Raw genomic sequence first — 68,044 nt, 5'->3', positions numbered from 1 at the left:
GGCTGTTCTCCAGATGCCAGCCAAATGGAAGAAAAATCCACTCACGCAATCCTACATTGATTCAATCTCCGGCCAGCAGCTTGCTGAGCTAAAACAAATTATCCGTGCTACGGATGAGAAAAGGGAATGCATCATGTCTTTGCAATGTGAGACAGAACTTTCTGAAGCTGGCGAATCTCAACAAATCGTAAGTCACTCTTATCTAATTGATGACCAGATTGGGATTCGGGAGGAAGAAATATAATCTGTCCAAGGGTGTCCCTCAGGCAGTATTTCAAATCAGCCTAATGACGAAGAAGCAGAGGAAGAAACTTTAACACCCTTTCAATCTCAAACTCTCCTGTCATCAGATTTGCCCTGTAAGGCTTCTGCCAAAACAAAGCATCTTGATGATTTGATCTCTCTCACTTCTGCTAGAATAAAGGGGACAGCCCTGAATCTGGTGAAAATTGAGGGAATCATTGATAAACTTGAGAAAGAAATTCATGAGTTAGAGTCATTCTGTCTTCACTTTGATAATTTACCTACTATGAAAAATAATGCGCAGCGAGAAATTTACTTCAGTTACTTAGAAAAAGCTAATGAAGCTAGAACTGAATTAAGATCATTGAAGAAACTCCAACTAAAGTTGATAACTCAAAAAATGGAGTCTGTGTCCCTGGCAGATGCCACGTATGCCCAGTCTCAGAAAGTAGATAGCCATGGAATGTACTCCTACTATCCAACATAAGACAGACATGCGCAAAAGGGTCACGCTTCAGTGGTCACGCATTTCTTCCCTGCCGCGTTATCTAACATAGAGGCCCTTCCAGAGGGAGAAGGGAGGGCAGAACTGCCCACAGAAAAAAAAATGGAACATTTGCCTTTTGCAGCTACGAGCCGCGGGGGGGTTAATTCACCCACTGCAGCAACTTACGCAGCAGCGGCCACTAGTGGATGGAATGCCCGAAAGGCACAAACTTTTCCTGAAGCCAATGTGTATGATGTGAAGTCTAATGTATCTAGAGCTTCTCTCGCCGCACAGATGCAAAGGGACCCAGTTCCTCAAATTCCAGGCATTTCTGTTTCACCACAGAGGCCACCAGTCCTTACTCCACAGATGCCAACGCAGCTTCCCCAGATGGCTCAGCCACCAGGTTTGTCAGCGGGGGTTGGGGCTCAACCCCAGCCGCTGCAAGCAGTTCAGATGACTGCATCTACAAGGCAAACCATCACCTCTTCTGCATTGAAAGGTGAGTTCGTGCTGATGCCCAATGGACACAACTACAGGAAGTGGCTTCACAGGATTAATTTGCACCTACTGGCTCACGACATAGATGGGATTGCTCACAATCCCCCAGTAAGGCGCTGGACTGAAGAAGAAAGAGAAGCTGACATAAAAGCCAAGCTACTCATTCTTATGAGCATGGACTCACAATTGTCAATGAGGTACACTCATGACATCACTTCTGCTGAGCTGTTAGAGTCACTTGACGGCATGTTTAGGCCAGTATCAGATGAAGGCAACTACATCCTGATATCCAAGTTTACCAATACTAAACTTCCAACTGGGAGTGAACTTGCTCCACACTTATCCAAGATGCTAACCATGCACAAAGATTTAAAGGAGAGAGGATATCGCTATGACAATAATCAAGTCAATGCTGCTATCATAACTTCCCTTGGTCCTGAATGGAGGGAAGTCATTTACAAGTTCAGTATACTTCCATTGGCCCAAAAGACCACACAGAGACTCTGTAACATACTAACTGAAGAAGAAGAGTTGCTGCACACTAGCCTTAGGCCTATGTCAGCAGCATTCAAACCTAACTTGGCAAAGAGTGGTCAACAGAAAACCAGTACTCCAAAGTACCCACGCCAGAAACAACCTAAGAAGGATGACACTCACAAGTCTACTGATTTGCAAAGTGTCCATTCTGGCACATCTGACCCTCCACCATATCCAACTCAACCAAAGGGGGCACAGAAGAAAGGATCCCGGGGAAAGAGTTCTGGAGCTGCAAAGACAACTCCCAAAGACTCCAAAGATGAGAAAGCTACTTACGTTAGTACCATCTTCCTCAACACTGTTCCTGAGAAGAGTCCACTCTACGACATACGTGAGTTATGGACCCTAGACAGCGGAGCAGCGGTGCACATCGCGTACCGGAAGGAATCCTTCACTGAGCTACACCAGACAGATGTCAAGGAATTGATTGGATTTGGGGATCTACACTCCAAGGTGGAAGGAAAAGGAAAAGTCTTCGTCAAAGAACTGGACTCCCTTATCTCAAATGTTTTCTACGTTCCAACTGCCAAGAACAACATTCTTAGTGGTTATTGCCTGAGAGAAGAATTAAAGGTTGTAATAAACTATGAACTCATAGACACTAACATCATCAAGGTTGGCAAACTTCTTGCTACTGCCATTCCCATTAAAGGTGTTTTTTATTTAAAACCTAAACCTCCAATTAAAGGTGGTGTAAGTATAAGCGTTCCAATGGGCGAAAGCACAGGTCCAGTGAGAAAACCTGGTGCAACTACTAGTTCGGAGGCTTCTAAAGCCAATGAAATCCCTGAGGTTCCTAATACTGTTACAAATGTTAAACATATATTAACAAACAAATCTTTTCATTCCAGGTGTGTCCACAGATGGCATCGTCGCTTGGGGCATGCTTCTTACCCCGTCTTAGCAAAGATGTCTGAATATGTTGATGGTTTCAAAATTGATGGGATTTGCCAAGTTTACTTAGACTGTAAAATTCTGTGTTCACGCATTTTTGAATTGGTCCACACCGACGTTGTCGGTCCATTTCGGCCTACTGTTGGTAAACGTAAGTATTTCTTAACTGTAGTTGACAGTTACTCACGATTTGGCTATGTTTTTCTTTTAAAACAAAAATCAGAGGCGTTTGAGGTCTTTAAAGACTTTGCTGCAGAGATACTCACCCAACACGACGTCTGGATCAAGCGAATTCAAAGTGACCATGGAGGCGAATTCCTGTCCCAAAAGTTCCAAGGATGGATGGCCAGGAATGGAATCCGCCAGCAGACTTCAGCACCTGCGACTCCCCAACACAACGGTATTTGTGAACGGAGGAACGGGATCCTGCAGACGATGTTTCGTTGTCTCCTTGAGGATGCAGGCTTGGACTTTTCATACTGGGGCGAAGCAGTAAGGTATGCTAATTACATTGTTAACAGAACATGGAGTAGCGTCATACAAGACACTCCTTATCACTTGCTTCATGCCAAGAAGCCTGATGTTCAAAACATCTACATTTTTGGTTGTTATGCCACTGTTAACATTCCACTTGAACAAAGAAGGAAAGGAGGTCCTGTGTCAGAAAGAATGAGATTCATCGGCTTTGATGAAGTCTCCAAGTACCACAAATTTGCTGACTCTCATCACAGAGTCTATATTTCTAATTCAGCCAAATTTGAGGAAGACACAAATTGGTCCAGTATACATAGTAATGATACTTCAGTTTATTTTCCTAAGGAAGGTGTGGCGATACCTGATGCCCAGGGAGCTGTGCCAAATATTCCTGATGTTCCAAATGATGAACAGCCTTCGACAGTCGCAGAGGAAATCCCTGGTGATGAACTTGAAGGCGGAGATGATGATGAAGGATGGACCAGCGTTCCAAGACGTTCAAAGAGAACCACTAAAGGAACTCCTCCAAAGAGATTTGCACAGCAAGTATCTGAATCTCCTTTTCTTTTCATGTGTAATAATCTTACACTTCCACCTGATCATTTTCACCAGATCAAACTTTTGCCTGAATCTGAACAAGAAAAATGGTATGAGGCTATGCAACGTGAACTGGACTGCTTAAAGAAACTTAAGGTGTTCCAACAGGTGGAGCCTCCCAACAAGAAGAAAGTCATTGGCACACGCTGGGTGTATAAGTTCAAACAGAAACCTAATGAAGGAAAACTGTATAAATCTAGACTTGTAGCTCAAGGATTCTTTCAAGTTTATCCGGATGACTACACTGACACATATTCACCCACAGTCAAAAATGAGAGTGTCAAGATTGCCCTAATCACTGCTATTGCTTTGGACTTAGAGGTTTTTCAGTTTGATGTAGAGACTGCCTATTTGAACGCTGATCTGAATGAAGAGATCTATGTCAAGGGTGCTCCCGGGTTCCAGAACCGAGAAGGTGAAGTCTGGTCTCTGAGCAAGTCTTTATACGGCCTCAAACAGAGTGCCCTTATGTGGTACAAGTTGTTATCCCAAAAGCTAAATTCAATGGGCTTTATTAAGTCCATCCCTGATGAATGCGTGTTCACAAAAGGGCAAGGTAAGACTTATGAAATTGTTCTTGTTTATGTTGATGATATTGTTTACATAGGTCCAAATGAAAGCACCAGTAAAACTTTTGCTAAGGGTCTTGAGAAACATTTCACCTTAAAAAGCCTAGGGCATATTAATGATTATCTAGGTGTTCAGTTTGAGAAACCCTAACTATTGATGTGAGTGACAAGTTGGCCACATCCACCCAGTCACATGACCACCTAGTCTCATGATCACCAAGCTACCCACCCCACCCAGTCACATGACCACAAAGCCACTCTGACCCAGTCACTGTCAAGCCACTCCCACAAAATTAAGCCATGGCCACAGAGTGTTAATAATAAATTTTGGAACCCATCCCTGATTCAAGATATGATAGAAGGATTATCATGGCTCATCAAACTAACTGATTTCTATTCATTCCTGCTTACTCAGTCAGGAGCAAGTGAAACTGTTAGAAGAGAACAAACGCTTCAAAAGCTTACAACTATGGTAACTCTAGATGGGAAAGTAAAGGAAATGGGGGGGCAAGTAATGTTTACAACTCTCCACCCAGACGGGCTACAAGAATGGTGGAAGGTCTTAAGCATAAAACGTATTAGGAAAGACTTAATGAACTCAATCTGTATAGTCTGGAGGACAGAAGGAAAAGAGGGGACATGATCGAAACATTTAAATGTGTTAAAGGGTTAAATAAGGTCCAGGAGGGAAGTGTTTTTAATAGGAAAGTGAACACAAGAACAAGGGGACACAATCTGAAGTTAGTTGGGGGAAAGATCAAAAGCAACATGAGAAAATATTATTTTACTGAAAGAGTAGTAGATCCTTGGAACAAACTTCCAGCAGACGTGGTTGGTAAATCCACAGTAACTGAATTTAAACATGCCTGGGATAAACATATATCCATCCTAAGATAAAATACAGAAAATAGTATAAGGGCAGACTAGATGGACCATGAGGACTTTTTCTGCCGTCAGTCTTCTATGTTTCTATGTTTCTAGATGATCAAGGGACAAGAAGGACAAATGAGAAACTGGAAGTGAACAAATGACTAGAAGGAATCAGGAAAGATTTTGATTTTTACACTATGGTGTATCCTGCTAAAAGATAAAACAAGCTGAAGTTGAATGGAATAGAGTCCAGGGGTGTCAAACTGGATTTTTTTTTAGAGCTGGATTAGCGTTGTAGTTCTCCTCTATGAGCCATCCAGGAGAGAAGGAGGCAGGATGACCACCTCCTATACCACTTTGCTCGCCAAAACAGGGCATAGGGGCCCCAAGCATAGCCCTCACATGCCTCGTTTTGGCCGGCAGAGTGTTGTAGGAGGCCGTTCCAGGCACACTGTTTTGGCTGGCAGAGGCAACAGCGGCCAAGTCCTTTGTTATTTTAAGTCCGGCCCCGTGGACCAGATTTAAGCACCTCCTAGGCCAGATCCAGCCTGCAGGCCTTGAGTTCGACATCCCTGGAACTGAAAAAGGAAATTCTGGAAGCCTTAGCTCAAATAATTTATTTATTTATTTTATTTATTATTTATTTATTAATCAGATTTGTATGCCGCCCCTCTCCGCAGACTCGGGGCGGCTCACAGCAATCGCCATACAATGTAAACAAATCCAATATTTAAATTAATTTTAAAACACCACAAGTTAAAACCAATCATACACACTAGCATACCATACATAAATTTTATAAGCCTAGGGGGGAAGGAACATGTCAATTCCCCCATGCCTGACGACAGAGGTGGGTTTTAAGGAGCTTACGAAAGGCTAGGAGGGTGGGGGCAACTCTGATATCTGGGGGGAGTTGATTCCAAAGGGTCGGGGCCGCCACAGAGAAGGCTCTTCCCCTGGGTCCCGCCAAACGACATTGTTTAGTTGACGGGACCCGGAGAAGGCCAACTCTGTGGGACCTAACTGGTCGCTGGGATTCGTGCGGCAGATTCATGCGGCAGGAAGAAAAAAGGGCAAAGCTTTAGGAAATTTTTAAAAGGAATTTTAATAGAAAATTCAGTGAAACGCTTTGGAATAAAAAAAAGGAGATGTGTGTATTGTAAACCAAAGCAGGGCCTTATAAATAAGGCAGAATGCAAATTGGAATCGGAAAAGGTAGCACATGAATGAGGTGAAGAAATCAAGGTACAATAAAGGCGTTGCAAGGTAGAAGAAGAGTAAAGCAGGCTGTTGCTCTTCTGTGAATAGCAGCTGGAACATCATACCAAAGAAGAGAAAAGCAAAATTGCCCATTATATTTTGGTAGCATCTTTTCTCTCAGAAGACAAATGTATGTACAGTGGTCCCCCGATCATTGCGAGGGTTCCGTTCCAGGACCCCCCGCAATGATCGGTTTTTCGCGAAGTAGCGCTGCGGAAGTAAAAACACCATCTGCGCATGCGCAGATGGTGTTTTTACTTCCGCAGTGCTAGCGAGGAGCCGAAGATTGGGGTTCCTGGGAAGGGGACTCAGCTGGGAAGCAGCGCTGGGGTTTCCCCACCGCCCACGCAAACTCCTCGCTGCCGCTCGCCCGCCCTTCGCCCGCCCACGCCGTTCGCTCGCGCCGCTTCCCAGCTGAGTCCTGAAGCCAATTCGCTTCAGGACTCAGCTGGGAAGCGGCGAGAATGAACGGCGTGGGCGGGCGAAGGGCGGGCGAGCGGCAGCGAGGAGTTTGCGTGGGCGGTGGGGAAACTCCTCGCTGATGCCCGCCGCTCGCCCTCCCGCCAGCAAGAGAGGGAAGACCTAGGGAAGCCGCCCAGCAGCTGATCTGCCCGGCGCCATCTACGCATGCGTGCCCATAGAAAAAAGGGCGCGCATGCACAGATGGTGTTTTTACTTCCGGGTTGCAAAATCGCCATATAGCCATTTCGCAATGATCGGGATCGCAATACCCGGGGGATCACTGTATTCCTTAATACAGTGTTTCCCAACCTTGGCAACCTGAAGATATCTGGACTTCAACTCCCAGAATTCCCCAGCCAGCATTTGCTGGCTGTGGAATTCTGGGAGTTGAAGTCCAAATATCTTCAAGTTGCCAAGGTTGGGAAACACTGCCTTAATATGATTGAGGAATGATCTAGGAATGTTAAAAACAAGACCCCATCTTGCTACTCTAAATGAATTCACATCTCCAGAGAAGAATGAATCCCAAAGTGTTGAAGGAGCCGGCAGATATCAGACTTGCTGTGATCTTTTGAACGTTTCTGAGGAATTCCTGGGCATGGAGAAGAGTTCGGAGGAAAGATAGCAAAATGATAGAAGGCCTGGAAATCAAGTCCTACGAATGTTAAGATGCTTAGCTTACCACAGAGAGGACTAAGGCGAGCTGTGATAACAAATATACTGCTCAAAAAAATAAAGGGAACACTTAAACAACACAATATAACTCCAAGTAAATCAAACTTCTGTGAAATCAAACTGTCCACTTAGGAAGCAACACTGATTGACCATCAATTTCACATGCTGTTGTGCACATTCAACTTTGTACAGAACAAAGTATTCAATGAGAATATTTCATTCATTCAGATCTAGGATCTATTATTTCAGTGTTCCCTTTATTTTTTTGAGCAGTGTATATAAAAGGTTGTTATATTCTAAAGTAAGTTTATTCTCTGTTGAAAATTATAGCAGGATAAGGACCAACTAATAGAAATCAGAAATCAGATAGAGATGAAATATAGTGTGTGTGTTTATGTGTGCAAGGGTGGATTTCCTGGAAGTACAGTTGCTAAGTAGTTAGATGCCAATTTGTTGGTCATTGTGAGATGTCCCTGGATGGCTATTTCTTAGGAACGGTTGGGGTTTTTTGGTATTTAAAATTTTATTAGCAGTTTCAATGTTCATGTTTAATACACCGTTTAATCTTTTAATACATTAGCTACAATGAGATTGGAGCCACTGTTAACCCCTTCCACAAAATTTATTATCTGCTTGCTTAAATCCCTTCAATTAGCATTGAATACTCCTTCCGACTATCCCTCCAGTTCCAGCTGTTCAGTAATAGCCACGTCTATCATAAAGCATTTGATTAGTTGTCTGTTCTTTCTGTAAGGAGTTCTGTGTCTTCAGTAAATGTATGTTTGTCAACCTTTGCCAGTTCCTTATGCAACTCTTTGTTACCAGTAGCTTAATTGCTAGATTTGTGAAGCTATTTACAACTACACATCTTTCATTATGGGACAGTACAACTACACATTGGTATTGGAAAGGACTATTTTTGTTCAGTAGAACTTGGATTTCAGCGAGTGTCAGAATGGTATGAGAACTGAATTGAAGAATTATATTTTTATCTAAGGAAATTATACTCAAACCTGCTGAGTTTTGGTGGCAGCTGCAAGGAAAGTAAAAGCAACCAATGCCTTATAAGACAACCAGTGGCACTGTTTCTTTTGTTCTTACAGGAATCTGTTTCACACAATCCCACAGGAGGCAATTATTTGTCAGTGGCTGGGTTAATTTACTCAATGCGGGTTCAATATCAGCACCAAACTACGTGAAAGAAAATGGAACCTGATGCTTCTTTCCTGTCATGCCCTTGCGACATGCTACATTCTTAGAACTGTTTTAATGGGTTTGTGCAATGATCATGGAGTTAGATTAGATTAGATTAGATTTATTGGATTTATATGCCGCCCCTCTCCGCAAACTCGGGGCAGCTCGTAAGTTGGACTAGATGGTTTCTAATATCACTTCCTGCTCCCATATACTATGATGCTAAGCTACTGGTTTCAATGGAACCTGCTCCTATATTTATATACAAATTGTTTTGGTCTTAAAACTTTTGTTTTCAACATCTGTAAAAATTAGCTTCCCTAGGTTCCAGAATAATATGCAGGAACAATTTATTTTATTTTATTTTATTTTATTTTATTTTATTCATTCATTCATTCATTCATTTATTTATTTATTTATTTATTTATTTATTAGATTTGTATGCTGCCCCTCCGTAGACTCGGGCCGGCTCACAACAGCAATAAAACAATTCATGACAAATCCAATAATTTAAAAACATTTTAAAAACCCCATTTGGTAGGAGGCAGGGATGGGTTCCAATTTACTTTGCCGCTGGTTCGCTTCCTCCCATGCCATGTGACTACTCATGCATTGCATGCCGCACAGCTATGCCATGTGGGCACTTGCACATGTATAGTGCTGAAAACCTAACTTCTGTGCATGTGCAGAAGCCAAAAACAAGGTGCTGCCATTAGAGTCAGTTCAGTCCGATTGCTCCCAGTTCGGTGAGCAGGGGAAAATTCCCACTACCTATTCTATAAACCCGGTCCAAACAGGGAGCAACCCTCCTTTGGTGGGAGGGAAAAAGAAGTTATGAATATTCCAGTTGGTCATCTGATTCAGAACCTACAGATTCGTCCAGCTAACTACAGCCAACATCTAAAATTACTTAATTTTATTTTTGTTCTGAAGACTGATGCTAGCTAGGCGATAGTGTAGCAAAAGCCTACATAAATGTTAATGATGAGTCAGTCCAATTATAGGCCCTGGGCGCAGTCTCCCACGTTGAATGCTTGTTCAGCATTTCTCTTTAAAAAGAGACACTGAGAAAATTCATCCCACAACTTTCATTTCAACGAGCGTTTTAGTGTGTTTCACGGAGTGAATGTGTTTAGTTATATTAGAACTTTTAGGTTTTTTAATTATATTAATTGGATCCAGCATAGCTAGAGGTATAACAAGCAGGAAGAGGGAGATTGTGATCCCCTTATATAGAGTGCTGGTGAGACCACATTTGGAATACTTTGTCCAGTTCTGGAGACCTCACCTACAAAAAGATATTGATAAAATTGAACGGGTCCAAAGATGGGCTACAAGAATGCTGGAAGGTCTTAAGCATAAAACATATCAGGAAAGACTTAAAGAACTCAATCTGTATAGTCTGGAGGACAGAAGGAAAAGGGGGGACATGATCGAAACATTTAAATATGTTAAAGGGTTAAATAAGGTTCAGGAGGGAAGTGTTTTTAATAGGAAAGTGAACACAAGAACAAGGGGAAACAATCTGAAGTTAGTTGGGGGAAAGATCAAAAGAAACATGAGAAAATATTATTTTACTGAAAGAGTAGTAGATCCTTGGAACAAACTTCCAGCAGACGTGGTTGGTAAATCCACAGTAACTGAATTTAAACATGCCTGGGATAAACATATATCCATCCTAAGATAGAATACAGGAAATTGTATAATGGCAGACTAGATGGACCATGAGGTCTTTTTCTGCCGTCAGTCTTCTATGTTTCTATGTTTCTATCTATTGTTATGTTTTCTTTGATATGTTGTGAGCCGCCCTGAGTCCTCGGAGAGGGGCGGCATACAAATCCAATAAATAAATAAATAAATAAATTTAAAAGAGGGGTGTTTTTCCCCCCCTGCTGCTGGAGAAAGTTACTCATGAAGTTTTACCCTACGCGCCCAATAAAATACACATATTGTTTCCTCACTTTTCCTGAGAAACAGTGCCACCTTTTCTCTAAGTACATACAAAGACTTTGTGACCATCAGGCCCCTCTGTTTGGAAAAAAAGCCCTACTCCAGAGTAAAGAAAAAGAGATCCTGCAGGAGCAAATGAAGAGAGTAGGCTGAGATTGGTGGGACTCGATTAATGTTTAACAAAGTGGTGTGATTCTCCTTTGTAGAGAATGGGTGCAGCTTGTCCTCTCTGTCCAAAGGCATTGTGTGCTTTGACCCGACCAGAAGGACACTTTAGCAAGCATCTACCCGGATCTGATCTATTTTATTCTCTGTTTGCAAGCAGGGCTTGTGGCTTAAGCAATGCATTCTGGGATTTCATTTTGTGGAGTGTCCGGTCCTCTCTGCCTAAGTCCTTTGTTCTCAGAGGCATTCGGAGGAAAACCTTTGGGGGAGAGGCAGCTCAGCCCAAGAAGAAAGGACTCGTGCAGGATATGCGACTTTATTAACCGAGTAGTTGAGGCAAGGAACTCACTACCTGACTCTGTAGTATCATCACTAACCCCCAAAATGTTACCCTTAGACTATCCACTGTTGACCTCTCCCGATTCCTAAGAGGTCAGTAAGGGGCAGGTATAAGTGCACCAGCGTGCCTTCCGTCCCTTGTCGTAATGTTTTTCTTTTACTAGTATCATGTAGATAAACTTTGTAGGCTACCAATTTGTACTGAAAGGAAGGAAGGAAGGAAGGAAGGAGGGAGGAAGGAGGGAGGAAGGAGGGAGGGAGGGAAGAAGGAAGGAGGAAGGAAGGAAGGAAGGAGGAAGGAAGGAAGGGAGGGAGGAAGGAGGAAGGAAGGAAGCAAGCAAGCAAGGAAGGAGGAAGGAAGGAAGGAAGGAAGGAGGAAGGAAGGAAGGAAGGAAGGAGGAAGGAGGAAGGAAGGAAGGAAGGAGGAAGGAAGGAAGGAAGGAGGAAGGAAGGAGGGAGGAAGGAAGGAGGAAGGAAGGAAGGAGGAAGGAAGGAAGGAGGAAGGAAGGAAGGGAGGAGGAGGAAGGAAGGAAGGAAGGAAGGAAGGAAGGAAGGAAGGAAGGAAGGAAGGAAGGAAGGAAGGAAGGAAGGAAGGAAGGAAGGCCCAGGGTTATGTATGGAGCTCCTGCAGGACTAAGAACAATTCCAAAACATCTTTTTGTTTTCTGTGGGTCCTTTTCAATCCTACTGTTATTCTAGCTGGACAGCACAGCTGGTGGCAGGCTAGGCCTCGCATAGCTCCCTTGAGCAGCCCACTGCCTTTCTAAGTTCTACAAACTTCAGAAGCCAGCCAGCCTCGAGCATTGAGGTCAGTCCCACTCTCCCCCCATTTCTGACTCTATCCACTTGCCCAAGCAGCTGCCTGCCCTTTGCTCTGCTGAGGTCAGAGTGCTGACTTAGGGCAAGGACTGGCACATCTGCTGCTTTCTGCATAGACCAAAAGGTGTTTTGGGTTTTGTTTTGTTTTTTAAGTAGGGGAAACACAACCGATGATGCTGTTTTGGGTCCTCTAACACTAGTTTTGGTTACACTTCTGCAGGCAGAACTGGGGAGAGTTAGCCTCAATCAAATTACATCTGCCTCTGTATTACCCCAAAATTTTAGAAACCAGAGAGTTGGTGACAACGGGGCTATGTTGCTTTGGGCTTTCAATTCCTCATTTTCTGAGGTTTCACTGTCCTGGCTCCAGGTTTGAAACTGCTATTTATATAAGATGTAGGCTGTTAACTCACAGGTTGGTAAGTACAGGGTTGCACCATGGTCCACTGTCAAGGCCGAATTGTGTATGTGTGGTATACATGTGTGTTGATTGGACTGTTTGCTTTGTGGGTTTCTATTGTTTCAATATTTAATACAGTGGTACCTCTACCTAAGAATGCCTCTACTTAATAACTTTTCTAGATAAGAACTGGGTGTTCAAGATTTTCTGAAGAACCATTTTCTACTTAACAACACGAGCCCGGAATAATTTCTCCGGAAATTTGAGAGCGGCACGAAAGCCCAGCCAGTTTTCTGCCATTCCCCCTTTAATCCCGGCCATCTTGGGCTTTCCTGGGCTACTAGAGGAGCCTTTCAGTGGCACTTAAGGAGGCTTTGGCAGCCCAGAGAGAATGGAGCATTTTCCTTTCTCTGGGCGCTTGGAGAGGGAATAAACCTCTGCCAGGCCCAGAGAAAAGAAATGCTCCCTTCGCTCTGGGCAGCAACTGTCCTCCTCCTCTTCTTCCTCCTCCTCCTCCCACCCAAATTCCGAGTTTTTATTTCTTTCCTAATGTGTTTGCACGCATTATTTGCTTTTACATTGATACATATGGGAAAAATTGCTTCTACTTACAAACTTTTCTACTTAAGAACCTGGTCACGGAACGAATTAAGTTCTTAAGTAGAGGTACCACTGTATTTGACTTTTTTTTATTATTGTACTGTATTTTTTATATTGCTGTAAGCCGCCCTGAGTCCCATTAGGAACGGGCGGCAGAGAAGTCGAATGAAAAAATAATTAAGTGATGCCATCACACGGCAAGAAAATAATTTTATGTTCTAGGATAGTGCTTGGCAATAGAAACAAAGTGCTCATGAAACACTTGTGTTCAGCAAGAATCAGCACATGGGAAATTTGGGGTGAGATCTTGGAGAACCCTGTATTTTACTGTTTTCTGACAAGGGGACACAATCTGAAGTTAGTTGGGGGAAAGATCAAAAGCAACATGAGAAATATTATTTTACTGAAAGAGTAGTAGATTCTTGGAACAAACTTCCAGCAGACGTGGTTGGTAAATCCACAGTAACTGAATGCCTAGGATAAACATATATCCATCCTAAGATAAAATACAGGAAATAGTATAAGGGCAGACTAGATGGACCATGAGGTCTTTTTCTGCCGTCAGTCTTCTATGTTTCTATGTTTCCAACTTTTTTTTAATAAGAAAGCAATGGTAGGATAGCTTCAGCGTGGTTTCTATCCCCAGTAGTTATTGTAGAGCATTCCTCGATGATAATGATGATGATGGATAGAATGAATGAATGAATGAATGAAGGAAGGAAGGAAGGAAGGAGGAAGGAGGAAGGAGGAAGGAAGGAAGGATTATTGTAATAACTACCAGACTACAGAGCAAATGCCTTTCTCATACTAATCAAAATTTTATAATACTGCACTCAATATTCCTGTTAAGACATAGGAGCTAGCATGTGATGGGATCAGAACAGAGAACCACATTTTTACCTTTAACGGTGCAATGTTTGAGAGCGTATCTGTGATTTGCTCTTGGAATGGTGATGAAGGAAATATAAATTGCACAAGAAAAGTTTTCTATTCAAGTTGTGTGGATCCTAACTTTCATTGATGGAACTTCCGCTGAGAAGTAAGGGCAACGTGATGTACTACCAACAAATTTAAACCTATTTAAAGTCGGGATTATTTTAAAATTACAAAGCAGCCTGAGGAAATGACATGATTACTGAAAAAATAATAATGGCTTGGGGGAGGTACTTCTTATCCCATTTCCCAGATGTTCATTATTCAAGACCCTATTCATTATCTTCCCCTCCACACCCCCACGCACATACAGTCAAGCATACACGCTTGTAAATGCACACTTGTAAATGCACATATTTCAGGTATGTATTTGTTGTCAAAACAAGTTAAGAAGTCTTGCTTCTCCACTCAAAACCGCAGCTTCCTGAGGCAGCTGGCTTTAATTTAGAAAAATAATAATCACTGGACAACACACTCCAGAAAAACAGAGAAGATTCTGTTCCCAACAGGAGGCTTGCCCTGGCTCAGCCGTCCTGCTGAATGGCTCCACTTCGCCCCCTCTCCTCCCTCCCCAATTGGGGGAATCCATATTTTTTTAAATAGAACTACTGAAGGACCACCAATTAAACCTCATTCCTATTGGATTATCCATTGGGCCCCGCATTCCATCACATTCCATCACATGCTCTGCATCCTTATCTCCATCCCAACAGAAGAAGGATCAATAGTGCGAGTGGGAAAGGTCTTAAAGAGCCCTTCTGTGCAAGCCCCCTCTGGCCTCTGCCTTCCCATCTCCCCCTCCTTCCAGTTGCCCCCTCTACTAGCTGTTTACTCTGAGCCACCCAAATCAAACAAACTCCACCCTGCTTGAGATGTTCTCCTCCCACAGCCCCTCAGCAAACACCAGGGCATGGTTATTCCCCTCTTGTGTTCCGTGATTAGTAGAGAGACCTACAGCAACTCTAACCAGCTTTGTTTGGCTTTTCAGGACAAATGATTGGGAAAGGCCAGGTCTTCCTGGTTTGTTTCACCAAGTTTCAGAAGAGGCACACTGGGGAAAATTAGAGCATCATTAGGCTGTTAATTCCAACTCTATTCAGGCCAAGCCTGAAGTCTGACTTTAACAACTGGACTGAGTGCTCTGTGCAAACTTCCTCAATAAGAGCTCATTCCGAAACTCAGGGTTGAGCCAATCTTGGCTTTGCACGTCCCATAAGCAAGCTGTAGTATCTTGGCATGGTGTTTCATTCACCTTGGCATGAAGGCTCCAGGGCTGTTGCTGTACTATTTCATGTGTTCCAGAACAAATGCACAATTTATTCTTTTTTAAATAGTTTTTATTAAACAGTTTTATCTTTAAAAACAACATTAAAACAACCGCAAATACAGAAGGGGGGGGGAACCCATAACATAACAAAACAATACATAAATACCATATAGAATCATTTTACTGCATTCCGTATCAATATACATGATTTGCTTTTGTAATTCTCTATTCTATACTACCTTCCAGTCCATATATTTCTTAGTGATATAGGAACATTGTGGTAGCATATTTTAGCAATTCTAGTAATATTGATTGTTCAAATCTACAGATTTATATTTACATCTCTAACTTGTTACTATTTAATTACTCCAATTTAAATGTCATCAATTCTAATTTAAGCTTTTTCTATATCGATTTATATTTTTGAGCCAACTGTACATTTTATTCCATACTTCATAGTAGTCTGAATCATCTCTCTCTTTTGGCTCCATAGTCATGTTATACATTTCAGCGCAATCAAGTATTTTCCTATTTACTGCATTGTCTGAGGGTATGTTACTTTGTTTCCAAACTTGTGCAAATGTAATTCTAGCTGCAGTGGGTATATTGATATTTTTTATTCATTTTCAAGTCCAGTATTCCCAGTAAGAACAGTTCCGGTTTTAGGTCTATTTTTTGCTCTGTAATTTCTTCCAACCACCTATGGACTAGTATTTCCTTGTGGTGGGACATATGTTAGCATGTTCCTGATTTGTAATTGCATTTCCAGAACTTAGGGGATAAATTTGGAAACATTTTGACCAATCTCGCTGGGGGTAAATGCCACCTATAAAACATTTTGCGAATGTTTTCTTTGTATGAGACTGCTGTCATAAATGTATAGATTCCTTCCCTTAGTTTGTCCCATTTTTCTAAATCTATATTGCCCAGCTAATCATTGTTTCTTTTATGGTCTCTTCTTCCATTTTATATCTTAGTAAAAAGTTATATAATTTTGTAATCATTTTTCTCCCCGTTCCTTGTAAAAGCATAATTTATTCTTATTTACTGTCCAAGACTCCAGCTCTTACTACATATCTTGTTGATAGATTAGATAATGTTCATCATAAGATTTCAGGGAGACCGCCTGTCCCAAGTGATTGCTTCCAGATAAGTTAGATTCATCTCCCTTCATCCACTGTTGGATAGGAATGATGTGTGCTGACACCCAACATATTTAAGAGCATTTGTTAAATCCTGAAGATTTAACCTTATCCTGCCACTTTTAACAAAATAACGCCTTTTTCCTAGTCTGCAAAAAATATAGTTAAAGGAGTCACCAGAAACAATTCACCCCATCACACCTCCACTGATGTCATGTAGACTGTATGTATCTTGGATATTCAATGGCAAACAGGCAATAGTCTTGAATTTCAGTGGTATCTCAAAGAGGCCACACTGTTAGAAGATTTTTAGTAACCCAAGTTTTCTGGTCATCTAGAACATTTTTTTCTTTGTGGGTTCTAACCTCAGTATCTATTAAGGACACAAAAATCAAAGTCCAGATTGAAAAGAATATTTGTGGGTCTTTATGTATAAAGATATATGATACAGAGTAATCCAAAGTTTATTTTTAGGACCAGGAACATATAACCTTCAAAATACCTAATTGTGGTCACTTATTCAGCTCTGTTTCAAATTTTAAGAGTTATTTGAACTTTTGACTTCCAAACCCTGCATTGTAACTGCTACTACACATACTGGGTTAATCTTACTGAGGGAGAGAGCAAGATTATGTTCACATCCTGTGCTTAGCTATGGTTTGCTCAGCCATGATTTGTTGAATAAACCATAATTTATGTTAAATTATTAATTACAACCAATAAAGATAAGGTTCAATCAACAAGATAAATGGAAACCAAATCAGTCATATTGTGGCTTAAAGCAAACCTGTGATCTACCTTGGCAACTTGAAGATATTTGCACTTCAACTCCCAGAATTCCCCAGCCAGCAAATGCTGGCTGGGGAATTCTGGGAGTTGAAGTGCAAATATCTTCAAGTTGCCAAGGTTGGGAAACACTGATCTAAATTATGAGTGAATTTCATTCTTTCTCTACTGGCAACTTAACCTGCATTCCATTTGTTTTGCCAGCAGAATTCCAGAGATAAAACTTAGCAGGCAATTGTGAACTTGGAAACTCAAAGAAGTGGAGAAGACAGGGGATATTTAAAGAAAAGCAACAATAACCAACAGTTAAACTCAGACTTTTTTCTCCAAATGCTTCATTTGGGAGATATTGGGAGGGGGGGGGAGAAGAAAGAGAAGGAGGACAAGGAGTGGGGAGAAAGATCTGCTATCTGTAAAGACCTTTGTATAAAATGTAGTTTAATCCTGGGTGATTAATCTCAAAAGAGTAACTCTGGTTGGCATTTTTTCAGGAAAAATAAAGAAAAGTATTTCCAGAATTCTGAATGGTAATGACTGCCTTGAAATAAGAAAACTATATTTATGTTCTATGTTATTATGTAATTCTTACTTTTCAACATTTGTCTTATATTTCAGATTTGTTTTATATCCCAAATGATCTGAGCAGCTTTATTAAAACAGTACACAAACACTTCAGTTCTGTCAGTATTAAACAAATGGATTGTACAAACTTAGCCAAAGTATGAACTAAGTTTTGTTCTTAAACCCTTCCAACGTTTCAAATCAAATAAGTTAAGTGAATGAATCAAAACAGCGTATTATAGCATTAAGACCAGACAGTAAAATATCTAATAGTAGAACTATTGCATGGGTATATACATATATAAAACAGAAATCAATGAATAAATGGGGTCTAAAAATAAGAACATATATAATAAAATAAAATAAATATAATAAAAACTTTGTTTTTTTAAAATATTTTAAATTAATTTTTAACAAGTTTAATATACACACAACATAAAACAGTGCATAGTGAAATGTGCCCACCACCCTTACACACACCCTGACACAATATAATAAAAATTGTGGAATAAATAAGTGTTTAAATATAATTAATGGTGCAACATATAGTATAGATGGTAGCACAAAACTGGAGGATTGGAGAGGATATTTTTGAGTCTTTGTCCATAAGAAATATTAAAGGTTCACCTTGCACATATGTGCTAGTTGTTCTCGACTCTAGGGGGCAGTGCTCATCTCTGTTTCAAAACCAGCACTGCCCATGGTCATGGGCCGGCATGACTAAATGCCAAAGGTGCCCCAAACGCTGTTACCTTCCCATCAAATGTGGTCCCTATTTTTCTACTTGCATTTTTACATGCTTTCAAACTGCTAGGTTGACAGAAGCTGGGACAATTTAATGGGAGCTCACTCCATTACACGGCGCTAGAGATTTGAACCGCCGAAGTGCCGACCTTTCCGATTGACAAGCTTAGTCACTGAGCCGCATCCAAAAATTAAAACATATATAACCAAATAAAATTAATATAATAAAAATTGTTGAATAAATAGGTACTTAAACATAATTAATGGTGCAATAGTGTATATAGATGGTAGCACAAAATTGGAGGATTTGAGAGGATATTTTTGAGTCCTTGTCCATAAGAAATACGACTAAGTAGAAATTACTCTTCTTGCTTGCAAAGACAGAATAAATGAAAGTCTGTCTAGAGCAGTGATGGCGAACATTTTTTTCCTCAATTGCTGAAAGTGTGTGAGTGAGCACTATTGCTCCTGCGTGAGTGCCCACATCCATAATTCAATGCCTGAGGAGAGTGAAAATGGCCTCCCTGCTGCCCCAGAGGCCCTCTGGAGGCCCAAAACGTCCTGTTTCCCAATTTCTGGTGGCCTGGTAAGCTCATTTTTCATCCTCCTCAGGCTCCAGAGGCTTCCCCCATCCCTCTGGAGACCCTAAGGAGGCCGAAAACTCACTCCCAGAGCCTCCATGCAAACCAAAAATTGTGCCCACTGGAGCTTAGCTAGGGCAATGGCTCATTTGCCAGCAAATATGGTTCCATGTGCCACCTGTGGTATGCGTGCCATAGGTTCGCCATCACTGGTCTAGACTCTAGAGTCCTTATACACAGAGCAGAGTAACCTATATACAGAGGAAAAGGGTTCCCCTTGTGCTGTTACCACATGGACATACTGTAATTGAAGAGACATGGGAGTATTCTTAAAAACATCCCAAAAGGACTACTGAGGACAATTAATCTGGTCTCGCTAAAAATGAAGGCTTTATTAAATTTTAGAATTACATGAATGGTAAATAAGACGTCGGAGCAAACCCTTTTGGTAAAATCTGGTAAATAATGAGATGTGACAACTTGCTTAAATTTGTTTGGAAATCTAAATCCCAAATTCATTGTTTGAGGGCAATTTATTTATTTATTTATTCATTCATTAATTCATTCAATTTTTATGCCGCCCTTCTCCTTAGACTTAGGGCGGCTTACAACATGTTAGCAATAGCACTTTTTAACAGAGCCAGCATATTGCCCCCACAATCCGGGTCCTCATTTTACCCACCTTAGAAGGATGGAAGGCTGAGTCAACCTTGAGCCGATGATGAGATTTGAACCGCTGACCTTCAGATCTACAGTCAGCTTCAGTGGCCTGCGGTACAGCACTCTACCTGCTGCATTCTTGCATTGTCAAAATGAGGATAGACTTCCCATAGAGAAGTCCAATAAGTGAATTTTATCTAGAGGTCTTTTAAGCCATTTTTATTTTATTTATTAAGTATACTAAATTATTAAATATCATTAAATATTAATAATATTAAATATTAAATAATATTAATATTAAATTATTATTAATTTTTATATTTTATTTATTTATTTATTTTTATTTTGTCCAATACACAGTAATACACAATGAATGTTACAGAGGATATAGTAGAGAAGAAATACGAGATATAGGAGAGACTATAGGACAGGGGATGGAAGGCACTCTAGTGCGCTTATGTACACCCCTTACTGACCTCTTGGGAATCTGGAGAGGTCAATATATATTAAATAAATATTAAATTTATTAAATTTATATATCTCACAGTTCAAGCCATGTTGATCTGAACAAATATGGACTAAAGGGGCCAAATACCTGTAGGATTAACTTAGTCAAGAGAAACCATGCTGTAGCATCCAGTAAGACTATACCTGTCTTTACATGTATGAGAGCATTTTTGATACTTTTTGGAACTAACACATTTATTTTGAATAGTTTGAAAACTGTTAAGCTTTCTTGAAAGTTTCAAAAATATTAAAGTATCTGATCAGTTTTTAATGTCCTAACTGATCTGTGCAACTTTATTAAAACTGCACTCAAAAACTTCAGTTGGGTATTAAATAAGTGGACTGTTCAGAACTGGCTTTTGATTCTCCTTAAACCTCTCCAAAGTTTCAGGGAAGAGACAAAGCAGCTCCCCAGGGAGCCCAAGAATAACAATTCCAGGATATTTCCTTGTTGTTTAGATGCTGCTGGGAATAGAGATCTTGATACTGAGCCAAGAGCCTGCTCAGGTCTTGGTTATTTGGGATCAGAAAGGATACCATAATTAATTCATACCCCATATCATTGGTTAAGCCGGGAAAAGCTTGAAGAGAATGGATGAAGATCATACATAACACAGCAACATTTGGGGGGAAAACCCAACCCATATAATTTATATTTATTCAGTGACAGATGTCAGGAATAAATATCTCCAATTTGGAACAGCTGAATAAAAGCTAGGCCTGCTAGAGGAAAACAGACTCTGTGTTGCATTCCAATATTTATGTCTGCATTTAACATCATGTATTCTTAATGTAACAGCTGCTGATTTCATGTCATGCCAAATTCATAGCAGAACATTAAAATGTGACTGATTTCAGATCAAACAACTGATTTCAATATTATCGTCACTGAATTCCAATCTAAAATATACAGATTTCAGCTCGTACAAAGCATATAATCTTTCACCGAGCTATGGTCCTTTTCCCAGGCAATGGTTATTAGCTTCAAGTCAGCTGTTCCCTGCCCAAGAGGATTAATTCCAATACCATCACACACCTACGCATTGTTAGAGTTGTCTTCCAGTAAGACAACTTTACTAATCAGCTAAATTGCCCTTTAGTACCAAAGTGCCAAACAGAGCAAGTTCAGGCTCATACAGCAATCCTTCCCACTATAGTAAATTGTATTATGTTTTTATTTAAATTATAATAATTATGAATCAGCAGTCTTTTTTCATCTTTCATATATGTGCAATGTGTTTCTTCTTTTCAGGCAATGGGAAAATAGCCCATCTGCACCTAAGAAATACTGCTACTGTACTGTAACTCTAGTCATGAAGTTATATTTGGACAAACCAGATTGGGGAAACAACTTCCTTGTTTCAGCATTCACATTCCACCAAACATTTACCAATTGAAGTTAATCTTCATCATGCTGCATTCTCTTATCCTCACAGATCCTCTTCTTTGAATGCCAAATAAGGAGCAAAAAAATATCAAATTTCTCAATAGCACAAAATTCAACTCATTGACACCTATCTAAAAAGTCAACAGAAACTCAATTTATTAGCACAGAATAGGAAGGAAGATAGTTAATCCAAAATTCAAATTTAAAAAAAAATTAAAGCCCCACCTCTCTTAAGAACTAATCAGTAGATGTTTTGTGCCTGGATGAACTTTCCTGTTTATTCAAAACGAACTTTGCTGTTTTCCTTGAAAAAGATTGTGAATAAAAAGATAAAGATGCCCTTGAATCAAGCTTATCTAACTGAGAATAGTGTCAGACCCATTGTATAGATCAAAGGAGCTTAGCTATAATAATAGAATCTTTCAAGTTAAGAACCTTCTCTCTCTTCTTATACTCTGGTGAATCAGGGCAGTGTCTATCCAAACTGCTTCCAAAAATTAACTGATTTTTCTGAACCTAAAACCTGTTCCAGCTCCTTTGGCTTGCAGGTTTAAACGGTTATTGTATGTTGCTTTGAATATCATTTTCTTTACTCTCTTCAAAATGTCCATACAGTTTTCCAGATAACAGCTCATCTATTTGGAACCCATATCACATCTCAGATATTAACACTCTTGAAAATGTCCAAAGATACTTCACCAGAAGAGCCCTTCACTCCTCCACTCGAAACAGAATACCCTACAAGACTAGACTTTCAATCCTGGGCCTAGAAAGCTTAGAACTAAGACGCCTTAAACAAGATCTAAGTATTGCCCACAAGATCATATGCTGCAATGTCCTGCCTGTCGGCGACTACTTCAGCTTCAACCACAACAACACAAGAGCACACAACAGATTTAAACTTAATATTAATCGCTCAAAACTTGACTATAAAAAATATGACTTCAGTAACTGAGTTGTCGAAGCATGGAACTCATTACTGGACTCCATAGTGTCATCCCCAAACCCCGAACACTTTACCCTTAGATTATCCACGGTTGACCTATCCAGATTCCTAAGAGGTCAGTAAAGGGTGAGTACAAGTGCAATAGCGTGCCTTCTGTCCCCTGTCCTATTGCTCTCCTATATCTCCTATACCTTTCTTCTATTCCTATATCTCTGCTTCTATTCTTTCATTGATATGTTCTATTCCTATAACTTCTATTCTATTCTTTCTTAGATATATTTTAATATGAGTATATCCTATATAACTTTCATCATGTATTTTACTATGTGTATACCCACTAAAACCCTCATTGTGTATTGGACAAAATCAATCAATCAATAAACATATAAAAGTGATCTTCAAAATGTCCATACAGTTTTCCAGATAACAGCTCATCTATTTGGAACCCATATCACATCTCAGATATTAACACCCTTAAACCATTAACACCATTTTTAAAAATGTTTTTAAGCCTGGAATTAGCTGTTGTTCTGCCATCCAAAGATTTGACCCAACTTAGTTTCCAAGTCCAGACAAGCTCTACCATTTGCTCTACTTTTATATTTCTGGACCTTAGAGATTACAGAATTTCAAGGGATTCAGAAGCAAAACCTTAATTGAATCAGCAAATTGAATTAATTGAATCAGCAAACCGACCCCCCACCCCACTTCCTCTAGCTGTTTCTGCTCCTATTAAACTATGGATGGGTCTGTTATTTCTGCAGAACACTAAGAACAGTTTACCAGCCAAACTTGACAAAAGGCAATATAGAAAGTAAGGAAGATGAACCTTCTCAGTTGTCACACATCTGCAGGAACTGTTATTTAGGCAAAATTAACTGATGTATTTTTTGAAAAAAAATATTTATTAGTTTTAAATACAAAAAGAGAAACAAAAGAGAAAAAGAAAATCATATCCAATACAGTAACAGAATCAATTATTATTATTATTATTATTATTATTATTATTATTATTATTATTATTATTAATTAGATTTGTATGCCGCCCCTCTCCGCAGACGATAGGGAAAAAGGAGAAAGAAGAAAACCAGTGGGAGGGAAAAAGAAAAGAGAAAAGAAGATGTATTTTTTTTAGGTCTAAAATGAGATAATATTTGGAAGCAGCTTAGGAAGATGCCTCCCTAATTCAAGGAATCAGAAGAAGGGGAAGAAAACTCAGCATGATCTGATTTGCATTTTTGTTGTTGTTGTTGTTGTTATAACCAATCTCAATAAAAGTATTTCTAGACTTCCTTCGGAAATGATTTCCTGGTCTGGTCCACTTAATGGGGCTGATATATAAATAGATTAATTTGTTCAGACTACAATTCTGTGAGATGTGAATATCTCCGAGACCGCCTTCTGCCGCACGAATCCCAGCGACCGATTAGGTCCCACAGAGTGGGCCTCCTCCGGGTCCCGTCAACTAAACAATGTCGGTTGGCGGGCCCCAGGGGGAGAGCCTTCTCTGTGGCGGCACCGACTCTCTGGAACCAACTCCCCCCGGAGATCAGAACTGCCCCTACTCTTCCTGCCTTCCGTAAACTTCTCAAAACCCACCTTTGCCGTCAGGCATGGGGAAACTGAACATCTCCCCCTGGGCCCGCTGAATTTATGCATGGTATGCTTGTGTGTGTGTATGATAGTATAGGGTTTTTTAAAACTTTTCATATTTTAATTAATTGGATTATGTATTGGATTGTTTTTTCACTTGTTGTGAGCCGCCCCGAGTCTTCGGAGAGGGGCGGCATACAAATCCAAATAATAAATAAATAAATAAATAAATTATCCATCTACAGTGCTATCTCCTGACCAAAGTAAGACATTCTGGAAGAAAATGTATGCTTCAGTTCAACTCACCTAGACTCTGGAAACTTGAAACATCTGCTTCCAGCATTTGCTGAGGTAGCGAATGAGCCCATTGATTTACCTTATTTTTTTATTTATTATGTGTTGGAAGAGACCCTGTGGGTCTTCTAGGCAAACCTCCTGCTGGTGCAGGAGAACCTACACCATCCCAGACAGATGGCAGTCCAATCTCTTCTTGAAGGTCTCCAGTGTTGGAGCGTTCACAACCTCCGCGGGCAGATCATTCCACCGGTTGATTGCTCTCACTGTCAGAAAGTTCTTCCTTATTTCCAGGTTGAATCTCTCCTTGGTCAGTTTCCATCTGTTGCTCCTGGTCTGGCCCTCTGGTATCCTGGAAAACAGCATGACCCCCTCCTCTACGTGGCAACCCAAGTACTGTACCTGTATAATGCTACCATATCTCCCCTGGCCCTCCTCTTTAGTAATTGTCCATGCCCAATTCTTGCAACCTTTCCTCATATTTTTTGGTTTCCATTCTCTTTATCATTCTAGTTGCTCTCTTCTGTACTTGTCCCAGAGTTCCAATGTCTTTTTAGTAGTGTGGACTCCAAAAGTGAATACAGTACTCCAGGTGTGGTCTGACTAAGGCATTATAGAGTGTATTATTACCTCCTCAGTCCTAGATTGTATCCCTCTGTTGATGCAGCTCAACTGGATCCAACCTTATTGGATCCTTCCCTAACGTCGTCCTCTGCAAACACATTCAAGTACAACCACTCTCTGAAATGGTTGGGGATGGAAGGAGTTGTAGTCTTAAGCATCTTAAGCCCTACATGGCAATGGACCAGAGTACCTCCGGAACCGCCTGCTACTGCATGAATCCCAGTGACCAATAAGGTCCCACAGTGTTGGCCTTCTCCGGGTCCCATCGACTAAACAATGTCGTTTGGCGGGCCCCAGGGGAAGAGTCTTCTCTTTGGCGGCCCCGGCCCTCTGGAATCAACTCCCCCCCGGAGATTAGAACAGTCCCCACCCTCCTTGTCTTTCGCAAATTACTCAAGACCCACCTATATCGCCAGGCATGGGGGAACTGAGACACCTCCCCCAGGCTTTTATATGTTATGTTTGGTATGTATGTGTTGTATGGTTTTAATTGTTGGGGTTTTAGATATCTTTTCTTATATATCTAATATTAGATTTGTTTACTGTTATATTGTTTTTATTATTGTTGTGAGCTGCCCCGAGTCTTTGGAGAGGGGCGGCATACAAATCTAATAAATTGAATTTAATTGAATTGAATCTGCTGGGTGAGAGAGGAAGAAGAGCTGTTTTGCGACATACAAAGCCATTGCAGAGGAGACCGAACCATGGTCATCAAGGGTTGAAGCCCATGGTTTCAAGGGCTTAAGTAAAAGGCTTCAAGGGTTTTTGACCACATTCTCATTCAATTAATCCAGTGTTTCTCAAATTGGGGGGGGGGGGTGCGGAGCGATGCCGGGGAACATGGGGGATTGTTGCCACAGGAAGAAGGGTCTTTTTGCACTGAACAATAGCACACAGTACAGAGGAGGAGATATGAAGTAGATAACAAACCTTGAAGAGACACCATGGAAAAATATTTAACAGGGATGAAAAGAAAGGAGGAGAGAGATGGAGATAATGAGACAAACGTAAATCTCCCGAAAGCTAAGATGAGGAAATATGATGAAGCTTATGTAATGCTTGGCTTCACTGTGACTAAAGTGGGAGACAAGGAAAGACCGAGATGTTTACTGTGTCTAAAAATGTTGGCAGCGGACATCATGAAGTAAAATAAATTAAGACACATTACACTTGTGTTCATCAAAAAACTTGATTTTTTTCAGCAAAAACATGCCAAATATTGCAAACAATCATCCCGGCGGAGAGTTATTTGGGGGGCACGCAAAATGTTTACTTCTCCCGGATGGGGGAGGGGTGTAACAGAAAATAATTGAGAAACACTGAATTAACCCAAGTGGGGAGTGCTAGCACTAGGTGCAGGGACAGCAAATCAGCAGTGAAGTGTTGAGTGTGTGGTGGGGAATTAGAGCTGCATAACCTCAGGACGCCACATTTGCCTGGTTTTTTATGACAGCCTTGAAAGGGCTCTAATGAGCGCTGCAGCCACTTTATGGTCTTGCTGGCAGTGATAATAACCCTCAGCTAATTACAGTAGCAATTTGAAAGCAAGCTGCCTCCCTGGCAGGGACGCTCAACTAAGGACAGGCAGGCAGACATAGCTGTACCCATTACAGGAGACCTTGAACCAGAGCAAATGGGCAGGAGAGTAAAGGGACAGTTGCAGGGCGCTCTACCAAAATCATTCTTCTTGTTTGGGGCAGCTTTTCCTTACATAGAACCGGGATGAAAGTAATGCACCACATTTTTTTCCTCAGCCTACAGTAATGGTACGGAGAAGGGGGGCATATAAATAAAATAAAATAAAATAAAATAAAATAAAATAAAATAAAATAAAATAAAATAAAATAAAATAAAATAAAATAAAATAAAATAAAATAAAATAAAATAAAATAAAATAAAATAAAATAAAATAAAATAAAATAAAATAAAATAAAATAAAATAAAATAAAATAAAATAAAATAAAATAAAATAAAATAAAATAAAATAAAATAAAATAAAATAAAATAAAATAAAATAAAATAAAATAAAATAAAATAAAATAAAATAAAATAAAATAAAATAAAATAAAATAAAATAAAATAAAATAAAATAAAATAAAATAAAATAAAATAAAATAAAATAAAATAAAATAAAATAAAATAAAATAAAATAAAATAAAATAAAATAAAATAAAATAAAATAAAATAAAATAAAATAAAATAAAATAAAATAAAATAAAATAAAATAAAATAAAATAAAATAAAATAAAATAAAATAAAATAAAATAAAATAAAATAAAATAAAATAAAATAAAATAAAATAAAATAAAATAAAATAAAATAAAATAAAATAAAATAAAATAAAATAAAATAAAATAAAATAAAATAAAATAAAATAAAATAAAATAAAATAAAATAAAATAAAATAAAATAAAATAAAATAAAATAAAATAAAATAAAATAAAATAAAAAACAAACGTGAAAATTTAGATATATAGTGGTACCTCTACCTAAGAAGGCCTCTACTTAAGAACTTTTCTAGCTAAGAACCCAGTGTTCAAGATTTTTTTGCCTCTACTTCAGAACCATTTTCTACTAAAGAATCCAAGCCCGGAAAAATTTCCCAGGAAATTTGAGAGAGGCACGAAGGCCCGGCCAGTTTCCTGCCATTCCCCCTGGGTTTCTCTCTCTGGCGCAGTGTATGGGTGGCCAAGGTTGAAGACCCCTGATTTAGGCTGAGTTGGCTGACTTGGCTTATTCACTGCCAAGCTCTCAGAACTATGCACATAATTTAAGGGGCGTACATAAGTGCACTGGTGTGCCTTTCATCCCCTGTCTAATTGTCTCTCCTTTCTTTCACCTATCTTATATATTCTCTTCCTTTCATATATCCTCTCCTCTAAGTTCACTTTCACCCTCTTTTATATTATCACATGTCTATTTTTCTTCCTATGTATCTGTGTATTGGACAAATGAATAAATAAAATAAATAAAATAATTTCCTGGAAATTCAGAAGCCACACAGCACTTCAAATCAGATTCATAGGTAGAAGCTGCTAACACTGGCAAATGTATAAAACACAGAAATGCAATAGCGATTTGAGCAATAACATTATTTTACACTGAAAAGTGTATTTTTGTTTTTTCCTGGATATGGACAAAAGGGGACAATGCGTTGCAGGAGCCAAATGAAGCCTGGTTCCAAAAATGTGTTTGCTGATATTTGTGCCCTGCCGTTATCTGTATGAAGAGGCATTGGCAGATGATCAAACACAGATAGTCCCCTTAAACATCTGTACCTTTAAATGCCTGATAACAGTAACAAAGCACTGACTCTATCTGACAGGGCTTCCTGTGTGCAGGTCAGCCTGCTTTTAAAGATCACGCAGCCTGGCCTGCCAGCGGAGAGCTTGCCTAGATAAGGCTCCCAACTCTGGGGGCCCTGCCTGGAACATTTCCCTAAATAGTGCTTCTATTCTGGAGGGAGCAGCGCTTGCAAGCAGCACGCCCGAAATCTCCATGCGAGTAAGAGGTGCTTAATTTCAAAGTAATTATAGCACTCCATATAAATGTTTGCTCAGGAATATGCATTTGCTGAGGTGTTGCCTCGCTCCAATGTCAAACAGTTTACGCACTTAGGATTTTCCACCCTAATTACCTAGCTAAGTAGTAGGAATCTTCTTCCTGCGATACAGCAATTGCCATTGCAATCCTCTTTCGAACCCATCCTTCCCCCTTCTTGTTATCTGACTTTGACCCATTCAATTCCTCCTCTGGATTAATGTTCAGACCTACCACCTTTGCCTTCCCCCCTGCTCCGTTTTGATTTCATTTGATCATTATATTGCAGTTCTCCATGACTTCAGTGCTGGGCCAGTCTCAGGAGAAGCACCCAAAGTGGCCACTATACACGATTTAAGTATTGCCCACAAGATCATACGCTGCAACGTCCTACCTGTCAATGACTACTTCAGCTTCAACCACAACAACACAAGAGCACACAACAGATTCAAACTTAATATTAGCCACTCCAAACTTGACTGTAAAAAATACGACTTTAGTAATCGAGTTGTCAAAGTGTGGAACTCACTACCGGACTCCATAGTGTCTACCCCTAGCCCCCAACATTTTCCCCTTAGACTATCCACGATTGACCTCTCCAAGTTTCTAAGAGTCAGTAAGGGGTGTGCATAAGTGCACTGGTGTGCCTTCCATCCCCTGTTCAATTATCTCTCCTATATCTCATATTTCTTTTCTTCCACTCATATATTTCTATATCTTCTCCTCTATCCTCCATTGATGTATTGTACTTTATTCTTATATCTTCACTCCAATCCTTTCTTTTTCTTTCTTTCTTTCTTTCAAATGTATCTTTTTTCTTTTATGTACGCTGAGAGTATATGCACCAAGAAAAATTCCTTGTGTGTCCAATCACACTTGGCCAATAAAGTTCTATTCTATTTCTTTCTTTCTTTCTTTCTTTCTTTCTTTCTTTCTTTCTTTCTTTCTTTCTCTCTCTCTCTCTCTCTCTCTTTCTTTCCTCTCTTTAACATATATTAACCATTATGTATTGAAATAAATAAATAAATAAATAAATAAATAAATAAATAAATAAATAAATAAATTTTTTTTAAAAAAAACCATCCTTGAGCTGGACCAACCTCTCAGTGCCAGGCCCAAATTGGCCACGTAGTACTTTTGATAAAATTGCAGCTGGCCCTGTGCTTCCAGGAACATCGTTTCCATAAACTGCAAGGTGATTGACATTGTCAATTCAGGTGGCCTTGGGGGGCAACAAGCCAAAGCTGACAATGCACCAAAGGAACTGGAGCTCTCCTGGGTTTCGGAAGACAGCAAAACGGAAGAGTTTTTTTGCTCTCCTGATGCAATGGAACTTTCTGAAGCAAACAAGTCCTGGTGAGGAATAGGAGCCCATTATACGCTTCTCTGCCTCTGTTATTTCTCTGCCTAATTACACCATCACCCTCGCCTAGGATCCATGTCCATCAGGCAGCTGCCGTAGTTGAAGACTCCTATCGAGAAGGTTATTCCCTCATAGAAAATGGGAGACTTTTGTTCTTTTGGGGGGAGCGGGTATAAAAATCTGCTAGAAGCAGCTCCCTTTCCCCAAAGTGGCCCTCAAGGAATGAAACGATGCATTGGAGAGGATCCAGATTTGGCCATGGAAACCCAATTTTGAAAGAGCAATTTGTACGAAAGGTGTGGAGTCTTTTGCTTGGTGATTCCTGGACAGCTAAAGTAAAGTAAAATCTACAGAAAAAAAGCCAACAGCAGGAATATATGCACTACTAGGGAAATACAAGCAAAGGGGACAGAGCTTGGCCCCATCTTAAATTATCATTAAACATATAATGCTTTTATCTACAAAGTGTTGTAACCTACCGGGTAGCTGTTTCTGACAGCAAAGAATCTAATGTGGTGATGCACCAGCGGCCTGTCCAGCTGACACCCAAGTCCGACAATAAGGGGGCTGGAGAGGACTCGGTGCCAGAGGCGGAGATTCAGCAAGGCCTTCAGAACCTCCAAAGGCTCCCATCAGTGACAAGGAAGAAGAGGAGGAGCCTGTTCTCAATGCACGGGCGCGCAGAGCTGCCAAAAGGCAGGAATGGTTCCTCAGGAGGAGGTCTCCTTGGGAGTAAGGCCTGGGGCTAATTGGCAACTCCCCTAACCTATTTAAGGGATGACAACAAAGCAAGCAATTTGCAGGAAATAACAGTTTGTTTATTTATTTATTGGATTTGTATGCCGCCCCTCTCCATAGACTCGGTGCGGCTAACAACAGTAACAGAAACAGCATATAACAATCCAATATTAAAACAGTTAAAAACCCTTATTATAAAACCAAACATACATACAGACATACCATGCATAAAATTGTAAAGGCCTAGGGGAAAAGAGTATCTCAGTTCCCCCATGCCTGGCGGCAGAAGTGGGTTTTAAGAAGCTTACGAAAGGCAAGGAGGGTGGGGGCAATTCTAATCTCTGGAGGGAGTTGGTTCCAGAGGGCCGGGGCCACCACAGAGAAGGGTCTTCCCCTGGGTCCCGCCAAGCGACATTGTTTAGTTGATGGGACCCGGAGAAGACCCACTCTGTGGGACCTAACTGGTCGCTGGGATTCATGCAGCAGAAGGCGGTCCCTGAGATAATCTGGTCCGGTGCCATGAAGGGCTTTATAGGTCATAACCAACACTGTTGTTCATATTCCTCCATATTCTTTTGTGTCTTGACTCCAGAAACAGCTGATCTTGTTCTCTCTCGTGGCATTTTTCCTGCAAATTGCCTCTGGACATTTTGCCATCCACCATAAGATTGCTGTTATCTACAAGACTGTTTACTCAGAATTGAGTTACTATTTTGTGGGTGTTAATGAATTTGAATTAACAGCCGGTGTTCAGAAAAGACTGCCTTAAACTGTATTTCTGTTTGACGACTACTAAGAAAGCTCATTAGTAGTCCTTGATTAGTAAACTAAGGTTTGTACAGATTTTGTGTGTACTTTGTTTGTGGTCACTTTGTGGTCAGTAGCTGGGACAGAACACAAACTTGTCCAATCTTGGCATCATCAGTGGGTTGCTGCTGGTTCGGCTTCTCTGAACCAATAGCGCCAGTAGTGGGAGGCTCCGCCTACTCACCTGGGTTTTAGCACCCACTATTGGTTAGTATGCTTGAATCTCCACCCTTAATCTGTTCTTATTTACTTACTGGTGAAAGAAGGGAAGAGTGGCAACCTGGAAGTTGCAAGCACTACAGAAAGAGCCTCACCTGCAAAGTTGCCAATGCAGGTATAGAGGCAGTCCTCATCTTATGACCACAATTGAGCCCAAAAATTTGGGCTATATTGTTAAGTGAAAAATTTGTTAAGTGAGTTTTGGCAGATTTTACGACTTTTGTCACATTTTTTAACTGAATCACTGCAGTTGTTAAATTAGTCACAGGGTTGTTAAGTGAATCTGGCTTCCCTGTTGACTTTGTTGGTCAGAAAGTCACAGAAGGGAGTCACATAATCCTGGGACACTGCAACCATCATAAATGTGAGTCAGCTGTCAAGCAACTGAATATAAATGAAGTGACCATGGAGATGCTGCAATGATCATTAAGTGTGGTCTTAAATGGTCTTAAGACCCTTTTTTCAGTGCCAACTTTGAACAGTCACTAAAAGAACTGTTGTAAGTTGAGGACTACCTGCATATGATGAAAAACACAGTGGTATTTCCTGTTTCAAGGCATCTGTTACACGCCAAACATGCTATGTCAAAAGACAGCATCAACTTGCTGGTGAACTGAGAATTTATTAAATTGATGTGTTAATACAAGCTCCAAAAGTACCTTATACAGGTGCCATTAATACAACGCAGGAGCGTATGAAAGAAAGAAAAAAACTTTTCCATGCTTCTTCTATAGTTTTCAGTTAAAAGTATCACTCTGTATTAGAAAACAAGAAAGCTCATCTGTGAGGCAAGCTTGATTCCTGGTAATTTAAGGGACTTACCATTGTTTTCTTGGCAAGGCTGTTTGTGAGCTGCTCCGAGTCTCCGGAGAGGGGCGGCATACAAATCTAATCTAATCTAATCTAATCTAATCTAATCTAATCTAATCTAATCTAATCTAATCTAATCTAATCTAATCTAATCTAATCTAATCTAATCTAATCTAATCTAATCTAATCTAATCTAATCTAATCTAATCTAATCTAATCTAATCTAATCTAATCTAATCTAATCTAATCTAATCTAATCTAATCTAATCTAATCTAATCTAATCTAATCTAATCTAATCTAATCTAATCTAATCTAATCTAATCTAATCTAATCTAATCTAATCTAATCTAATCTAATCTAATCTAATCTAATGCTGTTGTAAGGATTATTTATTTATTTGTTTGTTTGTTTATTCATTCATTCATTCATTCGGTTGGTTGGCTGGCTGGCTGGTTGGGGTGGGGTGGGATGGGATGGGGTGAGGTGGAGTGGAGTGGAGTGCGGTGGAGTGGGGTGGAGTGGGGTGGGGTGGAGTTAGATTGGATTGGATTGGAATGCCACCCCTCTCCGAAGACTCAGGGTGGCTTCTGGGTTCAGTTCCAAATGGGAAAAACACACTGGATTCATGGAGGTTGCTTGCAAAGAAGGTTTAATGGAGGACAGGAGCACACGGCATGACCTCCTGAACAGAAAAGATGGATCACATGCTCCCAAATGTTGGGTGAAGAGGAAAAAAAAGGGGCTCGTGTGACAGAAATGCACTCTGATTGGCTGTTAGACTCCCATGGGGCCCTGCAGGGGTAACTCTGTAGGCAGTGTTTTTGAGCCCAGGTTTGGCTGAGCCTTGCTGAGTGGTGGTGTAATGAAAGCGTTTTGGGCAATTCCTAACATGGCTGTGTCTGAAGGAGGTAGATCTTCGTTATGAGGCATAGACTGGTCCAGGCTACTAATAATCAGGGAAGCCATTAAGAGCTGGCTCTTCTGGCAGCCTGAGAACACGAATGATTGATAGTGTGCATGGTTTTATTTAAGGGTCAGTAATATATTTTATATTGTTCTTGCTGTTTTGTTGTTATCACATGTTAAATTGTTTTTAATTATTGTGATTATTGTGAGCCCCCCAGAGTCCTATTAGAATTAGGCGGCATATAAATGTTGCAAACAAACAAATGCATAAATAAATAATAAAGGTTGGGGGGGTGAGTGAGCTGGCCCATTCCTTGATGGCACATTGACAAAGGTGGTGGCTACTAAGAGTGAGTCTTTTTTCTGCCTAAAAGCATGTTTCCAAGGATATTCCATATAATATTGTGCCTTTTTAATATACTGCTCAAAAAAATAAAGGAAACACTTGAACAACACCATATAACTCCAAGTATATCAAACTTCTATGAAATCAAACTGTCCACTTAGGAAGCAACACTGATTGACAATCAATTTCACATGTTGTCAGTACATTCAGCTTTGTACAGAACAAAGGATTCAATGAGAATATTTCATTCATTCAGATCTAGGATGTGTTTTTTGAGTGTTCCCTTAATTTTTTTTGAGCAATGTATTTCCTAGGATATTTCATTTTTCTAGGAGAAGGGTGGGTGCTAACTTCCTACACTGCAAAAATGGTTTGCCGTTAATTAATTATTTTTTTAATTTCCTGCTTTTTGTTCAGCCGAGACTGCACATTCCCTCCTCTTCCTCCTCTTCTCGAATGCCTGGTTGGGCTGAGAGAGAGAGAGAGAAAGAGGGAGGGAGAGGGAGAGATAGATAGAAAGAGAGAGAGAGAGGGAGGGAGGGAGAGAGAAAGAGAGGGAGGGAGAGAGAAAGAGGAAGGGAGGGGGGGAGAGAGAAGAGAGAGAGAGAGAGAGAGAGAGGCTGGTCCAAAATCACCCAGAGAGCCCCCCTGTTGGAACAGAACTTCCAGCTTAAGATATTGACTGATCTTAGTCCAATATCTTACCCAAAGTACCACATTGATGGTGACCCCCATCTTTGCTTGTCACCCTCCCGATCTGATCTGAGGATCCCCATTCCCTGGAGCTCTCAGATTGTGATGTTTACCAGGTCATCGTAACCTCTAAGGCTACAAGGGAGGCAAAACAAGATGAGATCTATGCCTTGGTAGAGAGAAGAGGATCCTGCAGCCCCAGAAGGAGAAAAACAGGATGTGAACAGAGAAAACTCAAAAGCCAGTTACCTGGAGACAAGAGCCAAAGCTAATCCTTCATTCTGGGAGCCTATTGATATGGAGAGTTTTATCTGAAAGAAAGGATACTCGACTGGGGAGGCTCTGGCTTTGGTGGAGGGGTGAGGCTGTGCTGGCTTTGGAATGTGAGTTTGTTTGGATGCAAGTTTCATTTGAAGGGGGAGGTTTTAATCAGCGGGCTTCAATAGCCCAACCCCTCCCATTCAGCATGGAAAATTGGCTTGGGGGGGGGGTGGCTGCCATCCATTAATTATCCCTTTTTGGAGCCTCTCTGTAGGTTTTTCCTTGATCCATTGGTGTGCCCTTCCTGGTTCCCCATCCCCATCTTGATTGCTTCCGCATCTGTTCATCTGGAACCATGAGATAATAGAAAAGAACTTTATTGGCCAAATGTGATTGGACACACAAGGAATTCGTCCTGGTGCACATGGTGATTAGGGCTAATATACAAAGTAGCTCAGATCATATTAAAAAAAGGAACCCAAGAAGATACCTCTTGGGGGGGGAAATAAATCAGCCATCGTTATGGCCTGAATGTTTTCTTCCCAAGATTGAACCCATCTTGCAGGGGAAAATAAAACATGGGAGCATTAAAACACATGGAAATGGAGAGGGATAACCTTCCACAGGTCCTGATAACACAGGCAGACAGTTTGGCTCCTCCAAAGATTGTTGGGTGTGACAGAGCCTGAGGGAAAACTTCTGCTATTGTTCTTTTTTTTTTTTTTTGAATGTGCAGAATAGGGAGAAATGACCATATTATCTCCCAATCTCCTTCAGCAAGCTTACATCTGATTCTCCCAGCCACTTTCTTTCCTAGACCCATTTTTTCCCAGTTGCCAGAACTGGCCGTACAGATTAGAAACAATGCGGGGGCAGGGGAGGTTGGTGGAGAGATGGTTTTAGGCAGAAGAAAAGGATTCCAGAGAGGTTTCCCAGTTAAAACGAAGTTCCCAAGTTCCTGGGATTTTCTAAATGTTCTCTTCTTATTTTGATGGTTGGGGAAGATGTAAAGCTCAGCACTCAGGTTGGCATATGTCTGCATATGCTTAAAGCAGTGTTTCCCAACCTTGGCAACTTGAAGATATTTGGACTTCAACTCCCAGAATTCCCCAGCCAGCATTTGCTGGCTGGGGAATTCTGGGAGTTGAAGTCCAGATATCTTCAAGTTGCCAAGGTTGGGAAACTCTGTCTTAAAGCATGTTCATTAAAAGAAAGAAAAAAATCTTGAAAAATACACAGTAATATTCCACAGATAATTTTAATTAGGATTTGCATGAGAATTTTAAAAGGCAGGGGGTGGGAGATGGAAAACTAAAATATATTCTGTTCTGATTTGATCCTAGAACAATGTTCCCCAACCTGGTGTCCTCTAGGTTTAACAGATTAAGAGAGTTGGAAGGGACTTTACAGGTCATCTAGCCCAACCCCCTACTCTATATCTGCCTCTACCTAGGGGTCAAACTCACAAAATCCTGATTGTGAAGCAAGAGCCACAGAGGGAGGTTTTTTTTTAATCTCAGTTGCGTATCTTGTAAATTACCTTATTAGAACAACATATTGAAATAGAATAGAATTCTTTATTGGCCAATTGTGATTGCACACACAAGGAATTTGTCTTTGGTGCATATGCTCTCAGTGTACATAAAATGCTGACTTTCCCATGTGCCTGTATGCACCCACCCTTTAAAGCAGAGGTCTTCAAACTTGGCAACTTTAAGACTTGTGGACTTCAACTCCCAGAATTCTCCAGCCGGCATAGCTGGCTGGCGAATTCTGGGAGTTGAAGTCCACAAGTCTTGAAGTTACCAAGTTTGGGGACTCCTGCTTTAAAGCTTCTTTCACACATTTGCCTTACATTCTGCCTCACTTCCTTACCATCTTTTCCTCTCTTTCCTTATCTTGTTACAATCTGTCATAGACTGCCTCCTCCAATCCCAAGTGTTAGAGCAGAGTTTCTCAACTTTTAAGATATAAGAACTCTTAATTCTGGAGTCCACACATCTTCAAGTTGCTGCAATTGGCAAACAGTGAGTTAGATTATATTTCCCTCCAGTGCTAACTGGAGGATGATGAAAATGGAGAGGCGGAGCAGAGATCTTGCAGAAACACTAACTTCATAATATTCTACTTAATCCCAAACATTGGAGTGACACTTAGATTCCCACATTTTGGGGGCCACATTTATGATCCATGCTCTGTGAGAAGTCCTCCAAGTATAAGGCAATAAATCAGATCTCACTTTTTTTTGGGGGGGGGGCATTTTTTCCTGCCTTTTCTTGGAATAACATTTATAAGTCTGTCTGATTGCACAGATGAGTGGATTGTGTCCCCCCCCCCAAATCACCTATTATTAAAATGAAATTTGCTTTCTTGGATCCTAGAAAGTGGTATCCCTAAAGCAGTGTTTCCCAACCTTGGCAACTTGAAGATATTTGCTGGCATTTGCTGGCTGGGGAATTCTAGGAGTTGAAGTCCAAATATCTTCAAGTTGCCAAGGTTGGGAAACACTGCCCTAAAAGAACGAAGCAAGCTTAATTCTCCCTTTATCGGAGGCTCTTCCTGCAGCAGGCGCAAGATCGTGCTTTTTCTTTTCTTTACACGAATATTCATTTTGTCAGGTGTACTCAAAATAAATTAAAGATCTGCATAATTCGATTTAAAATATTCCTCCTCTTTTTCCTTCCGCGGGCTTTTAATTTCATACACAGACACAGGCCAACTTTTTATCTTCGGATGAAGAGTCCCCCCCCCCCTTTGAGCCGAAGTTTAATGAGTCGGATCTCTAGTTACCATTATAAGCAGAGAGGAAGCGAGATTGAAACTCTGCTTAATCCCCTTTACCGAAGCTTTGGGGGGGGGGGAGAGAAAATTTAGCTAATGTGAGTGTTTAAAAAAAAAAAAAAGGCCCTGGCGCTGGCGGGGGAAGCGGCAGAAGGAGGGGATCGGGCAGGGGCGGGGCGGGGCAGGCCCCTCTGATCCTCCCCCTCCGGCCTGGCTCTTTTCGTGGCCCATTGTTGGCTCGGAGCGGGCCGGCTGTGCGCTTCGCGGGGGTGTAACTTGAGAGCTTTCGCTACAAAGTCCCAGCGCCTATTGCAGAAGCCCGACAGAAAAGCTCACGGAGCGGAATCCGGCTCTTGAAGGACGCGGGCGCGTGTTTCTCCTCCCTCCCCCCCCGTTCGCTCGGGTAAGATCCGGAGAAGAACGCTGAAGGTTGGCGGCGGCGGCGACGCCTTGCCGGATTTAATGCTTGCGCGGGACGAAGCGCCGCGGCCAAAAGACCGGGACCCTGGCGCATCCTTTTCTTCCTACTACCCTCCGAGGGACGGAGCCCGGGAAGGCGGAGTAGTTGGGGACAGCTCTTAAAGCCGGCAGGAGGAGGGAGAAGGTAGGTCCCGCGTTTGGGTTGAAGGAGAAGATCGGCGCTCTTCTCTCCGAAGGGCGCGGAACTCCGGGAGATCTTGCCCACGGCAACCCGGGGTGGCTGGCGGGGCCGACTTTGACCCGGAGGGTCTGTAAATCTGTGACTCAAACCGTCCGCCTGCGCAGAAACTTTTATTTATTTTTTGGGCTCTCTCTCCGGTTTAAAAATTAAGCCGTTGTCGGGAAGACAGCGTTTAAGCGCAACTTCTCCCCTCGTGCCGCGTGTAACTGACAAGGCAGATCCGCGCCGTCCCGCTCTTATAAACATCCCCTTCGCCTGCGGCCAGGCGCAACTTTTTCCCTCACACGCAACCCCAAAACCGCGCTTAAGCGAACGGGGCTTGGGGTTCTTCCGTGCACCTTCAATCCATTCGTTTCAATGGAAGTAAACCTATGTTATTGGAGCGCGCGCGGGGGCGGGGGGCATGGATTGATTGATCGATTTGATTTGTATGCCGCCCATCTCCCTAGGGACTAGGCGGCTCACAACATGTTATTGACATGGTTGGTAAATCCACCGTAACTGAATTGAAACATGCCTGGGATAAACATAGATCCATCCTAAGATAAAATACAGGAAAATAGTATAAGGGCAGACTAGATGGACCATGAGGTCTTTTTCTGCCGCCAATCTTCTATGTTTCTATGTTATTGTGCATTATGGATGTTACTCTGCAAATGCACCCGTGTGCTTTCTTTGAACAAGCACACTGCTCAAAAGAAATAAAGGGGACACTTAAACAACACAATATAACTCCAAGTAGATCAAACTTCTGTGAAATCAAACTGTCCACTTAGGGGGCAACACTGATTGACAATCGATTTCATATGCTGTTGTGCACGTTCAACTTTGTACAGAACGAAGTATTCAATGAGAATATTTTCTTCATTCAGATCTAGGATGTGTTATTTGGGTGTTCCCTTTATTTATTTATTTATTTATTTATTTATTTATTTATTTTTGAGCAGTATTCTTTAAATCCTGGCGGTAGGATGAAACTTCACCTGTGTTTCTTCCATTTACTACCCCCCTTCCAACGTTGCTTGAGGTAATTTATGAAGCCCACCTTTTCTCTTAGTGGCATGGGCCAGTTTCCCCGGATCTGTTGGCACAAGTTCTGGAGAGCCACATGAAAACGATGTATCTGTGGAGATCTGCAAAAGAGGGGAATTTATTCAGTGGGTTGCAGGATGATTGCCAATGGTGATCTTAGGGATTGATTGATTTCTTTGTCAAATAAGAAACTCTTTAAGTTTGTCTCTTGAACTTTGAGCTCAAAAAAAATACAGCTTGGAATGACACCTTAAACCTTATGTTGGCCGTCTTTGCAAAGACAAGATGAACTGTAAACAAACTACACCCCTCCCCCTCCATGTTAGTTTACTAGGTGAAGCCAGCCTGATTAGTTTATGGTTATTGTGTCAGATAATTATCTCAGATAATGGATTAGTTGCATTTACCAAGGTTCAGTTAAGCATAGATAATTGTACAGTGAAAACAGAAATTTCTGGGAACTTTCAAAGTGAGTACTGTTCAGTACTATTTCAAAACTGTAATAAACTAAAGACCATTTGTTACTAAAACTACTTCACTTTTTTGATGGCCTTTCATAAATAGGTTGCTTGTATCTACTGTTGAGAATTGTTTAAATATTTAGATTGGCAGATGAATGTATTCCATTCCCTGCCACTTCTTACCACTTTTGAGATAATGCTAATTAATATTTGCAGTCTAAACAGTTTTAATAATTGTACTTGTACACTGGCCTCCAAAACGTTTGGAAGGAAACCTGGATAGCTACAGACACACATCGGTAATGTGTTAAAGGACATAAGATCAACTTTCATTTTTCTCTTTTTAATTAAGTCTCTAAGTGTCCAATTGGAAGCCTGAGCAAAGAAGAAGAAAAGACGACAGGATGACAGCTCTTTGGTGTGACCTTCTTAGGATTTTGGTGATAGCAACACTATATCCTCAGATATCTGCTTCTCCAGAAGGAACCAGAGATCCAGGTGAGAGTTACTTGGAACTATTGCTATTGATAGAATTAGGAAAAGTGTGTCTAAATATGGAAAATGGTATTATAAGATGCTTTCTATGGTAAAAGAAGACACTGGTCTTTTGAGGAGTATGCCTTACAAGATTAAACCATCATGGCAAGTTATGAAAAATTTCAGATTTGTTCTCCAAGGTAGTGGACAGCAGACTTTTGCTTCTGACTTTTAATCACTCCTACTTTACTGAAGATTTTTCAAATTCTGAGCAGTCTTTTTGACAAGAAAAATATGTGATGGAAAACAAGAAGCTATCACTAATACAGTTTGTCAAAGACATGTAGCAAGAAATGGAATTCTCTAAGATTCAAGTCCAATTCTTTGTCTGACCAAGGTTAGTTCTGAATATTTTGTGCAATAAGAGCTTGGTGTAAATCATTTGGAATTTAAATAGCTAACCTGGTATAGCAGTTAAGTAAAGAGTTGGACTATAGGACCAGGGAGATGAAAATTTGAGTACAAGCTCTTAGATATGGAAGCATCGAGCAACCTTGAACCAGTTGCTACCTCTTAGCAGCCCAAGCTACCCAACAGGGTTGTTGTGCAGATAAATTTTCATAGGGAATGCTATGTAAACTCATTTTCTCCCTTAAGGAAAGGTAAAACATAAACTTATCTGTTTATGAACTTTGAGTGATTAGACTTCCAAAGGTCATTGACTCCCATCTTCTAATCTAAAAAGTCTATTAAAACGAAAGAAAATTCAACAGTAAAAGATGGAGTGTGTTTCTGCATTATTAAACTATAATCTGGTTCTAAAAGCAAATTCCTTCGAGGCATGGCATTCCTACTGTATATTTCAAAAAGATGTTCTTCATTCTCTATAAAAGATTCCAGCTGGTTCCAGCTGGTAGATCTCAACTTCCAATTTTTTTAAAAAAGGAAAAATAAAATGTCATAAGCCTAAAAGTCCTCCCATTCTCTGGAATTGAAGAATCACAAAGGTGTGTTCTTTACATGGGAAATTACTAATTCTGACTGAAAGTATAAAATTTACAGGCAGATTTTCTGTAGTCAGCATACAATTGTACCTCTTTATGCCAAAGTAATTTTGTTCACAAGGGAGATCTTGATAGTGTCAAATGTCTGCTTCTTTGTCATGGAGATCTTGTTAATCTTCTTTCCTATTTTACAATAGGGATAGGTATCTTTTCATCTAGCTCTCTCTTTGCCTCTTAATTATCTTAATTCTTGACTGTAAAAGAGCTATATAAAAGACAAATTCCGTATGTGTCCAATCACACTTGGCCAATAAAATTCTATTCTATTCTATTATTACTCTACTCTACTCTATTTTCATTGTGTGTAATGTAGAATAGAACTACTGGTAAGTGCACTTGAATGAATTGGAAAGATGTAGAGCTCTCTGAAGAAGTATAGCATTGCAACATTACAGGACTGCTATCATATTAGTAAAATGTAATATTTATTGAAATGTGCATTGTAAGTTTGGTTGTGGACTAATGATAAGGGACTGAAGCCTATGCAGATACATTTAAAAATGTGTCCCATGTATCTCATATATGTCTATATCTGTATCACTATTTCTATAGTACTCTCTGTACCTATACCTGTCTGTCTATCAGTTTGTACTGTAGGTATGTATATGTATATGTTTTTATATTGCTATAGCTTGCCATTTTTCGACTTGCTTCTACAATTAAGTAGCTAGCATCCTTGCAGATTATTTTACTGACCTCACTGAATAATCTAATTCATTTATTAAGTTTGCATTTCTGGGATTCCCTAGTGGAATAAGAGTAAATTGCCCTGCCAGGTGCTTGGCACTTTCGCTCATGCTTGAGAAAAGATGCTTCTTCCCTGACTGGCCCATCCATGAAACAGATGGGATGTTATTTTTTGTGTGCCAACCAGCTGCCTGAGTGCCTCTGAGCCTACTGTCATAACATGCTAGTCCTTGCTCTTTGCTGCTATCTGTGTTAATGGACTGAGGAAGCAATGTCAGGGTTGATTCGTTGCTGTCTCTTCTGAGATTGGCACCATCAGCACTGTGAAGACAATAAAAGGTGAAGAAAATAAGGGTAAAGTCTGGAGCCTTTATAACCTGGGTTTAATGAAATAACCTAGTTTTGTAATCAATGCTTCCTGTGAAGAAGAATAAAAACAATGTTTGTGGGGGGGTTTCTGAATAGTAAATGTGAACTTTACTCCCAAGTAGAAGATGCCAGATATGTGTTCAACACTGATTCCACTTGTCAAAGTCCATTGCTTGGGTGTTAAGATGACAGGGCGCCTTCACAGGTCATTGTTAAGGGTTGTCAGCGTTAACCGGATTTCATATTAGTTTCGAATTATTTTCTGGGTCAGTAGAAGGATTTTGAAATACTTGGAAAGATCTTAAATGCTAATAAGCCCAATCGGAAGTTGTCGGTTAGGAATTGGAAAACGAGGTGACAAAGAAGAGCATCAACTGCACTTTTCTAGATTTGTTGACGGTCCAAATTACATATGTTGTACAGTGGTTTTCAACATTTGAAATGCCTCTCTGGAGAGTCATTGCTTGCTGTGAATTGGTCACCGAGGCCCCTTACCAAGCTGACTTTGTCATGTTCTTCTAAAGCAGTGTTTCCCAACCGTGGCAACTTGAAGATATCTGGACTTCAATTCCCAGAATTCCCCAGCCAGCATTCGCTGGCTGGGGAATTCTGGGAGTTGAAGTCCAGATATCTTCAAGTTGCCAAGGTTGGGAAACACTGTTCTAAAGGGAGGGCTTTTCTTCCTTTCCAGTCAGAATGGTTCTCAAAGGTCAGAAGGAATATTTATAGCAAATAATTCAGTTATCTCAGCATTACATTAAATGATTTATTTTTAGTTAAAGAACAACTACAAGAGAATATTCCTACATTGTGGATGAAGGCCAACAAGCAGTTGATTTATACAGACGTGCTGTTTAATTGGCAATTAACATTAACATTCATATTAACTCAATAAAAATGCCTTAGACTTTATTACATGGGCTATCTTATCTCAGGAGTGTGACTCAAATCATATTCGACCATGCGATGATTGGAGTCTGTGGGAATTCTTCCTCCCCGTTTGTAAGATCTCAGGAATTGATATAATATCGAAAGCTTCCCGCAAAGGAGCAGAAGGCCCCAGTGGTCATTCTGCCTCAGGCAGGAAAAGTCACCCTGAAGTTCAGATGGGGAAGGGTGAACTGGACATTCCTGCAATTCACACCATTTGCAGGAATTCCTCTCCCTTGGCAGCCTAAGGTAGTAGGAAGGAAAGGAACCAATAGGCTACCTAGAATGTGAAGCAGCAGGTTTACGCTGCTGCTACTACTGGTGGAGCAGGCTGGGACACATTGCTTTGTGGACCCAAAGAGGTGGGTCACCCCCGGAGCACAGAAAAAGAGAGAGGAGCGTTATCAGCTAAGTCAGGGGTAGGCAAGGTTGGCTCTTTTATAACTTGTGGACTTCAACTCCCAGAATTCCTGAGCCAATCATGCTAGCTCAGGAATTCTGGGAGTTGAAGTCCACGTGTCCTAGAAGAGCCACCTTTGCCTACCCCTGAGCTAAGTGGATTGGCATTAACCAGGTTTCATTGAGGGAGAGCGGACTTGCTTCACGAGTGAGTTGGCAGGAGGGGTTTGCCGGCAGTGCTCCTACAATTGGAGCTAATGTTAAAAAGGAGGATGGGTCACCAAAGCAATTACGGTTCAAATCCAGGTTAGACAAACAGGGAGGTGGGAAGCTGTGGAGTCAACTGAGTGTGAAACCTCTTGCCACGGAAGAAAAGCGAGAAGCCTCTGGGCTGAGGGGAAAAGATGTGTGGGAGGGAGCTAAAGGGGGGGGGGGAGGGAGGGGCCAGGAGGGGTTGGGTGCAGCTGGGGACAAAGCTGCCTCCTTGGGACTCTCAGGCATGTCCATGTGCCCAGCTAGGAGTGATGGTGAAGGCTTTCTGTCTCCTTTCTTCTCCCCCATCCCCCCACCCCATCCTGAGGTATTAGAAGGAGAGGAAGAGCTAAGGAGAGTCCTCTGCTGAAAAAAAAGGGGGCTGGCCCCTATTGTGAGCAGGGGCAAGGAGAGCACGGGAAAGGAGCTGTGGGGCCAGGACAATAGGGGGAAGGGGCAGCGGTGGCTCTGGGCTTCCTGACATGTTCATTTTGGAATCTGTCAAAACAGTCACCTTGGGCTCAGGGGCTGATCACTCAATTTGGAGCTCCCACAGAGAGAATTTACAGGGGGGGGGGTGGCGTTTGAGCTGGAAAGTCATGCTCCAGTGTTCCCGGGCATCCTTTTCTCCGGCCCAGGGCTGGCAGGAAAGGGGCTTTGATGACATCATTGCTGGGCCAAGGGAGGGAATGCAGAACAAAAGGGATTACCGGACAGGATTTGGAGAATCCCAAAGTGGAAAGGAGTGGAATTGGGCAACACTTTTCCACAACTCTATTCCTTTCAACTCCTATTTAGCCTGCAAGCATAAAAAAAATGACAGTAAAACACCCAGGTTGTGTATGTGGTTGTGTACGTGTTCAGCTGGTGTACATATTTATTTATTATTTATTTATTTATTTATTTATTTATTTATTTATTTATTATAATATTTATTCATTTATTCATTCATTCATTCATTTATTCATTCATTTATTCATTCATTTATTCATTCATTTATTCATTCATTTATTCATTCATTTATTCATTCATTTATTCATTCATTCATCCATTTATTCATTTATTTATTTATTTATTATTTAATTGGATTTGTATGTCGCCCCTCTCCGAGGACTCGGGGCGGCTCACAGCATATATAAAAACAGAACAATAATGTAAATCCAATTAATACTAAAGTTTAAGAACAATTAAAAGAAAAACTTATCAACCAATCATTCAACAATCATACTTAAAGCATTCAGTGGTCAGGGGGAAGATCTACATGTTTACCTGATGCTGCTTTTTCCTTCCAAATGGCAGATTTGCAGAACCTCTGCACAATCACAGTCTTGTGAGTTTAATTTATAGTCAAAAGAGAAGAGATCCGTTCTTCCAATGCAACCTAACATTTTGGCTAGCTTTACCCTGTGGTTTGCTGTAGAGCAAAGCCAGGAATTGAGTGCGTGTCTCTAACGTTAGAGTAACGGCGAAGATTCCTGAATATCTTGCCTATTAGTCTTGCTCCCCGCACCCCAAATTTTATCTCCCAGATCTGTTAGAAATGTTCTAAATTAAAGTTAAAAAAAAATGCAAGATTCTCAACAATGTTTAAGCACTTGGGTGGGAACGTATTTGAACAGAAATTCTGAAGAATAAAAAATGGAATGTACGAATGCAAACTATGCATGAAATTTAGCATGTAAACAACATTGTCGGATTAATGGTTTTATTAAAATAATACTTGCAAATACGTACTAAGTTTGAGCTGTTACACCCTAAGAATCCAAGTACATCTTTCATACCCATTTTAAAAAGAAGAAAATAAATAAATAAATTGAAGGTGTGAACAGGTCTCTCTAGTTGCATCGTGTATTTTGTGCTTTTACTCTGAACTCTGTGGATTTCAGAAGATGAAAAGTTTAGGTGAATTGAAAATAGCACATTGACACCACTTGCTACATTTGAAATCTTTGCCCAGTGCTTAGTTTTCAAACAGGATTATTCCTCAGCACAGAAGACAGGAATCTGAAGGCAATGGTATCAGAGGCTAAATTGTGAAACAGTTTTGCTATGAGGTTAGGAGTAATTTATTTATTTATTTATTCATTTGTCCAATACACAATACATATGGAAGAGAATAGACATGAAGTAATATATATAAAGATAATATGTAAAAATAGAGGAGAAGATATATGAAAGGAAGAAAATATATCTGATATATGAGATAAAGGAAAGACAATTGGACAGGGGACAAAAGGCAGGCTAGTGCACTTATGTACGCCCCTTACTGACCTCTTAGGAACTTGGAGAGGTCAATCGTGGATAGTCTAAGGGAGAAATGTTGGGGGTTAGGGGGTGACACTATTGAGTCCAGTAATGAGTTCCACGCTTCGACAACTTGATTGCTAAAGTCATATTTTTTACAGTCAAGTTTGGAGCGGTTAATATTAAGTTTGAATCTGTTGCATGCTCTTGTGTTGTTGCGGTTGAAGCTGAAGTAATATGTTGTTGGGCAGCTTTCCAGACTGGACTGTCCTCCTAGATCAAACTGCTACTTCTCTGCTCCAGAGCAAAATCTTACTGTATTGATTAGTTTCACCCAGGGAGGTCCTCAACAGGACTCAGAGCTTTATAACCAGATAACTGCATTCTAACTTAGGCTGCTGCGTGAATCCAGATTGTGTTGCTAGTTTGTGGTTCAGAATGTTCTGACCGCGCTTGAGTAAATCCCAGTTCAGTTACGCCTGGACAAGCGTGACATACTAACACAACCAGTTGAAACTTTTTCCCCCTGTACCGAGTTAAATCTGGACGCAGACATATTTATAAGTTGCTGTTTTTAAGTGCAGCTATACTTAAGATCTTCCATCACTCCTACAGTTAGGTTTTGGAATTGGTGAAATAACAAAAATGTGAGTTGCTGAGCTGAGTTTCTCCAGCCTGCAGCTTCCCTGGTGTGTTGTGACTGTAGCAATTCAAATTTCCACCTTGAGCCTTTGGTTGCACTATGACTATTTGAAGATTGTTATGAGAACAGTGCTCAGGTTAAACATGTCTGAAGGGTACCTGTTTGAAGACGTTTTGCATATATAATGGAAAATCCTGCTACACTACCATTGTATCTTAATCCACTAGGGACATAAGATATGGATGCTCGGATAAAAATAACTTTGCTTTGTAGAGTTTGTTAAATGGCTCATTCCGTCCCTCCAAGTATTTGTAAGATGGCAGGAGAGCAGGAAAAGCTTGTCATTTGCATTGATCATTTCTTCTTTATATTGGACAGAGATATTTGACAGTCACCTGCTTGAGACAGAAGATCATCTGGTTTTGGATCCAGGGAGCCACCTGAAACTCTATTGCAGCACCAATCACAGCCTTTCTATCACATGGTATAAGGAAGACAAGCAACTTTCCCCCAGTGAACATGTCCACATTCAGAAAAATTTGCTAGAGATTCCTGAAGCTACCTATGAAGATTCAGGATTATACTCATGCCGTACGAGGAATACTGGAGGAATTCTGCGTAATTTTACTATCTCTGTTGTAGGTAAGAACATAAGCAGAGGTGGGTTGCACATACTTTAACAACCGGTTCGCCAAAAATGTAAGCGCGCCCATGTCGCGCATGTGCACTTTTGCACATGTGCCTTTCGCACATGCGTGCAATACCTAAAATAAGATTTTTTTCAATGGGGGCAGCTTTCTGCACACCTGCACAATGGTTAGTTAGAATGGGAGAGACCCGCAAATCAGCTGGGCTGCAGGGCAGGACAAGTGAGCCGGAAAGTGAGATATCTAGGGCCGGATAGCATCGAGGCAGTTGGGTGGGGCCAACCAGTTCTCAGAACTAGCAGTTTAGGCAAACCGGTTGAAACCGGCAGCAGCCCATCACTGAATAAGACTAGGAAGGATTGCAGTGATCTAACTGGTTTTAAAATATCCAAAAGAGATTTATTGTTTTCAAAAGAAACACAGGAAGCATCTTGAGATATGCTGAATCAGGTCACACAATTCACGGGGCTCTGGGATATTATCAGCAAAACACCGTCTGATTTTTAGACCAGAGCCTTTCGTACTCTTGCTTATAGATACAGTACTTGGGGCTTGAGGTTATGCATTGTCATACGTTATACCATTTAACAACCATAGCGTCTCAGATTGTATATATTGATTTATTAAATTTGTTATGGCTGCCTCCACTGGGCAGCTTACAATATTGAACTACAAGATTAAAAATGCAATAACCAAGTAATAACCATTCAGATTATAATACAACCATAACTAAAGAAAATGTAACAGTCTCTCCACAAACACACCAATTCCAGACCTTGGAAGACGTCTTTCAGGGTGGTTATAAAGGTGGAGCTTCCTTCGCACAGCAACATCTACAGTGTAAACCTTGGAGTACACATTTAGCACTTCAGTGCCAATTCTCTTTATTTGCTCTTTGTAACAGCCCTTCCTAACATTTTGCCTCTAGTCCTTGAAGAGTGCTGGCACAACAGAAAGAAACAACCAAACCTCCTAATATGTGGCATCTATCCACTGTCCCATAATTACTTGGGGGTGTTTTGTTACAAAGTGCTCACCTGTGCTCATTTTTTATTTTAGATTCATTGGGTTCTGGAGATGATGATGAAGACAGTGATGTGGAGAATGCTCATGTTGATTCTAATGAGGAGCCTTCACACACCCATCGAGGTTAGTATTAGTGTCATTAATCTATACTTACTCAAACTTGAGGATTGTGCCCTTTTTGGAGCAAAGACAAGGAAAAGTATAACCAGGTATCTTCCCTTCATTGCAAAAATCTCAAGGAACCCCAAAGTGTGGGACAATTATTATCATCACTTTGCTATCAAAGATGGCACATGACTTGGCCTGTAATTGGTGTCTTTCAGAATGTTGTGTATCCCAAGCAGAATAAATGCAGTGCTGTCATTCATGTTGGCACATCATTGAGTGCCTGTGTAACATTTTCTGTTGCTTAAACTCTTGTATTGCTTTTTTCCTCTCTTAAAAGCCAGTTCAAGGTTCATCCCCTCCCAGCCTCAGTTATAACACAAAATCCATCTTTGGATTTTGAAGAACAAGAAAACGCCTGTGAAGCCTTCACTAAAACCTGAACGGGTCATGTCATTCTGTTTTTTTAGCACCCTATTGGACACATCCTCATCGAATGGACAAAAAGCTGCATGCGGTCCCAGCAGGAAATACTGTCAAGTTCCGCTGCCCAGCTTCAGGAAATCCCACCCCTTCAATCCGCTGGCTGAAGAATGGGCGGGAATTCCGTGGGGAGCATCGTATTGGAGGAATTCGGGTAAGACCTAAAAGAGCTGATTATTCTTCTTCCCTCCCCTACTTTCTCCTCCTATTCTCTTGGTTAGCCCCCCAGGTTTTGTGAATTAGGGGCTTTGGGTGGAGAGAACTATGGAAACATGTAATATAGAGGAAAAGGAAGCCAAACTATTCATGATGAAAGCCACGTGCAGAAATATGTCTTAGTGATAGATTCCAAAGCCTTTGCCTGTGAGGGCTTAACATTTGTGTGTTAGGAATAGGTCTCTACAAAGAGACCTACCAAAGCCTTAAATACTGGTTGTAGCCCTGGTCTCTTTTTAACTCTCTCTGACATAAACCTTCCAGAAAAATACAAGTAGTCATCGATTTACAAGAGTTTTATTTAGTGACAGTTCAAAGTTAAAATAGCTGTGAAAAAAAGTGACTTACGACCCTTTTTCACACTTATGACCATGTGACCACATGATCCAAAATCAGATGCTTGACAACTGACTGATATTTATGGTGGTTCCTGTGTCCCTCTGTGTGTGTGTGTATTGTGTGTTCTCCTTTTGCGATCATCGGACAAGCAAAGACAATGAGGAATTCACTTAACAACAGTGTCATTAATTTTAACATCTGCAGTGATTCACTTAACCACTGTAGCAAGAAAGGTCGCAAAACGGAGCAAAATTCACTTTTAACGAGTGTTTCACTTAAGCCAGTGTTTCCTAACCTTGGCCACTTGAAGATATCTGGACTTCAACTCCCAGAATTCCCCAGCCAGCATTCACTGGCTGGGGAATTCTGGGAGTTGAAGTCCAAATATCTTCAAGTGGCCAAGGTTGGGAAACACTGACTTAAGCAACAGAAATGTTGGGGGCTTGTAAGTTGAGGGCTACCTGTGTTTCCTGAGGTAGCCGTGTCTGAAGTAGCTGTGTCTGAAATAGGAGTATCCATTAGGCTTATGCTCAGGGAAAAAATTGGTGGCTCTGCAAAACGAAAAAAGCACCAGCGATAACGGTAGTTTGCATCACTTTTTCTGTTCGCAGCTCAGGCATCAACACTGGAGTTTGGTCATGGAGAGTGTGGTGCCTTCCGATCGAGGCAACTATACTTGCTTGGTGGAGAATAAATTTGGCAGCATTCGCTACAGCTACTTCCTGGACGTGCTGGGTGAGAAGGCCTCCCTTCACAAACTTTGAATGGGATCCTAGTATTCTTTATTGGAAAGCAAACACAAAGCGAAGGGAACATGTTGGCCATAAGGAAAGAGTCAGACACTGTATCAGTGGTGAAATACAATTTTTTTTTTAAACTACTGGTTTGGTGGGTGTGGCTTGGTGGGCATGGCACAGGACTCTAGGAGAAGGATATTGCAAAATCCCCATTCCCCCCCGACTCTAGGGGAAGGATACTGCTAAATCCCCATTCCCCCCCACTTCAGGGGAAGGATACTGCTAAATCCCCATTCCCCCCCACTTCAGGGGAAGGATACTGCTAAATCCCCATTCCCCCCCACTTCAGGGGAAGGATACTGCTAAATCGCAATTCACTCCCCACTCCAGGGGAAGGGTATTGCAAAATCCCCATTCCCACCCCACTCCAGGGGAAGGATATTGCAAAATCCCCATTCCCACCCCACTCCAAGGGGAAGGATATTGCAAAATCCCCATTCCCCCCCACTTCAGGGGAAGGATACTGCTAAATCCCCATTCCCCCCCACTTCAGGGGAAGGATACTGCTAAATCGCAATTCACTCCCCACTCCAGGGGAAGGGTATTGCAAAATCCCCATTCCCACCCCACTCCAGGGGAAGGATATTGCAAAATCCCCATTCCCACCCCACTCCAAGGGAAGGATATTGCAAAATCCCCATTCCCACCCCACTCCAAGGGAAGGATATTGCAAAATCCCCATTCCCCCCCACTTCAGGGGAAGGATACTGCTAAATTCCCATTCCCCCCCACTTCAGGGGAAGGATACTGCTAAATCCCCATTCCCCCCCCACTTCAGGGGAAGGATACTGCTAAATCCCCATTCCCCCCCACTTCAGGGGAAGGATACTGCTAAATCCCCATTCCCCCCCACTTCAGGGGAAGGATACTGCTAAATCGCAATTCACTCCCCACTCCAGGGGAAGGGTATTGCAAAATCCCCATTCCCACCCCACTCCAGGGGAAGGATATTGCAAAATCCCCATTCCCACCCCACTCCAAGGGGAAGGATATTGCTAAATCCCCATTCCCACCCCACTCCAGGGGAAGGATATTGCAAAATCCCCATTCCTACCCCACTCCAAGGGAAGGATATTGCAAAATCCCCATTCCCACCCCACTACAGGGGAAGGATATTGCAAAATACCCATCCCCCCCACTTCTGGGGAAGGATACTGCTAAATCGCAATTCACTCCCCACTCCAGGGGAAGGATATTGCAACATCTCCATTCCCACCCCACTCTGGGGCTAACCAGAGGTGGTACTTGCCAGTTCTCCAACTATTCAAAATTTCTCCAGAACCTGTTGGATTTCACCCTTGCTTTGTATTAAGGAGATCAAAGATATAAAATGGAGCACAGTTGAAAATGAAATGGACCGTTTCCATTTTCAGAAGTTCCTAGTCCCTGTGCTGATGAATGCTTGTGAGTTGGGGGCGGGAGGGGCAAATCCCAGGCATTGGCAGCCTGCCATTTTCCTTGGGAAGGCAGAGGCACCATCCTGACCTCAGACTCACCAGATTGCAGGGGGAACCCGAATCCTCTGCTAGCTTCAAAGGGAGACAAAGATCTCTTGGGCCACAAAGTCAGATGAAATTAATTAACCCTGCCTGACTCACTGGGTAGAGCATTAAGCATTTGTTTTCTTATCTCTACATTGTTTATCATCCGCCTTCTCTGGGGGTTACTCTTAATCAGCCCAAAGTCTCTGGAGCCAGCCCTGGCTGGGAGGTCTTCCTGTAGGATTATGGAATATCAGAAGCATAGCAAGTTTTGCTGGTCTATGGTGGGGAAGAAATTATGAGTCCCCCCAAGTTTTGGGCCAAGGCCATTAGTAGTGCTGTGTTCAGAAAAATTGCAAACTGCTACTATTAGATGGCATATTTTAGCTGATTTTGCTTCGTACGTTTGGCCTGCTCTGAATCACGTTCAGTGATTGATGTACACGATGGCACAGTTTAGAATGCAGTACTGCAGGCTATTTCCGCTGACTGCTGGCTGACAGCAGTTTGGCAGATCGAATCTCACCAGGCTCAAGGTTGACTCAGCCTCCCATCCTTCCAAGGTCGGTAAAATGAGGACCCAAATTGTTGGGGACAATATGCTGACTCTGTAAACCACTTAGATGGGGCTGTCAATCTCTGTGGAGCAGTAAATAAGTCTAAGTGCTAGCTATTTATTTATTTATTTATTTAATTAATTTCTTTTATTTATTTATTATTTACTTACTTATTTAATTTATTTATTTTATTTTATTTTATTTTTTTATTTACTTACTTACTTACTTACTTACTTACTTACTTACTTACTTACTTACTTACTTACTTACTTACTTATTTGATTTTTATGTTAGCAATAGCACTTTTTAACAGAGCCAGCATATTGCCCCCACAATCCGGGTCCTCATTTTACCCACCTCGGAAGGATGGAAGGCTGAGTCAACCTTGAGCCGGTGATGAGATTTGAACCACTGACCTACAGATCTACAGTCAGCTTCAGTGGCCTGCAGTACTGCACTCTACCCACTGCATCACCCCGGCTCTCTATTGTTACTGGAGACTCCAGCAGTAGCCTTTCTTGAGAGATATGGTGTCCTTAAGCTGTGCTGAGCAACTGAACATTTTTCCTATTTGTTTCTTGACAGAGAGGTCTCCACATAGACCTATCTTGCAAGCTGGGCTGCCTGCCAATACAACAGCAGTGCTGGGCAGTAATGTGGAGTTCTTTTGCAAAGTATACAGTGATGCACAGCCCCACATACAGTGGCTTAAACACATCAAAGTGAATGGTAGCAGTTTCGGTCCTGATGGAGTCCCCTATGTTCAGATTCTTAAGGTAACCAGATCTACCTTTTTTAAGAAATGGAAGTAGAAAACAATAAACCATTTTGCTCAGTGATCCTTATATGTATAACACAGCTGGGCTATAGAGACCACATCTTCACCATGTGGATGTTAATCAGCAATTGATTTTCCTCAAGAAGTAGATGGGAAAGAAATGATGGGTTGAAGGCAAGAATCTTACTCTATTCACGCTGAAGAATTCTGTTAACACCCATGTCTCTTTCTAAACATAACTTTTAGTTCAAGGCTGACACATGGGTGGTTTTTTTTTGCTTTCAGTGGGTTTAATTTGTAGATGGTTGCTGATCTATAACCTTGCAAATTAAGGCATGCTCAAATGAAGGTGGCACATACAGCCATTGCAATACAGTGACTTCTTTTTAAAGAAAGATATGATAGCTTTGTTGATCTCCCAAAAGAAGGATGGACTCCAAACATAGATATGGTGATATTTTCATTTGTATCAACTCTTGGTAGAGTGTATTGAAAAAAATGTAAGCAAAACCTTTTATGGCCAAAACAACCACCACAAAAAATAATACTTTTCCAGCTAGAAACTTAAATCTCATAGGGTTTTCTTTAAAAAAAATTCTATTATCAGCAAAAAAAAGTTAGCAACAAGTATAATGTATGTACAGCATACCTATCTCAGAAAAGTGGATCTTCGCATACGTATAATAAATTTTGTTTATCAAATTTTAAAACTGCCTATCTCACCCAACGGAGGGACTCTTGAGGGGCGTGCAGATAAAATATTAATATCAAATAATGTAAAGTATTACTATTAAAACATAAAAACAGTATATGATATTTAAGGAAGGTCTATTAAAATTGAATAGTAAAAATTAATTCAAAGGCGAAGGGAGGGGTTTCAAAGAGCTAACCCAGCTGACAGCTCTGTGCTCCTATGTGCAACCCATCCAAGGTTGTGTTTTCATGCCTTTTCCAGAAAGCCAGGGGAGTGGAGACCCACCTCACCTCTGAGGGGAGAATGTCCCAGAAGGCAGGGGCAATGGCAGAGAAGGATGTCTTCTGGACCCTGCCAGTTGGAATTCTTTGATTGGCAGGGTCTGCAACAAGTCTTCCCTGCCTAACCAAGTTGGAAGAATTGATGTTAGGTCATTATTAAAATATTAATAGTAGAAGCACGCAAATGATTCTTCAATCAAAGAGATGCTTGGACACCTCTCTTGTATCGCCCACAACTAATGTTTGTCTGTCTTTTGCCTTTGTTTTGCATTTACCTTGGTAGACAGCAGATATCAACAGCTCAGAAGTGGAAGTCCTCTACCTGCAAAATGTCACCCTGGAGGATGCTGGTGAATACACCTGTCTGGCTGGAAATTCTATCGGCCTATCCTACCAATCCGCCTGGCTTACCATACTTCCAGGTGAGAATTGCAGGGCTTGTAAGAAAGCTGTTTCTGGTTGATTCATTGAAACTAAGAAACAGGAACATTGCTCACAGTGAGATAGGCAGAAAACAAATAAAAAAAGAAATAACGAGGGGGAGAGAGAGAAAGAGAGAGAGTGAGAGGAAAAGGAAAGGAAGAAAAGAAAAGAAAGAAAAAAAAAAAAGACATTTGCAGCTTAACATATCCAATAGCAGTCACATATTACATCTTTCCAGGCAAATCTTTGCCTCAGGAATCTCAGGAAGTCATGGAAGTGGCAGCTTCTGAGGCAGGAAGAACATCACCACGCAATGCAGAACCAACCCTCTAAGAAATTATAGTGACATGAAACAACAACTCCCTAATATTCACCATTTTCAATGCAAAACACTGCAAAAGCTATCTGGCTCAATACAGCAGTGTGAGAACCGCGAAGGCAAGCCAAATTACAATCAGTGTGTCTTTGAAGGAACTTTTGAACTCATTTCATCTCTAGAATGAGGCATGAGCCGTATCATACATCGCCAGGCACCCCCTCTGATAAGAAACAAGCCTGAAAAATAATATGACAACAGAGGAAATGTGATTTAAAAAAAACCATGATGTCATTCTATGAATAAAGATTATTTTTAAATAACATGAAAAATAGCCTAGATAGATATGAATTTATTTTTTTGCCAGTTTCATGCCTCAAATTGAAATGAATAACATCTGAATGTGAACATATATCAGGGACCTTTTAAAATGCATTTGCCAAGAAATTATTGGTAGCAATAATAAATGTTATATGAATATGTGCACATTTTGGAGTTTTTCTTAAAATGTAGATTTCTAAATAATTGATTATAAGCGGCTTTCAAATAGCTCGCTGCCTTTGAAGAAGACCAACCACCCTAAACAATTCAATATTTTTTCCTCTGCTTTAAGTTAAGTTAAGTTTTATTAGATTTGTATGTCGCCTCTCTCTGACTTAAACATCTCCAGAAACATATTCAGGTGTTGATGGTTTAATGATAGAATTAATTAACTGAGGTTTTATTTGCTATTTGCAGATAAAGAAGTGGAAGAAGTATATGCTCCTGAAATCAAATACACTGATATAATCATCTACACTTCAGGGTCTTTAGCTGTTGTGATGGCTATTGTCATTGTTGTTTTATGCCGCATGCAAATCCAGCCAAGCAAGCAGCCTCTGGAACCAATGGCTGTGCACAAACTCTCCAAATTCCCTCTTATCCGACAGGTATGTATGAGAAACAGTGACCTATTGAAGAAAAAAACTGGAAAACTAATCACTGAATTAATTTCAAAGTTCCCCAATCATGAGTAAAGCTATCTATAGGTAGCCCTTGACTTACAACCAAAATTGAGGCCAACATTTCTGCTATTAAGTGACATGTGAGCTTCACCCCATTTTATGACTTTTTTTGCCACCGTTGTTAAGTGAATCACTGCAGTCGATAACTTAGGGTTACGGTTAGGTCGCGGTGAGATATCTAGGGCCGGATAGCATCGAGGCAGTTGGGTGGGGCCAACCAGTTCTCAGAACTAGCAGTTTAGGCAAACCGGTTGAAACCGGCAGCAGCCCATCACTGAATAAGACTAGGAAGGATTGCAGCAGTCTAACTGGTTTCAAACTATCCAAAAGAGATTTATTGTTTTCAAAAGAAACACAGGAAGCATCTTGAGATATGCTGAATCAGGTCACACAATCCACTGAGCTCAGGGATATTATCAGCAAAACACCGTCTGATTTTTAGACCAGAGCCTTTCGTACTCTTGCTTAGAGATACTCAGTGCTTGAGGTTATGCATTGTCACACGTTATACCATTTAACAACCATAGTGTCTCAGATTGTACGTATTGATTTATTAAATTTGTTATGGCTGCCTCCACTGGGCACCTTACAGTATTAAAGTACAAGATTAAAAACACAATAACCAAGTGATAAAACCATTCAGATTTAGAATACAACCATAACTAAAAAAAATGTAACAGTCTCTGCACAAACACACTAATTCCAGACTTTTGGAAGACATCTTCCAGGATAGCTATAAAGGTTGGAGTTTCCTTTGCACAACAACATCTACAATGTGATGACATGACTGTTCATCATAAATATGAGTCAGCTGCCAGATCTCCAAATTTTGATCACATGATGATGGGTGTGCTATAAAGTTCATAACTTCAGTCATACATTTTTCAGAGTTGTTGTAACTTTGAACTGTCTCTAAATGGAGTGTTATAAGTTGAGGCCTACCTCTATAGCATGGAACAAATGTTAATTGCAAACAATAGAGATCTGTGCAGGGGTGAAATCCTCTGAAGACTGTTCCTGGTTCGCTTTGCATATTATTATTATTATTATTATTATTATTATTATTATTATTATTATTATTAATTAATTAAATTTGTATGCCGCCCCTCTCCGTAGACTCAGGGCGGCTGTAGACTCGGGGCGCTGTGTGTGCCTGCATGCCACAGGTACCACCTTGCAGCACTGAAAAAGGAGCATTTTGAAGCCATCAGAGTCTGCAAAGATAAATAGAACAGCGAAGGAGGAGGGATCAGCTGTGCAGAGCAATTTAGATTAGCTAGAAGACAGGAAATCCTGCTACCTGAACTGGTAGTAAAACAAATGCTACCTGTTCAGACAAACTGGTATATCAGACGGTTTGTCTGAACCGGTAGCATTTTTTTTTACTACCGGTTCAGGTGAACCGGTCCGAAGAAGTAGCATTTCACCTATGGATCTGTGGCACACCAAAGGATGGTAAAATACAAGTTCCCTACATCATTAAGGGCTCCAAAAGTTCACTTGGTAAGGTAGATCTGCTACGTTTCCCATGTGCCGACCTCATTTAAGAGTCAGACCAATTCTGGTAAGACAAAATATTACTAGATGGACTACGTACAGTGTATCTATTCTGCTCTATCACCTGAGACCTGCAGCATTTTGTCACTCGAGTCTAGCAGATTCATGTCCCATCTGTTGCTGATCTGGAAGAGAACAACTTTCGGGGACCAATCTCATGTGTGTTCTTGGTTTACCTCAACAGTTCTCCTTGGAATCAAGCTCCTCAGGGAAGTCCACAACATCACTAATGCGTGTTACTCGCCTCTCCTCAAGCTGTACTCCCATGCTAGCTGGAGTTATGGAAGTGGAACTGCCATTGGACTCCAAGTGGGAATTCCCACGGGACAGGTATGCGTATAAGGAGGTGGGATTTTTTTTAATTGCATTTGCTACTGGAGAAGCATAGCTACTTTTATTTATTTTATTTATTATTTAGTTATTAATTATATTTATATGCCGCCCCTCTCCAGCATATACAATATCTCTATGAAAGCTCTATGAAAAATTGAAAAATGTAGGGGAATGGTTATAATTCCTTATCAAAGTCTCTATTATACTATAAGGAGCTGGTTCCTATTTTTTCTGCTGTTACCAAGTTTTTTACATAAAGATATCCACAGACTAATGTTTTTTGTGTCCATACGGAGATGGAACTCAATAAATACCAGTAATATTCAGAACAGATAAAGAAGGAGTATGACACACTTACTTTGTTACATATCTGCAAAGCTTCCATCCTCAGTTTACAACAGTCTTCCACAAGCTAAGGCGTCCCAGATGTGTAGAATTACAGCTGGATGTTGCTCCTCAAAGAAGTGTGCAGCAGACAAAAAGCTCAAGTATCACAGTTACCCTAGGCCAGTCAAATATGCCACACTTGTAGGTGTCAAAAATGCCCTTCAGCCATTCCGGCATATAGGACTATCTGTTAATTGAAAGGTATTGAAAAGGAATTGTTCTAGGTAGTCCTTGACTTAGGACCACGGCTGAGCCCAAATATTATTTATTTATTTATGATTTGATTTGATTTGAATGCCGCCCCTCTCCAAACAGAGCAGCTCACTAAAAAACATTAAAAACATTTGTTATGTTGTTAATGGGATGGTTGTTAAGAGATCTTTTCTCCATTTTAGGACCTTTCTTGCCACAGTTGTTAAACAAATCACTGCAGTGGTTAAATTAGTAACCTGGTCATTAAGTGAATCTGTCTTCCCCATTGACTTTGTTGGTCAGAAAGTCACAAAAAGAGATCACATGATCCTGGGACATTGCAACCGTCATAAATATGAGTCATTCACCAACTGTCTGAATTTTGACCATATTACCGCAGGGATGCTACAATGGTCATAAGTATGAAAGATGGTCAGAAGTCACCTTTTTCAGTGACATAACTCAGTGGTCACTGAATGAACTGTTGTTAGTTGTTACCTGTGCTTGTTATTGAAAACTAATCAATATCCACACTAGTATGACACCTGGAAAAATAATATTCCACTGCTAAGAGGATCCATTGTTACTTTAGTAACTCATGGATCAGCCTAAGACAACAACACTTAAAATCCATTTAGTTTAGTTTTGTTTTTTTTTAATCAAGGTGGCATCCCTGCAGCACATGGTTAATTTTGGCACCTGTTCCCAATTCTGAAGTTGGTTCTTTTTGTTCCTAGGCTGGTGCTAGGCAAGCCCTTAGGCGAGGGCTGTTTCGGGCAGGTGGTAAGAGCAGAAGCCTATGGGATCGATCCAGACCGGCCCGAACGGCCTCTCACTGTCGCTGTCAAAATGCTGAAAGGTAAATGAGGGGGCCCAAAACCTCATCCTTTTTGACTTTTTCGCATTATTGGTGGTATTCTTAAAAACGGGTCTTCGTATCATTTCGGAAATCGGTAAAACTTGTTCCTTTTGCCTGATTAGATAATGCTACAGATAAAGACCTGGCTGACCTCATATCAGAAATGGAGATGATGAAACGGATGGACCAACACAAGAATATCATCAACCTATTGGGTGTCTGTACCCAAGAGGGTGAGTGGCTTCATTTCTGGCCAGGAGGCAGAAAACGCAATGCGGGAAAGGAGGGCATGTTTGGGGTGGCAAAAGATTGAGGAATGACAACTCAGCTGGAATGGGCTGGGGAATTGGGTATTGCAGTTGTAGGATCTATCAGACCAGTGTTTCCCAACCTTGGCAATTGAAGATATCTGGACTTCAACGCCCAGAATTCCCCAGCCAGCATTCGCTGACTGGGGAATTCTGGAGTTGAAGTCCAAATATCTTCAAGTTGCCAAGGTTGGGAAACACTGTGTCAGACTACTGAACTTGAACATGGGCACGCGGTGGACCAGAAGTTAGGACATTTTGGAGGCATTTTCTTAGGCAAAGTGTAATTCATAATATCTAACTGTAGGTCCTCTCTATGTGATTGTGGAGTTTGCTGCCAAGGGGAATTTGCGAGAGTATCTGCGAGCTCGCCGACCTCCGACACCTGATTACACATTTGATATTACCAAGATGCCAGAGGAGCAGCTTTCCTTCAAAGACTTGGTTTCTTGTGTTTACCAGGTGGCCCGTGGCATGGAGTACCTGGAGTCCAAGCGGGTAAGAGGGATCTGGGCCCAATAGTGTCCACTGCTGTCTGTCATGATGGTGCCTCAAGAAACCCTCTTGTGTGTATTAGTCAGCTCTGATCCAGAAATACATAATTTGAATTCACAGCCACAAAAGCTTTAGATTGGGCCTAGAATGCTTTTCTCAAAATGCTGATTAAATTATCATTTTTATTGTGACAAGAGAAATTGAAAATCTTAAGGAGTAATGTTGTTTAGTTCTAATTAATTTAAAATCAGTTAAATTCTCATGCCCAACCACTTTGGGGAATGAGACCATTTCTTAGAATAAAACTCAGACCAGTTTGTTTGTTTGTTTGTTTGTTCGTTCGTTCGTTCGTTCGTTCGTTCGTTCGTTCGTTCATTCATTAGATTTGTATGCCGCCCCTCTCCAAGGACTCAGAGCGGCTCACAACAAGAAACAGTACAAATCCAATACTTAAAAACACTTTAAAACCCTTAATATAAAAACAATCATACATCTCATACAGACCATACATAAAACGGAAACGGCCCAGGGGAATCAATTTCCCCATGCTTGACGACAGAGGTGGGTTTTGAGGAGTTTACGAAAGGCAAGGAGGGTGGGGGCAGTCCTAATCTCTGGGGGGAGTTGATTCCAGAGGGTTGGGGCCGCCACAGAGAAGGCTCTTCCCCTGGGTCCCGCCAGATGATGTTGTTTTTTCGTTGACGGGACCCGGAGAAGGCCGACTCTGTGGGACCTAACCGGTCACTGGGATTCGTGCGGCAGAATCCCAAGAAAGAAATAGAACAAATATGTTCTTTGCTCCAGGAACATTATATAGATTGATGCTAACTAAGTGCTCTGGCATCTTCATTCCACTTCATATTAAGTTTGTTATAAAGATCACAAAAGATACATAAAGATCAGTAAAATAAAGAATATAAATATGTAAATATGAATGATTTGAATAGAGATTTTGTGATTGTATGAAATAATAGGAATATTACTGTAATTAAATAATATGTATAGGAGTTAATGAAATATCCTATGTAGCAATGCAAAAAAGAGTTTGTTGTTGAATTGCCTGAGATCCAACAAGAGAGTGTTCTATATATCAGGCTAAGAAAAAGAAAATTAGAAAGGTGTAAAAGGTCCCTGCTCCTATTTGTGTTAGAAGGAGTAATAAGCTAATCTAGGGTGACATCAAGGTTAATAGTAGAGTCCTTGGGGTTTGATGCAACTCTTTTGTTTTTCTTCCAGTGTATTCATCGGGATCTGGCCGCTCGCAATGTTCTTGTTACTGAAGACAATGTGATGAAAATTGCTGATTTTGGCTTGGCCCGTGGAGTTCATGACATAGACTACTATAAGAAAACCAGCAATGTGAGTGAAAAGACCATCTGATAGCCATGGGGTTACCAGAGGGTCTAATGCAGGTGCTTTGGAAAAGACAAAGCATCATAGGGAAAAACATGGGTAAATTAAAGTACAGTGGTACCTCTACTTAAGAACGTCTCTATTTAAGAACTTTTCTAGATAAGAACCAGGTGTTCAAGATTTTTTTGCCTCCTCTTAAGAACTATTTTCTACTTAAGAATCCAAGCCCATAAAAATTTCTCAGGAAATTTGAGAGCAGCACGAAGGCCAGACAGTTTCCTGCCATTCCCCCTTTAATCCCGGCCATCTCGGGCTTTTCTGGGCTGCCAGAGGAACCTTTCGGTGGCGCTTAATGAGGTTTTGGCAGTCCAGAGCGAACGAAGCATTTTCCTTTCTCTGGGCATTTGGAGAGGAAATAAACCTCTGTCACGCTTCCTTCGCTCTGGGCAGCAACTGTCCTCCACCTCTTCTTCCTCCTCCTCCTCCCATGCAAATTCCGAGTTTTTATTTCTTTCCTAATGGGTTTGCACACATTATTTGATTTTGCATTGATTCCTATGGGAAAAATTGCTTCTACTTACAAACCTTTCTACTTAAGAACCTGGTCACGGAACAAATTCAGTTCTTAAGTAAAGGTACCATTGTACTCCATCCCCAAAACAGCAAGAAGGGGTAAGTTGATCTGGTCATCTAAACTCAAGTGATTTATTCTAGATTTATTTTATTTTGAAACAAGCCAGTTTTGCATAAGATTAAACCAATTCCATCCAATCACTCACGTCTTTAGAACATTAAACCTAGCAAATCACCCAATTCTACCTAATAGCCCTGCAAGGAAAGAAACAAGCAAGCTTTTCCATTACGCAACTCACCATCAAGTCCCAAAAGCTTGGAATACCCTCAGACACTGACCGTGCCATGCCTATGGGCTCATGCCTAGCCAATGGAGTCAAGGGTAGTGATGCCATGGAACCTTTCCAGCACTCTATTGTTGCAAAAGGACTGTGTATTGTGATGCATTTATTATGGCTTTGTAGAAGGCAGTGGGTGGGGACTGTTCTGATTGACTGTCCACTGCCAGGGCCACGCATAAAATCTGGCTGTTTAGGCAGATGATGGTATTTTTAAGAGGAACAGGACCAATGGTAGGGGAACAAAGTACTACAGTATCTATCATTTAATGACTGCCTCCTTTAGCAACCAATCACAGTTACAATGATGATAAAGTAACTTTGCAATCAGCTCTCATATTTATCACTTTCCCTATCTGTAAAGCAAAGGAAAGCTGAACTAAGTTCATAAGCCCTTAGTGACCACTTGACTTAACAATGGACTTGCTGGTTCCAATTGTCACTGAGTAAGGACTACCCATACTGTTGAAAGTATAGATTTAGAAAATAAAGATTTGTTAGAGTTGTGGTAACAATACTATTCATTGGAAGGAGAAGGAGAGAAACGTGTAGCAATGAACTGACAGCTTGTTGTGTTTACATGCAGGGTCGCTTACCTGTGAAATGGATGGCACCAGAAGCTCTGTTTGACAGAGTGTATACACACCAAAGTGATGTGTAAGTATGAGTGTGCAAGACTAGATGGTTCTCACTATCTAATCACCCTATAGAAACGTGCCTGGTAAAATAACTGAGTAATGCTCTGTGGTATTTTGGATCTGCTTCCAAAAGTGTTTTGGGATGTAAGCCTAGCACATATCTGCAACATCTTAAAACAGACATCTAGGACAGTGTTTCCCAACCTTGGCAACTTGAAGATATCTGGACTTCAACTCCCAGAATTCCCCAGCCAGCATTTGCTGGCTGGGGAATTCTGGGAGTTGAAGTTCAGATATCTTCAAGTTGCTAAGGTTGGGAAACACTGATCTAGGATATTGTAGCTTCTGCCATACAGTCCTGGGGAAAGAGCAATGACTCTTAGAGTGTTGTAAATAGATTTTATTCTGGTGTTCCCATCAACTTCTGGGGATCAAATCTAAAGTTGGCACATCTAGAAATAAAAATTGCAAAATTTTTCAGATACATCTCTTTAACTTTTCACCTATTTTTTAAAAACAGAGAAATCTGCCTTATTTTGGGGGGGGGGGGCTGTTGGTCTACCTAAATCCACAATATCTACATTGAGTGGCTGTAATCCATGGAAATGGTTGAAGAGGGAACGTTTTGCATATCAGCTGTGTTTCTAAAATAGCATATTGCAACTCTTCCCTGAGTATTTTAGAAATATGGAGAATAACCAGAAACTATTCTATATCAGTTCCCTAATGTTTCTAGTATATGAATCAAAGTTTCCATCGCAAAGCCAGAGCAATATTTCCATCAAACTACCCTGTTTTCCCCAAAATAAGACATTCCCTGAAAATAAGCCCAATCGGGCTTTGGAGTACATGGCAGTAAGGTCAAACGCTCATTTCAGGGTTCAAAAAACTCTAAGACAAGGTCTTATTTTCAGGGAAACATGGTATCTGTAATCAATCTATTCATTTTCACCCTGGTTTTTGCATAGGGAGATTTCTATTTACCATGCTCTGCCATTTATGGTCACAAATAATTTTTGGTTAATATCTGTAATAATTTTCATTCGCATTTCATTGTGAAGGACCTCTTCTGAGGTTTGCTTGCCACATGGATTGCTTTCTGAATATAGATATATAATAACAACAACAACAACAACAACAACAATAATAATAATAATAATAATAATAATAATAATAATGGGGCTACCTTTGAAAAGTGCTCGGAAACTTCAGGTCGTGCAGAATGCAGCTGCGAGAGCAATCATGGGCTTCCCCAGGTATGCCCATGTTACACCAACACTCCGCAGTCTGCATTGGTTGCCGATCAGTTTCCAGTCACAATTCAAAGTGTTGGTTATGACTTATAAAGCCCTTCATGGCATCGGACCAGAATATCTCCGGGACCACCTTCTGCCGCATGAATCCCAGCGACCAGTTAGGTCCCACAGAGTTGGCCTTCTCCGGGTCCCATCGGCTAAACAATGTCGTTTGGCGGGACCCAGGGGAAGAGCCTTCTCTGTGGTGGCCCCGGCCCTCTGGAACCAGCTCCCCCCAGAAATTAGAACTGCCCCCACCCTCCTTGCCTTTCGTAAACTTCTTAAAACCCACCTCTGCCGTCAGGCATGGGGGAACTGAGATATCTCCCCTGGGTCTATACAGTTTATTCATGGTATGTTTGTTTGTGTGTATGTTTGCTTTTAATAATGGGGTTTTTAGTGTTTTTAAATTATTAGATTTGTTTTTACATTGTCTTTATTATTGCTGTGAGCCACCCCGAGTCTATGGAGTGGGGCAGCATACAAATCTAATAAATAAAATAAAAATAAATAATAATAATAATAATAATAATAATAATAATAATAATAATAATAATAATAATAAATAATCTATTAGATTTGTATGTCACCCCTCTCCGAAGACTCGGGGCGGCTCACAACACAATACACAATGTACAAATCCAACATTAAGAAAACAGATTAAAACCCTTATCATAAAAATTAATCACACACCCCAAGCAAACCAAACATAAATGATAGTAGCTAAGGAGAATATCAACTATACAGTATGTTCACATTCTGAAGATCTTTATTGCCTTCTTACCTTCTCTCTTGCCTCTTCCTCACTTCAAGGTGGTCCTTTGGGATTCTCATGTGGGAAATTTTTACACTGGGCGGCTCCCCCTATCCTGGCATCCCCGTGGAAGAACTTTTCAAACTCCTGAAAGAAGGTCACCGAATGGACAAGCCCTCCAATTGTACCCATGAACTGTAAGTAGCACTGTGCCTCCTCCTAAAGCCACAATTCCCAGCCTGCTTTGTCTTGCAAATGCATTGCATTCACGGCCATAGACTACAGTCCAGTGGAAAATAGATGCCCTTTCCCCCCAAATAGGTACATGATGATGAGAGAGTGCTGGCATGCTGTGCCTTCCCAACGACCCACCTTTAAGCAGTTAGTGGAGGGGTTGGATAAAGTCCTGGTTGCTGTCTCGGATGAGGTAGGTTTGAACTCTCAGGGGATGGTTTCACTGAAGATATCTAAATAGTCGGTTGTTGGCAACAAAAAGTGGGCATTTTGCCTTTATCCCTATGAATACTGATTGTATTTTTTTCCCCCTTTTCAGTATCTGGACCTGTCAATGCCTTTTGAACAGTATTCCCCATCCTGTGAAGACACAACCAGCACCTGTTCCTCTGATGATTCAGTCTTCACCCACGATCCTTTGCCAATCACCCCTTGCCTTTTTCCTTATCACAATGTAAGGACATGAGGAGGGAGACAGGCTGTGGACACCAGGGAAGGTGGCATTTTTGGTTCTTTTTACTTTTTTCCTTCATTCCTAAAGGATTACCTGATTTGAGAACTGAAGTTCTCAGAATGTCCCTGGTCTGCCTGGAGCTATGTTAGCAAGAACTAAAAGTCTCACCAAGCTTCTGGACATCTGCTGCCCAAAGCTCACCAACAAGGACCAGATGGCTTCCTTATTACATATGTCTACCGATGCTCCAGGCACTGATACAGATGCTTCAATACCCTGTAATCTCAGGTCCCCTCAAAGCTGTTGTTGTAGCTGAGCCTTCAGTGCTGAAGACAAGTAAGACCAGATTAATGGGAAGCAACTTAGTCCTGAAAAGAAGGACTCTCTCTAACGGCAGGAGCTCTTAGGAGCATCACAGGGTATCCTGCTTCTTTTTCTGATACCATTCCCAATTTAATAATACTTTAAAGAGACTTCATGATTTAGCAGGAGTCAGCCCGCCAGCTTTCTCAGGCTGTCCCATCCTTACCTGGACACACAATCACAAGGATGTCCTACCTAGGACGTGGACTTTTCCTTCTGGCTCCTGATGTCCTCTGTACATAACCCTAGAGATAAAATATTTATGTACATATCACTTCTAAATGCACATGAATGACCCGCACCCATAAATTATTTTTTTGGAGTAGAACCTCTGCCTGGAGGTTTTGTGTTTTTTCCTGCAGCTCTGGTTGGAACGATGGTTAGACTAGTCTGACCTCAGTTGGTATGCCTAAATCTCTATGTGAAGTTCAAATGACACACGTTAATTTGGTTCTTGTGTAAGGGAATATCTGTGGAGCTTTAGAAAGAAACTCCCTTTTTAACAGCTAGCCATAATCTGCCTCCCCCTCCTCCCCCTCAAATGATCTGTAGAAGCGAAATTGATTTGATTTTTCAAGTTGGGACACTGATACTCTAACGTAGCTAAAGTAACAAAAGACCTGGTGGCACTTCAAATTCCAATATATTTTTTTGTAACAAAGCTTTTGTGAGCATAGCCCATCTCATCCAATGAAACAATGGCTATCTGCAGCTAATTAATTGAGGAAGTAGAGCATAATTCATCAAATATTTTGCTCCAACAATTTTGTGATCTTTAAAAGCCCAGAAGACCCTTTGTTCCTGGTCCACTTTCATGTTTAGCATGGTCCTTGTTTCACATTTTACATCCAAGTTTTGTCAGGTTATCCCTAAGACAGTATTCCTAAATTTTGCAATTTTCCCCAGAGTTCCTTCAAGGTTATTCATTTATTGAAAAATGTAAAAGGAGAAAAGGAGAAGGATGTTTCAGGTGCAGCATGCTCAACCCCTTTCGGTGATACCATAGCTTGGCAGTCTCCAGATGTGAAACTCCCTGCATTATCCAATAACCATGGGCAACACAATTATGCTGATAGTTGTCATCCAGAGCTGGGTTCTCCAGCCTTGGCAACTTTAAGACTTGTGGCCTTCAACTCTCAGAATCCCTTTGCTGGCTGAGGGATTCTGAGAGTTGAAGTCCACAAGTCTTAAAGTTGCCAAGGCTGGAGACCCCTGATTCAAGAGTACAGTATACAAGGTTGTGAGAAAATTGATGCATAGATGCCATAATGAGAGTCATCTCTATGCCATGGAAGAGTTTACATGCTTTGTTTTTCTGGAGGCACACTGCTGGGCAGAATTCAGTTTAGGGATAAAAATTAAGGAGACGTATGAGATTTACACCAGCCCTTAGGAATTCCAGCTGTTTCTGTGTTTTATAAAGAAGTAGATTTGAGCCCAGAAAGGACTAAAAGCACATTCCAAATGCACCTGTGTGTCTTGTTTGCACGCATAGCGTGTGCACCTGTGTATATTCCACAATAGTATGGGAAGGCTAAGGGTGGAGTGCCCATTCTTGCATGGTTTGCTCATGCACAACATCTGTTCCACATTAGCCGCTCGCTGTTCCATTTAAGCCACCATGAACTCCACTACCAACATCTCCCTGAAATTGATCCAGCAACTGGCCACTCTTTCAGAGCCTGGGAATCTGTCTCAGGATATCGCAAAGCCCACCGGGACTATTTCACACACACACAAACACAAACAGCCACTCTATTTTCTTTTCCTAGCGATTGGTCGAAGACCCTCAAAATATCAAAAGGAGTCACTTTCCCTGCTTACAATTCCAGAGGATCGAACATCAATCAATTCAATCAATTTATTAGATTTGTGTGCCGCCCTTCTCCGAAAACTCGGGAAGGCTCACAAAATGAGTATAAAACAAAGCATATAGAACAAATCTAATATATTAAAAAAAATACAACTAAAAACCCTGTGTAACACTCATACCAAGAAATAGAACAAAGATACTCCGAG

The 68,044-nt window shown here is 40.9% G+C and overlaps 1 protein-coding gene across 2 annotated transcripts; it reads left to right on the top strand.

Annotated features, from left to right (window-relative positions):
• Positions 1 to 37,862: 37,862 nt before the first annotated feature.
• On the top strand, positions 37,863 to 66,353 carry FGFR4 (fibroblast growth factor receptor 4). Of its 2 annotated transcripts, XM_070738924.1 has the most exons (19): positions 37,863 to 38,130; positions 40,033 to 40,178; positions 47,124 to 47,387; positions 48,452 to 48,541; positions 48,994 to 49,160; positions 50,173 to 50,296; positions 52,982 to 53,172; positions 54,433 to 54,571; positions 55,627 to 55,817; positions 57,634 to 57,779; positions 59,099 to 59,220; positions 59,343 to 59,453; positions 59,836 to 60,026; positions 61,260 to 61,382; positions 62,874 to 62,944; positions 65,034 to 65,171; positions 65,296 to 65,401; positions 65,528 to 65,662; positions 65,750 to 66,353. In XM_070738924.1, exons 2-19 carry the CDS (start codon positions 40,085 to 40,087, stop codon positions 65,762 to 65,764), a joined length of 2,418 nt encoding a protein of 805 aa, XP_070595025.1. In that variant the 5' UTR covers positions 37,863 to 38,130; positions 40,033 to 40,084; the 3' UTR covers positions 65,765 to 66,353. The 2 variants fall into 2 exon arrangements, with proteins under 2 accessions (XP_070595025.1, XP_070595026.1); XM_070738925.1 differs by having other exon boundaries at positions 38,048 to 38,130; positions 65,528 to 65,756.
• Positions 66,354 to 68,044: the final 1,691 nt, after the last annotated feature.

This window comes from Erythrolamprus reginae, chromosome 2 (genome assembly GCF_031021105.1).
Source record: "Erythrolamprus reginae isolate rEryReg1 chromosome 2, rEryReg1.hap1, whole genome shotgun sequence".
Classification (NCBI taxonomy): Eukaryota; Metazoa; Chordata; class Lepidosauria; order Squamata; family Dipsadidae; genus Erythrolamprus; species Erythrolamprus reginae.
Note: the sequence above shows the minus strand (reverse complement) of the source record. Positions and strands in the feature narration are given on the sequence as shown.

What these genes read in the sequence shown, in the direction of transcription:
- FGFR4 (XM_070738924.1), top strand. Translation starts at nt 40,085, where the DNA reads ATGACAGCTCTTTGGTGTGACCTTCTTAGGATTTTGGTGATAGCAACA. An exon ending in AGTACCTGGAGTCCAAGCGG is followed by an intron (nt 60,027 to 61,259) that starts GTAAGAGGGATC and finishes TTTTTCTTCCAG; the next exon opens with TGTATTCATCGGGATCTGGC. An exon ending in ACTATAAGAAAACCAGCAAT is followed by an intron (nt 61,383 to 62,873) that starts GTGAGTGAAAAG and finishes GTTTACATGCAG; the next exon opens with GGTCGCTTACCTGTGAAATG.